The 72,089-nt window shown below is 35.6% G+C and overlaps 6 pseudogenes; 3 read left to right on the forward strand and 3 right to left on the reverse strand.

Moving 5' to 3' along the window:
* Positions 1-10,803: 10,803 nt before the first annotated feature.
* LOC131052363 (photosystem II CP47 reaction center protein-like) lies at positions 10,804-13,251 on the reverse strand (annotated as a pseudogene).
* Positions 13,252-22,280: 9,029 nt separating this feature from the next.
* On the reverse strand, positions 22,281-30,184 carry LOC131052364 (light-independent protochlorophyllide reductase iron-sulfur ATP-binding protein-like; annotated as a pseudogene).
* Positions 30,185-34,410: 4,226 nt separating this feature from the next.
* On the reverse strand, positions 34,411-35,176 carry LOC131052365 (NAD(P)H-quinone oxidoreductase subunit 2 A, chloroplastic-like; annotated as a pseudogene).
* Positions 35,177-38,062: 2,886 nt separating this feature from the next.
* LOC131052367 (photosystem I P700 chlorophyll a apoprotein A1-like) lies at positions 38,063-40,307 on the forward strand (annotated as a pseudogene).
* Positions 40,308-40,332: 25 nt separating this feature from the next.
* On the forward strand, positions 40,333-42,537 carry LOC131052381 (photosystem I P700 chlorophyll a apoprotein A2-like; annotated as a pseudogene).
* Positions 42,538-50,623: 8,086 nt separating this feature from the next.
* Positions 50,624-51,445, forward strand: LOC131052368 (light-independent protochlorophyllide reductase iron-sulfur ATP-binding protein-like; annotated as a pseudogene).
* Positions 51,446-72,089: the final 20,644 nt, after the last annotated feature.

A 72,089-nucleotide genomic window follows, 5' to 3' on the forward strand; every position in this document is an offset into this window, starting at 1 on the left:
AGAAAACCCGAGGGTTTTCTTTCTTCCACAACATCCTCCATAGCAGAGGAAGAGGATAAGCGGGAACGAGATTCCATGTAATTTTTTCCATTATCGAATACATCAATAATCGATTCAATTATCAGTTTCTCATTCAAACCTAATGGTGCTATCATTTGTTCATCGATCAAGGATTCAAGATTAGGAATTGATCTAGATTTTTTTCATTTTCAATCGGATTGATATTAATCTCATACGAGATAATCTTATAAATTTTATTATCAAAAATTTTATTGGGATTTCCAAATCAACCCCAATGTTGAGTAGTCCATAATTCAATTGGATCGAACACTCTATTTTTTAAATTGTTTTGTTTGGAAATGGACAAAACATATTCTAATCTTTTTTGAAAGATTTTGATCTGAATGGACAATACAAAAGCGTTCAAATTCCAATTTTTAATTTCAACAGTTCGAAAAATAGAGCGATTGAACCATTCTTTCTGACATTTTCTCCAACTTGATGAATGTTGGGTAATTGTATCTTGCATTACATTATTCAATTTTATCCAATTTGTTCGAATTGGATCTTTTAAATTGCGACTTAATGTTTTGATTAAATAGATTCTATTTAATATTTTTCGTAATTCAAAATTGAATTCCAAATAGTATTTATTCCATACTTTTTGTAATTTCAAATAGTATTTATTCCACACTTTTTGTAATTTCAAATAGGATTTATTCCATACTTTTATCAATTGAAAATACTATCTATTGAATGTTTTATAGTCGGTATCCCAAGGGAAAGTTTTGTATATGAACTAGTGCAAAAATAACTCCATAAGGAATATCAAGACGTTTACCAATATGATGTTCCATTTGAGTACCAAATATTGCAGATGGTTCCATGTGAGCGATCATATCTCCTACCTCAACATGATCATCTGTGATCAATATTTCATCGTAGAAACCTTGAATTTACTCTTTGAACCATTCTGCATCATGTTTGCCATAAGTACCTGCACAACTCACACAAATCCCCATTTCTCGAACAAGTATCTTAGTGATTGAAGCAGCGTGCGTTGTATCACTAAAAACAACTGTTTCTTTGCTCGTCAAATTTTGACAATCAATAGATCTTGAAAACCAAGCAGCTTGGGAAACAAATCAAGTTTGTCCATTGATATAAGGTTCATAATCTACTCTTTTACTCGATAGATCCTTCTCAAATTCTGTATGCATCACTTTGAAGTACAATTTCTTTCAGATTCATCAAAATTTCATGTATTGATTCTTCAATACCTATTATTATGGAATATTCGTTTGATATATTGTGAAATTTACCATGTGTGATACATGTTCCTTCTACTTCTCTGAGTAAAACTCTTCTTGTTGTGCTGCCTATTGTAAATTAGCTTGACCTTTGCAAAGTGGACATAGAGTGAAATGACTATAATGAAAATGATTATTCTCTATTTTGGATTCAACACACTTCAATTCTAGTATCTTCATTGAGACTGCTATTTCATTCTGATTCATAATATTATTTCAAATAAATAATTTAATCATTTATTTCACTTTCAATTTATTCAATTCTTACACACATTTCCTTTTGGGAGTTCTACATCCGTTATGTGGCATAGGAGTTACATCACGTACATAACTTAATTGTATACCAATTTGAGCAATGGCTCATAATGCTGTATCTCTCCCCGGACTAGGGCCACTTATCATAACTTTTGCTTCTTTCAGAAGACCTTGATTTACTAAGGTATCAACAACATTTGCTGCTGTAGTATGAGCAACAAATGGTGAACATCTTTTTGTACCTTTGAATCCACAAGCACCGGCAGAAGACCAAGAAACCGCTTGCCCCCGTGTATCTGTAACAGTAACAATGGTATTGCAAAAACTTGCTTGAACATAAATAACTCCTTTGAGTATTTAATGTTTATTTTTACATGGCAAAAATCTTCTTGTAGCTCTACGTGGCACATATTTTCTTCTAGTTTTTGACACAATTTTTTTTGTATTTTTTGACACAATGCAAATCTTCTTATAATTTTTGATAAATTTTGATATTTTGAAGTAAAAAAAGAAAAGTAATATAATATAAGAAATATATAAATATATAAATAAATAAATAAATATATATATATATATATATATATATATATATATTTCTTATATTATAATAATTCTAAATTGGATGCCAAAATTCCTTTTAGAATTTATATCGTGATATATAATAGGAATTAGCCCTATTTTTGTTTATGCCTCAAATTGTAACAAATTACAAGAAGGAGTTTCTGTCTACGAATTAGGCGACACTTTTCGCAAATTTTGCGAACAGAAGCACGGATTTTCACATTTGTGGTCCTTTATTTAATGCTAAAATCTTTTTCTTTTTTGTTTATAGAGTTAATGGGCCTCAATATTGATCAGTAGTAGATATAAAGTCATCATCATCATTTCGTTTGACAGGATGTCTATATATTATACGTCCTTTGCTTAAATCGTAAAGAGGTAATTCAACTATCACTCTATCTCTCGGTACTACTCATATTGTTCAACATCTAATTTTACTTGATACAACCGTTAAAACATCTATATTGTTATCTAGATGGACTAAGAACATACCATTAGGATATGCTATTGTAACTACACCCTCAATAGTGACAAAATTCTTTTTGGTACCCATTTTAACTAGACTCCAAGTTGTTTTTACAGTGATTAAAAAAGGAGGAATAGTTATTAACTATGAAATTCATAGTTATTAACTATGACATTGATTTCTAAAAGAGAGGAATCATTTAATTATTAAAAAAAGACATTTAAATATAATATAGAATTATTATTTTTTAATTGAAAAATAAACATGAATACTCAATAATATTCATTGAATTATAATGAATTCCTTTTTTGTCAGCCAAATTTTTGACATTGAACACTCAATAATGAGTCATTATTGACTCCTATCATCATGAATAAGAAAATATAGAGACCCTAGTGTGATCATATGGATAGGTACTTGTACTATAGAGATAATCAAAATGGATTTGGAAGGTATGGCACCCAAGCTAGAATGGGAAATTGGAATCCCAATTCTAGTGGCAAGAGTAAATGGACTCAATTATGCTTTTACTCAAGGAGAAGATACTGTGTTAGCTATGATGGCACATTGTTGTCCAGAACTAGAATTCTCTGTTCATGAACGAAAATAAACTATACAATTTTTTTTCACTTTTCATTCTAGAAAAAAAGAGGAATTGGTTGAATATGAAAATAACCCCTCCTTAGTTCTTTTTGAATCTTTGCCGTCCAATGTGGCTTCTCAACTAAATCTAAAATTAAAACATCAATCCATCAAGGTATCAGGTTGATTACCTTCTCAAAAATACACTGATCTTCCATCATTGGGTGATGAAGTTTATGTTTGTGGTGTTAACCCATTTTTGAGTCGGACAATGACAACTTTGATAAGACACGAAAAATGTCAATTAATTGAAGCTCCTTTTCCTATCGGTCCAGACAGAACGCGTGCTTGGATTGAAAATATTTGTCCTGTATTTGGTATTGAACCCCAAGGTTTGGAGGAAAGGGAGGAATAGATATGGGAAAGTTTAAAGGATTATCTTGATTTGGTACATGGTAAATCTGTCTTTTTCATGGGAGATAATCTGCTAGAAGTATCTCTAGCAAGATTCTTAATAAGATGTGGAATGATTGTTCATGAAATTGGCATTCCATTTATGGATAAACGATATCAAGCTGCTGAATTACCATTGAGTAAGGATTCCTCAGAAAGTTAAGGATTAGCGATTCTTTCTATCAATTGAATAGATTCAATCTTATACATACACGAGGAAGGTAATAAAAAAGAGAGAATCCACTACTTTTTTATCACTTAGGAGTAGTGCGCGAAGAAAGTCTCATGCACGGTTCTGAATGAGAGAAAGGAGGGGGAATTCCTCTTTTGGAATCTAACTCCCCCACTTTATTCATTGCTTTTATTTCTATTATTTCAAAAGTAGTTGCTTCAGCTTTAGCCACTAGAATTTTCGATATTATTTTTTATTTCCCATTGAACGAATGACATCTTCTTTTGGAAATATTAGCTATTCTTAGCATGATATTAGGAAATTTAATTTCTATTACTCAAACAAGCATAAAACATATGCTTGCATATTCATCGATAGGTCAAATTGGATATATCCTTATTGGAATAATTGATAGAGACTCAAATAATGGATATGCAAGTATGATAACTTATATACTGCTCTATATTTTTATGAATTTAGGAACTTTTGCTTGTATTGTATTATTCAGTCTATGTACAGGAACATAGAACATTCAGGATTACACAGGATTATATATGAAAGACCCTTTTTCAACTTTGTCTTTATCTTTATGTCTGCTATAGTTCTTCCATATTTTTTTTCCCTTTTAGAAGTAATTCGTTGAGATCATGCACTTTTCTATCTACAAAGTATAATTGGTTGGATCCAGCTAGATTATTCAAATATACAACTTGTACACACTCCCTTCCCAAAATAGACCAGTACACCAAGCACCACACTAAGATTTATTATATTTGTTTCTAAAATATTGGTATTTAACCCAAAACCCTCAGCGGAGGGTAGGGAAATGAAAGAATAAGTTAGATTTTTCATACGCTCTTCCCTCATAGATAAGGATACTTTTACAAAGTTTTTTCTCCGACTTGATTCTACAATTATTTGAATTTCGGATAAGCAAATTTTGAGTACTTAGTAAGTCCCAGGTCCTGCATAATGATAAATAAGGATATAATAATGAAAAAAAAACTGTGTTTGGTCTATCTACTTCTCCGAGTGTCGCAAATATTTTTGACCGAAACAAGTGAAGTATAAGTCCACTATTTTGGATCAGCCTCTCCCCTATTGGTTGAACAAGAAAATTGATAGAGGGGGGTCTTTAAAATCTTGAAGAATATAGATTTTGGTCTCTGAGATCAAACAAATGGACTAGCAATTAAAAGTGCCAAAGCTACAACTAATCCATAAATAGTTAAAGCTTCCATAAAAGATAAACTTAGTAGTAAGGTGCCTCGTATTTTACCCTTCGCCTCTGGTTGTCTCACAATACCTTCAATAGCTTGTCTCGCAACAGTGCGCTTAAAGAAAAGGGTGGATATCAAATAACTATTGATAATCCATCAGACGACCGACAAGTGGTTAAATTTGTACCTCCAGGACCATAAAATCTTGTTTCAAAAGGTGAGTTCATCAAGGTGGATCATTCATTAATGAATAACCCTAATGTGGGTGGATTTGGTCAGGAAAATACATAAATATTACTTCAAGGTCCTTTACATGTTCAAGGTCTTTTATTATCTTAGCATTTGTCATTTTAGCACAGATATTTTTGGTTCTTAAGAAGAAACAAATTGAGAAAGTTCAATTGGTCGAAATGAGTTTCTAGGCACATAAAAGTGAATCTCCATCTTATGGATGATTCATGTAATTATGTAAATAAAAATTGCAATAATAAAGTCATACTTTTCAGAGCCCTTCATTTGCCCCTTCCCTCTGTTCGAATATATTGATTGATTGTGAAGAATGTGGAGATATAAAGAATATGTGCATCTTTAATAATGAGTGATTCCGGAACAAACTTGGTAAATAGTGAGTTCCCTAGTTATGTGCGACATTCAATATTTTATACATGTTATCTTTTCTCACCTTGATTTATCATATTCGATATAGATGATTATAAACAAAAAACTTCAATGAAGAAAAAAAATTAAAGCTTTTGTTGATAAAATTGTTTCTCCTTCTTCCATTTCTCACAAAATGGTAAATGTGCTATCCTTAAAAGAACTGAACAAAGAAACTGATATAGATTTGGCTTTATCTAACATATTAATAAAACTGGGGCCATTACTATTTTTTGATTATAACCGATTCAACATACCCTTCTGATACGTGGGTATAGGAAATTTCATTTTTCGTGGTCCTGTGAAGAGCCAAGTTGCTGAATATTTCTTTGATGCTTGTCTCAGTGATGGGCATCAAAGACTATCTTTCACAGCTTCACCCAACATGTCTTTCTTTTCCAAAATGGTCAACCTTGGTGATCAAAGTCTTGATCGAAATTAGGATCACCTTTTTGAATGGATATCAACAAAATGAGAGAAAAAAAGCTTCCTAGCACTCAAACTTGAAGATCGAGTGAGAGCTCTAAGAAATGGATCCCCTCTTGTAGACGTGATAGAAAAAAAATGAGATTTTCTAGAACTAAAGATGGAAATTATCTTCTAGAAATACACGATCCTTTACTGAGCGGGCCATTCCACGGGTCAATGAATCAATTTAAATCACTGTGGATGCTACCTCCAGATGATTCTACCGAGAAATTATAGAAAAATGCCCATGATTGTACCAACCAACTTGATCGAATTTCCTTAATTTGACCAGAAAATAAGGAGAAAAACGTTCAACCACGAAACGAAAAAATAAAAAATTATTTCCTTGATTAGAAGAACATGAAAAAAGGAAATTTTTGGATGATGCTTCATTGGAAAATTTATTGTCAAGATAGGAAAAGGAGCTTCAATTAATTGATATTTTTCATGTCTTATCAAAGTTGTCGTTGTCTGACTCAAAAATGGGTTAACACCACAAACATAAACTCCATCACCCAATGATGGAAGATCGATGTATTTTTGAGCAAGTAACCAACCTAATACTTTGATGGATTGACATTTTATTTCTAGATTTAGTTGAGAAGCCACATTGAATGACAAAGATCCAAAAATAACTAAGGAGGGGTGATTTGCATATTCAACCAATTCCTCTTTTTTTCTAGAATGAAAAGTGAATTTTTTTTGTATAGTTTCTTTTCGTTCACGAATAGAGAATTTCGGTTCTAGACAATGATGTGCCATCACAGATAACACAATATCTTCTCCTTGAGTAAAAGCATAATCGAGTCCATTCGCTCTTGCCACTAGAATTGGGATTCCAATTTCCCATTCTAGCTTGGGTGCCATACCTTCGAAATCCATTTTGATTATCTTTGTAGTACAAGTACTTATCCATATGATCATGTTGGGGTCTCTATATTTAACTAGGAATCGATTTGATGAAAGATCTTTACTTTTGTGCTTTAGTTTGGGTGGCATGGTTTGACTGCTCAAGATTATTTCGATGGCCTATGATAAAATGGTATCAATAGAATATAGTTTCCGAACGACTATGCACGCCAATCGACAATGTAAACCAAGAAAGTCTTGGGAAAAACAATTTTTTTTAGTCTATTATGCGGATCTAAATAGAATAAGTCTATGCAAAATAGAAAAACAAATAAACTCTTTGCCTACTAGGTTACATAGTTTAGTTACAAATTTTCTATCAATAAAATGTCAATCTGTAAATAGTTACAGAAAGAGTATGAAAACAAGGTATAACTTTCAGAGAATAATAATATAGTTTAATTTTTGATTCTTTGGGAATGAAAAGTTTTTACAATTTCCCTTCTAGATGAGGATAGGAAAGGGATATAACTCAGTGTTAGAGTGTCATCTTGACATGGTGAAAGTCATAAGTCCAAAACTGATTATCCCTAAATCTAATGCGAGTTCTTCTATTTTTATTTTTGTTCGCTCTTTTTTATATCGTGAAAAAAGAGGCTAGGGGGTTTATATTTATAGTATATTAAATGTAAATGTAATTTATTTAATACCCAGAAGAAAATATAAAGTAAAATGTATCATTAATACATAGCAACGTTTTAATGAACATTCTATCCTATATATGGAGTACAAAAACTCATAGTTCCATAGTATTCAATATATATATATATATATATATATATATATATATATATATATATATATATATATATATATATATATATATATATATATATATATATATAACCCTAATAATGGGTATATGGGTTGAAACAAATAATACAAATGACAAAAAGTTTTTTCAATTAATGTCTTTGTTTGCTATTACTCTATCATCTTATAACATTAGTAGTTAGGATGATATTTACAAAATTGAGCAAACAAAGACATTGACTGATAAAAAACTTAAACATATTCATTATTTAGTAAACAAAATGAAAGAATATTGATAAACATCTTTCTTATAAGAAAGATATTATATAGATGATAGATAGTTGGTAAATCGACTTCGTCCACGAAGAAGGGAGCTATATAAGTAATAAGTAATGAAACTCTGAATTTCATTGAGAGTTTGATCCTGGCTCAAGATGAATGCTGGCAGCATGCTTAACACATGCAAGTCAAATGGGAAGTGGTGTTTCCAGTGGCAAATGAGTGAGTAATGTGTAAGAACCTGCCCTTGGGAGGGGAACAATAGCTAGAAACGGTTGCTAATACCCCATAGAATTAGTACCTCTATGAGGTAGGCTGAGGAGAAAAAGGGAGGAATTCGCCCAAGGAGGGGCTCATGTTTGATTAGCTAGTTGGTGAGGCAATGGCTTACCAAGGATCTGATTAGTAGTTGGTTTGAGAGGAGTTTGATAGCTTTATTGGAGGGACATCCTAGCTTTTGAGCAGATAGCTTTTGATAGGGTGCCCAGATTGCCGCAAGATCAATGCCAATAGATGCAGAGTGGCTATGGCATTTCCAAAAAGTGGTCATAATATTCACCCACCAAAGCTAGCAACCCAAACTGCCTTCAAAGATAACAGGGGGCAGGGAGATTTTAGAGTTCACCACATTATGCTACCCTCCCATTCCCAAACCTTCCTTCCCAAACCTTCCAATTGAAAATTTGTCCAATCTTTTCTAGATGTGAGGCAGATTTACTAGGATCAGAGGATCTTAGGTAGGGGCAGGCCTCCCACCCCCTTATAATAGTAGGGAAATGACCCATATCCCTACTATTCTAAGGGGTAGGGGCCTCTGACTATGAAGGGAAATATTCCACATAATTTCCACAGAAGATACAAATTCCAAAATCAGTACTATAATTTTCCAAACGTTTTTTCCCAATATCTATTCTGACTTTCCAATTCACAACAGGTAGATTGATCGGGCATACATGAACGCATACTTCACAAGAAATACATTTATCAAATTCAAAGTGGATCCTCCCATGAAATCATTCTGATGGAATCAATTTTTCATAGGGATATTGAATAGTAATAGGTAAACGATTCATGTGATATAAGGTAACCATAAAACCTTGACCGATGTATCTCGCAACCTGTATTGCTTGTTCACTATAATTCATAAACCTAGTTACCATGGAGAACATGTGTAAAATCTCCTTGAATAATCATTTCATAGTAATTTCTTTCTCTTCATTGATTTGATCTATCAAATTGGATATATTGCAACCCTCTTCATGAAGAAGAAAAGAGAGTTAGTCAAAATAAAATTAGTTGGAAAGAAGCTGTTAGTAATAGATTACCCACCCATAATGGCAACGACCCGATTGCAAGAGTGGAGCTCTACCAACTAAGATATATCCCCATAGATGTTAAATGAAGTAGAAAACAATCTTACTACATAGCGCATAATGGGTGGGCCATCCTGGGCTTGAACCAGAGACCTCACCCATGAAGTAAATCATCGCACCTATGATTACATGAGAATCAACTCTCTCTTCATTCAGAAGTGACTCATCCTTCCCGAACACAACATACAATTTTCCATTGTATTGTGCTCTCTAAGTGTACTTTTTCCCCTTCCTTCTTCTTCGCCAATGACAAGAAAAGAAGTCAAAAATTGGATGAGAAGAGAAAAGGAGGCATTAATAAGATCCTCCTAACCCAATCCTAGACACTCCAAGATCCTTTTTCGATCCTGCTTTTCTCATCGTTCATTAGGAGATGAATAATGATTTCCTAATGTACTGATTCAAGAATTGTTCATAGTGATTGAGCGAGTCAAATACCAAGGAAGTATTTACTTCCACTCTTTTTTCTCCTCTTCTTATAACTAGAAAAAATATCCCAACCGGACAAGAATCCTATACTATAGATTTCTTTCCTGCATCCTACAAAAAAAGCATGAAAAGACTCGAATGATATGATCCCTCCGTCACCTTAGAATAAAAGGTGATCTCATAGTTCTTGGTCTGTGAAGATGTGTTATTAGGTGTTTTTTTAACACATTTAGGCTTATAATAAGAACTTCAGCTTGTGCTTGAGAGATAGCCTTCCATACACTGATAAGATATGTATGGATTCTCGAGAAAAAAGTAGCCAAATTGGTTACCCAGGACCACCCAGATCCCATGAATGAATAGAAAATTTGATCTACATTCGATCTCACCTTAATCACCCCATCTATCCTTTTGATAAGAAAGTCAGTTTCAAACCCTGGTTCAAACAAAAGGAGTACGCCATGCTAATGTGCCTTGGATGATCCACATCTCTGGGTCAGGCGTTGATGAGCACATTGAACTATCCATGTGGCTGATAGCCTTCACAACCCAGGCACAATGACACAATTATCAGGGGTGTGATCGACCACTAAGCTAATAGCCTAGTAGGCCTCCCCAGTAGTAGGGGATGCCTGCCAAAAGCAAAAGAAATCCTCTTGCTCGCTTGCCTTTTTTGAGACCTTCTTTTTGTGTGTGTGTGTTTTTTTTTTCTTCCTTCTTTATTAATTGTGAAAACTTAAAATAATAAAAAAGTTTTCATTCATAAATAAAAACTATAAAAAAAGAAGAAAATAAATAGTGAAACTTAACTTAACAATGTTTTTATAAGTATGATTAAGTATGATTTTTACCTCTTAAAAAAAGAGAAATAGAGAAATTATTGAAATAATTTCTCTATTTCAAATTCAATATTAAACTAAACCAAACCCCTTGGGATACTCTGAAAAACACCATCCGATTTCAAAGTAGCATGATCTATCTCAAAAGTTTTACCTAATTGTGCACGTCTAGCATATTTTTTGACTATAGCAAGATCACCAAAACTAACTCCATCAAGTTCACCACCATAGAACTCAACATTTACACCTACTTGTTCAACACTATATTTTGATTCTTCTCTCCTAAAAGGAACATCGACTTTCACAATTCCTTCTTCATCTACTAGAACGAGTGGAAATGTTTCGAAAAAGGTAGGCATATGATGTACAAAAAGCTCATGTCCATTTTTATCTTTGAAAATAGGGTGCCCTAACCAACCAACAACAACTCCATCTCCATTGTCCATTGCACCCTCCCTGAATAACCCCCCTTTAGCTAGATTATTCCCAATGTAATCATAAAAGGCACAATTTTTGGGAAATTTTGACCAAGCTTCTGATAGACTTAGATTTTCAACTAGACCGACACGAACTCGTCAATCTATTTCTTGTTGGAAGTATCCTTGATCCCACTAGTAACGAGTAGGACCAAATAATTCTATCGGAGTGGTTGTAGAATCATACCACATTGTTCCGGCCACAATGAAAGCTACAAAAAACACAACAACAATACTACTAGAGAGGACAGTTGTTGGCTTGATGATGATTATCATGTATTCATCACTTGTTGTCATTGATGAAACACTCTCACACACATATGATTACATTGACTACCGGTGTAACTTCATTGATTTACACTGTTAACCGGTGTGTTCAAGGTCTATCTCTAACCAGTACTCTGTGTCAACCGGTATGTGCCTAAGAGATAACCTGTGGTTATATTAAGTTGGCATCAAAATGAAGATGAAGATCAAGCGGAAGATTGCAGGACAATGGTTCACATATTTTGCTCCAACCGGTATTCATTTTTGTGATGAGTTACCAGCACCATTTGTTTGGTGGTCATTTTTTCGACGAGTTATGTTTAATTGTCTAGATACACTGCACCTAGGAAATTGTGTTCCTATGGCCGACATAAGATTTGTATGTCTATTTAAATACGTCTTAGTGAATCATTTTAAAGAGAGAGAACTGATATAGAAGAGGAGATTTATGTGAATACAGATATGCATAAAGAGTGAAATCTTTTGTTGAAGAAATATAAGTGTTTAGATGAAGAGTAGTGTTGAATGTACTTAGAATGATCTGATCAAGCAAGTCTTGTGCTACTCAGAACAGATCAAACCTTTCTTGTTGTTTTCTAGTCATTACAACAGAATCAAATCCCCTAACCGGGTAAGCTCTAACAAGCTTCATTGTACAAATCCTCTAACAAGGTGATCCATTAGTTTGGATTCTAAAATCCTCCAGCAAGGTTACTCTTAACAGGGTAGTACTCTTAACAGGGTATAAGCTTCTAATCAAGTTTGGGATCTCTTATAAGATTTTCTCCTAGCAGAGCACTTTGTAAGACCTTAACTAGTTAGTTATCTATTACTGTAGATAGTTAACTTGTGAGTTCCATCTCACCATGGTTTTTACCTATTTGGGTTTTTCACGTATAAACACTTGTGTTATGGTGGATGTTCTACTTTGTGTGGATGCTGTTATTTCATTTTGGATTGCATGTATTTTGTTCAAATGCTTGGTTAAGTTCATCTACCGGTTAGTGTTTAAAGTTGTGCTTGTTTTGGTGTCATTGATTCACCCCCTCTCAATGCTTTTCAAGACCATCAACAGTTTCAATATTCCGCATACGTAATCCTTTGTATAAACATTGGGGAGGATGAACACTAAGATGGAATAGACCTCCTAATATACCCAATATACCTGTTGCAATATGATGAGAAGCTATTCCTCCCGGAACAAAAAGGATCAAAACCTTCAGCTCCCCATGCCGGATTTACAGGTTGTATTTTTCCAGTTAGTCCATAAGGATCAAACACCCATATTCTAGGGCCATACAAACCCATTACATGAAATGCTCTGAATCCGAAATAAGCTGCTCCTGAGAGGAATAAATGAATTCCAAAAATCTTAGGCAAATCTAAAGAAGGTTTTCCTGTATGGGAATGACATAATATGTCTAGATCCCAGTATACCCAATGCCAGATAGCTGCTAAAAAGCACAAGCCAGAAAACACAATATGTGCCCCGACCACACCTTCATAACTCCAAATATCTGGATTAGATCCGGTTTCTCTGGTTATACTCCATCCATCCCATGCATCCTTTATTCCTAAATGAGTCATAAAAGGTATAACGAACATACCTTGTCTCCATATTGGATCAAGAATTGGATCAGATGGATCAAAAACTGCTAATTCGTAAAGAGCCATCGAACCATCCCATCCAGAAACTAGAGCTGTATGCATTATATGCACAATGATTAATTGGCCAGGATCATTCAACACGACGGTATGGACATGATACCAAGGCAAACCCATGAAAATACCCCTTTATTAGAAAAAGTAGACACTATGTAACTTTCTCGCATTAGAGACAAATTATGTTATGGAATTGTAGTTTCTTTTTCATTATCATGCTACAATTCACACTATCTAACTTATAGCTCCCTTCTTTGTGGATGAAGTCAATTAATGAATTATCTATCATCTATATAATATGGTTATAATCCATGTGCCTAAAAATGATAAAAAAACAACAACATGTAATATGGGTTTAAAAAATGTTTCGAAAGTGCCATATCAAGGGCCCAAAGATGAGGAAGCAAACTGGGTCGAATTAAATTATATCATCGATTACTTTTTGGGAGATATATTTTCTTAGCTAGACCACTCGATAAAATAATTGAATTATCTAAGTGGGTCCGAATTCATTTTTGTATTGTCTCTAGTTTCCCGGAGAATTTCCTCGGGAGATTGGGTTTGACTATTTCATGACACAAGAATATTTTCTAACATCATAGAGAAGCAATTATTATTTAATACAACTATTTGCGCAAGTGTTCTACGATTTGTAAGCAACTGCCTTTTGTATAAAATTTGTATGAATTTATTATAAGAAACTCCATTCACATGGGATGCTGCATTAATCCGAGTAATCCACAAATAATGAAAATCTCTCTTCCACTTAAGTCTATCTCGATGAGCGGAAACTAAAGCTCTACTCTTTTGTTGGTTAGTAGCCCTAAAAAGTTTTGAATGGGCTCCCCGAGAGCCTGATACAAATGCAAGAATCTTTTTTCGACATTTTTTAGTTATATATTCACGTTTAACTCTGGTCATTGAAGTTAATTCTTCATAAATGACTAATCTATTTTTTGATCAATCATTTTCTTGTTTGGTTTATTAAGAATAAAACTGATTTTTCTAGTGTATAAAATATAGATTCCAATGGCTTTTGCTACTCTAACCTTCCCAATTCTTTTCAGCTAGGCACCTTCCAAGTACGTAAGGGATTGGACCTTGCATTTAAGTAAGATATATATATATATATATATATATAAAATTATGGATTTCTTTGTTTCTATGGTTCTTTCTCTAATGGCAAGGTCATCTCTATACGCCGGAGCCCTAAGAAATGAGTTATTTGGTAACTTGTATAGTTTACCATCTCTAGCTCTATTCTTCCCCCCCGAATTATCAAGTAAGAAAAAAATTCATGATAAGATTTATAGATAGAGTAACGACATGTAATTGTGAGAGTTGGCAAGGTAGCTGACCTTTTGTCTATTCTCGCAACAATAAAAACATAATCTCTTTATGTTTTTTTAATTTGCGTTATTTCCTTGCTCAATGGATTGATGACCATTTGCTACCAATAAGGAAGTTCTTTTCATCCCACATCAAGGTGTTTGGATTTGCACTAATGGAAACCATAAATTTCATGCCTGGCAAGAGTAGATGATAGATCTGTACTTTTAATAGAAGGAAAGTTCTTCTTGTTAGAACGATTTCCTAGTCTGTTTCAGCTTCTGATCTAAATGAGTCACACATACACCTTGGTACATACTCCTTTACGTTGAGGGCATCCTCTAAGAGTAGGAGATTTTGTTCTATTTTCTATTGGTTGTCTCGCGTTTCTAATAAGTTGTTGAATAGTCGGCACTTTGAATTATATTTGAATTTGAATGGTTTGGATTGATCCTAACCAAATATATAATGATGAGATAAATGCCATGCCATTCAATAATTATTCTGTATTTTAATAAAGTAGTTACTACTTTTTATGATTAAATAGTTAAATATTCATATCGATCTATGCTGCCTTATAGATAGAATATATATCAATATCAATACATTTTTATTATCTACTGCATGTACATTCCCATAATCATGATGTCTTTCTGAAGCAAACCCTCGTTGTTGTGCATCTTGGATACGCCATGCTTTAGATGGTGTTGTTAAAAGATCATCAATTCCTAATGAAATAGATAGCTTGCTGAAAACCTAAAATATTCAGTTGATCTAATATATGTGATGTATATGTCATTCCAAATTGATTTACAAATCTTCTAATAAGGTGCTTCATAACAAATTTATCCATCCCTTTATTAAAAAGGGGCACTTCAAAGGGAAGGGGATGGATAAATTTGACAAGATTTTGTGCCATAAGAATAAGATATCCCCATTTTATTTTGGGGAGCAAGATTAAGAAATGGGTTTAAGATGGAAGGCTCCCTTTATCTTTATCTTTGCATCAATGAGATAAGCGTAAGATTAATAACATTAAATTTTGAATAGTGACATTTCTTGTCAGACATCATAAGTCCACAAGCCTTTTATAGCTTCTTCTATTTCTCAATTAAAACGAATGTGACCATAAGTTGTTCTAATGTATTTATTAAGTATTTCCCCCACTCTACCTTTTCTTATTCGAAAATGATCATAGATTTCATAGAAGGTACCTAAACATTCATATTGAACTTTGATAAGAAGTTCTCGGTTTACTGAATTAATAATAGAGGTATCTATCTCTCTCCCCCATCGGAGCCATAAAGGATTGTCTAAATCAATTTTTTTTGTTCATAAGATTTAAGCGCACCATCATAGCTATAAAATGAAGGTGAGATGATCTTATCTTTTGAGTTATTTGGATGGTACCTATTTTCATAAATACCCTGGTTTTTTTGAAGAGTTGATTTATAAAGTCCTAGAAGAATATCTTGAGTCGGTACACAAATAGGATCTCCTATGGTTGGAGAGATAAAATTAAGATGAGAAAACTTAAGTAAACAAGATTCTACTTGAGCTTCCATAGATAAAGGTACATGGACAGCCATTTGATCTCTGTCAAAGTTCGCATTAAATCTTGCACAAACCAATGGGTGTAATTGAATGACACACGTGTTTATTAAAACATATATAAACACTTGTATTCTTAATCTGTGTAAGGTGGGTGCTCGATTTAACAATATGGGATGTTTTTGCATAATCTGTTTAAGTACGTTTCATATAATAGGTCCCCTATCTCGAATCAAAAAAATTTAGCAGCTCTTAGATTGGGAGCAATCTGTCGTTCAACTAGATCATGAATTAAAAATACTTGAAAAAGCTCTATTGCGATTTCTCGAGGTAATCCACATTGATACAATGAGAGAAGGGGACCTACCACAATAACAAAATTACCTGAACAATTGACCCATTTTCCAAGTAAATTTTCACAAAATCTTCCTTCTTTACCTTGGATGAAATTTGAGAACGATTTATAAGGTCTATCATGACTATCTCTCACCAGTTGTGTGCCTATATTGTTATCAAGAAGTACATCTATGACTTGTTGGACTAATTTTTTTTGGTCAGGCAATAAATATGGTATTAGAAATGCACTAGTGGTTTCTATGAATTGTAAAACATTATTATTTTGACAAATAACCGTTTGATAAAGTTCATTAAGATCTAAAGTAATCACTCCACCTTCATTTAATTGAAACATTGGCCTCAGGTCAGGAGGAAGAACTAGTAATAGGCATAGAACCATCCATTGTGGTTCGACATTTGTTCGAAGAAAATATTTAGCAAATCTCATCCGTCTAAGCAAAAGATCCTTTCTTCTTTGAAGTTTTTGAAGTTTGTGCTCCTTAAATTGAGCATATATTTTTCTATTACTAAATTGATTCTCTGGCTCCAAAAATAATATAGATATTATCTCTTCTATTTTCTTCCATTCTATATATTGAGGATCTATAATCATTTGCAGATCTAGACCAGCTAATTGTTCTCTGATAGCTTTTCCTCCAGTGGCAATTTCTCGCTCTTGAACTAGCCCAAAATCCCAAGAGAAATAATAAGCAATTTTTTTTGCCTAGGATTCATACTTAGATGGAGTTAAACCCTGAAATCACAATAAAGTTGGCTTTTTAGATGTGGGCCTAGTAATACAAACATTTGGATAGGTTTTTCTAATCTGTTCCCCCCCCTTAGAATTGGACATGAAAGTTTCCTCTCATCCGGCTCAAGTAACTATACTGAAATGGAAAGTGATTATGTATCATTATGCAAAAAAATGCTTTTTGCTCTCTATTCAAACTAAATAGCTACTCTTTGCTCAAGTTCCAAGTGAATTTGATTATTGGTTTACGATTCGTATTATGACATAAATATGGAATTAGTGAGCAATCTCCTCCCTTTTGAATGATACATTTCTTTGTGAAAGACCTTCAATTCATTTGAAATTCATAAGGGATTTACTTGTCTGTATCTGGTTATAATCGATCCTATAGGTTTCTGTTTTACTTCGATGGTTACAATCCTATTTGAAGCATATGTGCAATGAATAGACTCCTATAACCATATCTTCTTTTTGGTCTAGAATAAATAAAGGATAATAAAAATGAAACACATTTTTCATTCCATTTTTTTTTAATAATAAAAGAAGTATTTTTACGAAGTCCAATTAGCAATTTAATAATATACAAGATATTAACCCTAGATTGATTCCTCTTTATCAACATCTTTTTAAGATGGTTTTAATTCTGATCTTCATACTGTAAAGAGGAAAAATCGAACCCTAGTTGTTCTCCCCTCCCCAACTCCAAGGAGAGAGAAGGGAGATCACTAGGGTTGATGGTTTTCACTTAGGAGAGACTTTACATTCAAAAGAGGGGTTGAAACCCACAAGATCCAATCCCACGCAATGCAAGATTGGATTCTAGATGAGTTTCAAGGGTTAAGACATCAAGGATACCCTCTTTTGTACAGAATATAGATAGAATGATTGAACTAGGAATGTATGTAAAGCAAGAAAGATTCGCTTGTAAACAGAGATAGGGATATGGGCTGAAGCTAGGAACCTAGAATTAGCAGTAAAATGTCGAGATGGTGCTGTTCTGCAAGTTTGAGCGAAAGTTGACAGGACGATGGCGCTCGGCGTGCACACGGTCCTCCGAAAAATCCGCGAAACGAAGGTGGATCTGTTCGTCTCTGCACAAGGATTCCAGATCTTCAATTACAGCCACGTACCTGCAAACTACACACAGAAAAGAGAGGACGATTGGGGGGTTAGGGATTAGGGGTTTGCCTTTAGGTCAAACCCCGGTTTTGGAATTAACCAAGAAATGAGAATGCTGTAAATGTAAATGTTTGTAATGTAAACAAGTACTGATGCCTTGTTGTAAGAATGTTTGTATTCTTACATGCGAAGGTGTAATGTATGTAGTATGTTGTATGTTGTATGTGATCTCCTCTTCAATGGTTGAATCCTTGTCTTGAATGCAACACCTAGCCTTGAATGGAGACTTAGAATGCTCAATTGCTTGAAGGAATGCTTGAATGCTTGAATGTTTGAATGTTTGAATATTGCTTCCGCGTCTTGCTCTTGCTTATTTCCTTCCTTTCTAGGAGAGGAAAAGTAGTTTATATACTTGTCAATTAGGGTTGATAGACTGATTTTTCCGACCTTAGGCCAACCAGGAAACATTATTTCCCGAATTGCAAACTTAAAGACCCGATGCCAAAAAGGAGACCGGGCCCAAAATAGGTTCAGGGACCAGGGCGCTGGGCGCCATGGTCCTGGAGGACTAGGGTGCTGGGCGCCCTAGTCCTGAAGGACTAGGGTGCTGGGCGCCATGGTCCCACCTCCCGGGACAACAGGGTGCAAGGAGGGATCAGTCCAGGGTGCAGAAAAATGCAGTTTTTGGTGTTGTAAACAGGTTTCGGGGTCTCCATTCAGGTTCAACGTTGCGCCGCCATCGTGAAGACCCAAATGCAGTCAAAATTGCAAGTGTCACAATTTTAGGACGCTACACATACTAATATTCCCGAGGGGTGTGTTAGAGCTAAGGGCATCCCAATTAAATTGAATAGGGTGACAATTCCTAAACCCATTGCTTAATCCTACCCCCCAAAATAAAATGGGGATATCTTATTCTTATGGCACAAAATCTTGTGAAATTTATCCATCCCTTTCCCTTTGAAGTGCCCTTTTTTAATAAAGGGATGGATAAATTTGTTATGAAGCGCCTTATTATAAGATTCATAAATCAATTTGGAATGACATATACATCGCATATATTAGATCAACTGGATATTTTAGATTTCCAGCAAGCTACCGACGCAGCTATTTCATTAGGAATTGATGATCTTTTAACAAAACCATCTAAAGCATGGCTTATCCAAGATGCACAACAATGAGGGTTTGCTTCAGAAAGACATCATGATTATGGGAATGTACATGTAGTAGAAAAATTATGTCAATTGATTGAGGTATGGCATGCTACCAGTGAATATTTGAGATGAGAAATGAATCTAAATTTTAGGATGACTGATTCTCTTAATCCAGTACATATGATGTCCTTTTCAGGAGCTAGATGAAGTACATCTCAGGTTCACCAATTAGTAGGTATGAGAGGATTAATGTCATATCCTCAAGGAAAAATTGTTGATCTACCCATTCAAGGGAATTTTCATGAAGGACTTTCTTTAACAAAATATATTATTTCATGTTACGGTGCTTGTAAAGGAGTTGTGGATACTTCTATATGAACAACAGATGCTGGATACCTCACACATAGACTTGTTGAAGTAGTACAACACCTCATTGTATGTAAAGTATATTGTGGTACTATCCAAGGTCTTATTATAAATCTCATTCAAGATCGAGAAACAATAAAAAATAAATTTGTTCTACAAATACTAATTGTCGTGTATTAGTAGATGATGTATATATACATGGGAGATTAATTGCCATGCTATTGGAATTAAACTTGCTAATCAATTCTATTATTTCCAAGTACAACCAAAATATATACAAACCCCTTTTCGCTTGAGACCTTGGTATGAATCTACCCCCCAATCTATTGACGTTGACAACAAAACAACAAGTTTTTTTATCTATGTATGGAACATAAAATGAATTACCTTTTGGTAATCCAACAAAAGTTCCTTCTTTTTGGAGACCTGTTGGCGAATGGATTTTTAATTCTACATCTCATCGAGAAAAAGCTATTATCGAAAGGATCTATCCTATTATTGAATGGATGAAACCTATCGGTCAATGGATATAACTCCTTTGCTCAGAAAGTGTAAAGATAAAGATCAACATTCAAGCAGATACTAGGACATAAAATATTCAAACAAATGACGAGCCTCCTGTAATGATTAGGACCACCCCTACATTGAATATTCAATTTTCTTTGGAAATCATGGAAGATCCATTAGAACCATTTTCAATGCAGATCAAAACAGATTTGGATCTCACAGATCTAGACAATTGGACAATTACAATGAATGAGCAAATCAAGCAGATGAATGAAGAATATTTGTTGAATCGAGATATTCATAATAAATTGTGAGCTGACTTCAAAAACTGAATGAATCAACTGTCTCCTGACATAAAATCTAGATTGAAAAAAGGGTTAATTCGAATCAAAATTTTTGGTTCTATTTTCCAAAACAAGAGCATTCAATTCATTAGGAAGAAAATGCCTTATTTTATGAAATTTTTTTCATTTAAGGGAAAAATTAGCGCTTATCGATCTCTAAATAAGTATGTTGACTCTCATCGAGTCAAATTTACAATTTTACGTCCAATTGAGTAGAAATATTGAGGCAATTCAAAAAAGATTCACTCCAAATAGAAATGTAAACCCTTCTATCAAAAAGAAGGAAACCCCAAAAATATCTCAAGCATATGTATTTCACAAGATATGGCAACAGGTAATAAGCATGAGAGGATCCTATGCGAAGGATTTATTAAAATCCAGAGCATCATCTTCTTTCATTAAACAAAATGTCAAGGACTTTTTGGATTTGCAAGGACTATTGAATTGTAAAGATCCTCGAGAGTTGACTGCTAAGGACTGGAAGTAGTGGTTGAAATGGTGTGCTGACTACAAAATAATGTCGCAGAAAAACAAAAAAAATATTAGTAGCCGATTCGGGTGGAATGACTTTGCATCCTTTTTGGGAGAAAAATAATTCGCGTGTTTTTTGAGGCGGTTGAAAACTTCATCAAGCGTCATAGATATGAGCTTTTTGCTTATAGTTATCTGGATCATTTGAAAGAAGATAATCACAGATGCACGATTCAATACATACCAGAACCAGATTATCAAGCTATTACCAATTTTCAACAGATGAAGAATCATGGGTACTCTAAGAAGAAGAGGAAAAATGATTTTGATTCTTCGAAAAAGAAGAAATTCTAATTAATCAACAACTAAGAAGAATTCGTATTAAAAATTCCATTTTTGGTTGTTTTCAGATATAAGAAAAAAAGTTAAAAATGCCTCAAACCTTGATGACCTTTTTCCTCTGGATATAATCAGAAAACACATCAAACACGTGGGAATTCAGGGAAATTCAAATAGTGCAAGATTTCGATGTCGATGCTTATGTAATGGAAAGTCTTAGGAAGAGAGAGGATGAAAAAAGGAGTAAAATCGTAGAACTTCAAAAAATAAAAGAGGAAAGAAGACAACTAAAACAAGAAAGACAAAAGATGAAAGAGTAGAGATTGCAAAAATTAGAATTGGCAACTACTCCAGAAGAAGTGAGAACCTGAAAAGGGCGTTTAAGCTAGAAGATGAGCATAAACGCTTAGAGAGAATGTAAGAACTAAAGAAAAGGTTCCAATTTCCCATTCTAGCTTGGGTGCCATACCTTCCAAATCCATTTTGATTATCTCTATAGTACAAGTACCTATCCATATGATCACGCTGGGGTCTCTATCTTTTCTTATTCGAATACCAAGTTTTTTGTAATCCTTCATAATCATTCAATTGAGCTGAGATATCTCCTTCTTCCAATTCTGCCATTGCATAGCGAGGTTCTAATAAAATCATTACTCCAAGTGCATTTTGAAGAAAATAAGCGCATGTCTTTGTACCCACAACTAAAAAGAAACTATCTTCAATCTTTTGATATAACCAAGATACACAGCTAATTGGACAAAAAGTATGATAATTACCCGTCTCACATTCGACAATGAGAGTTTCATCAATTTTCACTGACATAAATGATTATAACTATGTTGATTAAATCATTGTAAATCCAAGTAAATTTTCCTTATTATTTTAAAGTTTCCCCTCATCAATAGGATTGAGATAAAGGTTAGAGAGCAAACTGAATAATTCCCGATCTAGAATCTCCTTTGGCACAATACCTTCTGGTTGGGATAATATTTTATCCGCTATGTCTAAATAATATTCACATACATAGTTAAGAGATAGTTCGGATCCAACCATTTCAAATAAGGTTTTGCCCTTGACTCTTGAAACTCGAATATCTTCAATAAGAGTTAACACTTCTATTATGGGCATTGGACATGCTTCTACATATTTATTGATAAGATCTCTTTTAGATGTATGATTTCCAACCAAACTTGCTAATTGCAGTGGATGTGTACGATCTTTTTCCCTGATAGAAGTTGATGGTATGATGAAAGAATAAGTACCCAGTCAACTACTGGGAGGGGGGGGGGGGGTGAATCAGTAGATAGAAAAATTGATACAAACTTCACCAATCTCAAAATCAATCTCTCAAAGTAAACTTAGAACTATCAATGTAATACCACTGTCAAGATAAACCGGTTGACTATTACAACAAATTAACAGTAAATAACTTCTTCATTTCTCAATACTTCCGATTATCATGACTTATTAAAGTAGTTAAGTAGTTAAGTAAATCAACCATAAAAATATAACCACAAAAACATTCACCACTTGACACAAATATTTTTGACGTGGAAACCCAAACAGGTAAAAACAACGGTGAGCTGAGATTCACAAGATAACTATTTGAACTCTTTAGAAGTTCACCCTGTTAGGAGCTTAGCCTGTTAAAGCTTTACAAAAGTCCTGTTAAGAACTGATCCTGTTAGGAATCACTCAGTTAAGGGATTGACTACAATGCCTTGTTAGAAGCAATACCCTTTAAGGAGTAACCTCGGTAGAGGATTTAAAAATCCAAGCTAATGGATCACCTTGTTAGAGGATTTGAATAACACCAAGCTTGTTAGAGCTTACCCGGTTAGGGGATTTCAATTCTGCTATAATTGTTGGAAAACAACAGGAGTTTGCTTATCTATCTGAATAACACTACACTTGCTTGATCAGATCCATTTCATGCTCCTATCTGCCTTTACTCAAACTGCAGATACATCATCCGGTTTGACAACCACACACTCAACTAATCTTTGCCAACTCATTAAACTAAACAACTTCATCGGCCTTATAAACAAATCAATTAGATCGGTAACACAAAAAAAACCTAATTCTCATAGAGATTACAAACAAATCGGTTCAGTAATGACCGTTGGATTACATAGCAATCTATGCACATCAATCAAGAAAACCTTGAATGCTCCTTGATCACCGCTTCATCAAACTTAGTAACTCATCACGTGCTTTGCATTAGATTCAATATATTTGCTCATTCCCTAGACAAAAACTATTACAATAACTTGCCAAAATCTCTTGAAGTTGTCTTCATACAATAATCATACGTGTCATAATCATTACCGCTCATCATCAAATCATAAACCAATATAGCCAATTCACCAAACTTAATCGGTTAGGGTTTATCAAAAACAACAGGTAGGGTTTACCAGTTACATCAATAGATAGGGTTTATATTGGTTATAGTTTCCTTCACGTGTTCATCCTATTGGTCACAAAACAATATTACAACAATATCAACAATACCATTACCAGTTAATTGACATCAATGAAAACATAACATATCATTAATGCAATATTCATGCAAATGCCTATAATCTCCCCCTTTAGCATTGATGGAAATACAAATATCAATACCATTGATTGCTACGTGATTGTGAATAACAATCCTGGTTTACATTACCAAGTCTTCACCATGCTCTCCATTTCTTCATTTTGTCGCTGGTTCTTCTTCCCATAATCACATAATTCTTCTCCCCCTTTGACATAAATGCCAAATTGAAAGTAAAACATGTAATGTCAAATTTCACCATGCATCATCAACAATCTACAACTTGATGCTCCCCCTGTGGAATAAATCCACTTCTACACCAATCCTTCTGTAAAATTCTTTAAGTAGCTCTGGGATTGATGTAATCTACATCATACTTAACTGACTTCATGAAGAGGGACAACCCCTAGCTGAATTATAAGATACTCAAATGTAGTCTTAGGCAGAGGTTTGGTAAAAATATTTACAAGTTGCTCCTTGGTAGAAACATGCTCTAAGATCACATCTTTACTCTGTACTTTTTCCCTCAAGAAATGATACTTTAATTCAATATGCTTGGTTTGTGCATGCAAAACAAGGTTCTTGGAAATATTTATGGCACTTGTATTATCACATAAAATATTTATAGGTTCTGAAATCTTCATCTTAAAACCTTCCAAAATGTGCCTCATCCATATAGCCTGAGGACAATTCATGTAAGATACACCATACTCAGCTTCAACAGTAGATTGTGAAGTACAACTTTGCTTTTTACTCCATCTGCATCTGTGTACACCTTCAAGTCAAAATTTCCTCCATATGGATACCATAATCCATAATCAATAGTACCTTTCAGATATCTAAAAATTATTTTGGTTGCTATCAGATGTGTTTCCTTAGGATTCTTCTAGAATCTAGAAACTATGCCAACTGCATGAGCTATGTCCGGTCTGCTATGAACAACAATAGTGCAATTTTCCAATCATTGACCTGTATTTGTTCACATCAACAAATTTGGACTCATATTCCTTAGACAACATGTAACCATTGGTGTCCAAACTAGTTTACAATCACTCATGCCAAATGTCTTTAAGACCTCTTTCACATACTTAGACTATGTGACAAAAATACCATTCTTCATTTGCTGTATTTGCAAGCCTATGAAAATTTTTGTTTCTCCCACTAAAGACATTTCAAACTCATTTTTCATTTCATCTGCAAAACTGTTGCTCATGTCATCATTACCTCCAAATATGATATCATCAACAAATACTTCGCTGACTAGTATTTTATCTCCTTCAAATTTGAGATATATGTTACTATCATCACTGGTTCTCAGAAATCCTATCTTCAACATATGTGTATGAAGCCTTTCATACCATGCTCTCGATGCCTGATTTAATCCATATAAATCTTTATGCAATCTGCATACCATGTCTTTCTTACCATTCAAAGCATAACGATCTAGTTGCTCAATGTATACTTCTTCTTCTAGTATCCCATTCAAAAATGCTGACTTAACATCCATCTACTATACCTTGAATTTCTTATGTGCTGCAAATGAAAGTAAAGTAAAGTTCTGACACCTTCCAGTCTTTGCACTGGTGCAAAAGTCTCACCATAGTCTTCTCCTTCCTCTTGTGCATAACCTTTGCAAACCAACCTAGCTTTTTTGCGAACTACAACACCATCTTCATTCAACTTGTTCCTGAATACCCACTTAGTACCTATCACATTTTTATTTATTGGTCGGGGTACTAGGGTCCATGTTTTGTTCTTCTTAATTTGATCTAATTCCTCCTCCATAGCTTTAACGCAATGATCATCACCAAATGCTTCCTTAGCAGTTCTTTGTTCAATAGTGGAGATCATGCAAGAATTCTATCTGATTCTTCTTCTAGTTAGTACTCTAGCATCCTTATCCCCAATAATCTGTTTAGGATTGTGATCCAGTCTCACATATCTTGGAATAACATGATCATTATCTTCAGGTTCAGCTTCTTCATTATCATCATCTTCTTAAGAATTTATCTGTTCCGGTTGAACTGGTACACCAATATTTTCTTTGGCAGTTTCAGATTTCATAGTCTCTAGTTCCAAAAACAAAATGCAAGGATCTTCATCCTTTTTCTCCAAACTGGTTTCCTCTAAGATTTCAAGATATTCATCCACTCAAACATCAACACTCTCAATAATTCTCTGTGTCTAGTTGTAAAACACTTGTAGTCCTTACTCTTGGTGGAATAGCCAAGAAATATACCTTCATCACTTTTAGCCTCAAATTTGCTAATATAATCATCTCTCTTAATAAAACATTTGCTTCCAAATATTTTGAAATAACTAGCATCAGGTGATCTACAATACCGATATTCATAAGGAGTCTTGTCCTTACCTTTCTTTATGAAAATCCACTTCATAGTGTAGACAGCCGCGCTGACAACTTCTCTCCAAAATTTTTTCGCTATACCTCCTTGTATCAACATCGTCCTAGAAGCTTCAACAACTGACCGACTCTTTCTCTCCGCAATACCATTCTACTGTGGTGTCCTCAGTGCAGAAAGCTTTCGTTTGATACCATTTTCTTCACAATACCTAGTGAATTCCTTAGAAGTAAATTCACCGCCTTGATCTGTCCTCAGATACTTTATCTTCTTACCGCTTTCCTTCTCAGCTAAGGCCCCCAATGCCTTGAACTTACCAAAAGATTCAGTCTTATCCTTCAAGAATGTGACCCACATCATCCTTGAGCAATCATCAGTGAAGATCATAAAATATCTATCATCTTGAATACTTTTTGTCCTTATTGGTCCACAAAAATCTGTATCAACCAATTCCACTAAAAAAGGTTTTCTCTTGAAAGTTGAGGATGTCATCTTTCCCAAATGTCATTCTTTGCATAGAGCATTAACTAGTTTTCCCAACTGAGGCAAACCTCTCACTATCTTGGACTTACTCACTTTAACAATGTTATCAAAGTTTATATGACAAAATCTCCTATGCCAAAGCCAACTATCATCTATCTTTGCAATTAAACAGTTGCTGACTTTAGGATTAAGGTGAAACAAGTTACCTTTAGTTTGCTTCCTAGTTGCAATCAGTTCACCTTTGTTGCCATAGATTTTACACATATCATTTTTAAGCTCCAATGGGTATCCTGTGTCATTGAGTTGTACCACACTCAAAAGATTGTGCTTTAGACCTTCAACCCAGTAGACATCATCTGTACTACTCTTTCCATTAAGAGAAATAGTTCCCTTACCTTTAACCATGCAGGGTGATTCATTACCAAATCTTACAACTCCGCCATCAAATTCCTTCAAAGAAATAAATTTTATCTGATCACCGGTCACGTGATGTGAACAACCACTATCAATGATCCAATCATCAGAGTTATCCATCCTAGATGCTAATGCCTCCTGGTCTGATATCTCTTCTTTAATAGCTACAAACACAATGTCTTCATTAGTATCACCATCAACAACAATAAGACAATCTCTTTTGCCTTTACCCTTATACTCCTTGAATTTCTCTCATTTGTTCTCATTATCACTATTAGGACAGTTCACAGCAATGTGTCCAATCTTGTTGCATGCAAAACATTTCAAAGGTAATTTACCTCTATATTTACCTATGCCTCTAGGCAACCACTTGGCCAACAATGCTTCAAGCTCAACTAAACTGTCTTCATCATCAACTTCTCTGCTGGATCTAGATTCATAACTATGACTAGCATCTCTACTTTTTCTTATAGATGGGTTAGAAACAAAAGCTCTAAATGTAGACTCATATTTTTGTTCACTACCACCATAACCATTTAATTCAAAAGCAGTAAGATTGCCAATGATGGAGTCAAGAGTTACCTTAATTTTGTCAATGGACTTCAGCTCCTGAATAGCTGCAACTTAGATAGTGTAGACCAGTAGTAGGGTTCTCAGTACCTTACTGATCACTATGGAATATTCCACTTTACCTCCTGCACTCTTAATTTCACTATCTCCTTTATCCTTTGACCATACTATTGGATATTATCACCTTCAACCATCCACATGTCATCAAACTTTCCTCTTAGACTCTCTTCTTTAGAAATCTTAACATGTTCATCACCGCTATAAATCTTTTCAAGTTTTTTCCATACCTTATATGTAGTTTCAAGACCATGAACATCTACATACTCTACATCAAACAAAGAACTGATAATAGCCTCTAATGCTTGATGATTTTCTTGTTGCTCTTTCTTCTGATCATCAGTCAAAATCCTAGTAGGTGCAACATATGTGGTATCAACATGTTCCCAATACTGACTTCCCAGACTCTTGATATAAATTTTCATTATGTCACTCCATATCCTGTAGTTCTCTCTATTAAAATTCAGACCTTCCTTCTTCATCATGATCTACAAGACCTTTACCTCAAGCTGTTAGGCTAAGACCTTAGAGGACCTGATAGGCTCTGATACCAATTGATGGTATAATGAAAGAATAAGTATCTGATCAACAACTGAGAGGGGGGCTGAATCAGTAGATAGAAAAACTGATACAAACTTCACCAATATCAAAATCAATCTCTCAAAGTAAACTTATAACTATCAATGTAATACCACTGTCAAGATAAAAACTCATAAGATAAACCAATTGACTATTACAACAAATTAACAGTAAACAACTTCTTCATTTCTCAATACTTCCGGTTATCATGACTTATCAAAGTAGTTAAGTAGTTAAGTAAATCAACCATAAAAACATAACCACAAAAACATTCACCACTTGACATTTTTGACGTGGAAACCCAAATAGGAAAAAACCATGGTGAGATAAGACTCACAAGATAACTAATTTGAACTCTTCTAAAGTTTACCCTATTAGGAGCATAGCTTGTTAAAGCTTTACAAAAGTCCTGTTAAGAACTGATCCTGTTAGGAATCACCCGGTTAAGGGATTGACTACAATGCCTTGTTAGAAGCAATACCCTATAAGGAGTAACCTCGATAGAGGATTTGAAAATCCAAGCTAATGGATCACCTTGTTAGAGGATTTGAATAACACCAAGCTTGTTAGAGCTTACCCAATTAGGGGATATCAATTTTGCTGTAATTGTTAGAAAACAACAGGAGTTTGTTGATCTGTCTGAATAGAACTACACTTGCTTGATTAGATCCATTTCATGCTCCTATCTTCCTTTATTCAAACTATAGATACATCATCTGGATCGGCAACCACACACTAAACTGATCTTTGCCAATTCTTTTCCAACTCATTAAACTAAATAACTTCATCAACCTTATAAACAAATCAACTAGATCGGTAACACAACAAAAACCTAATTCTCATAGAGATTACAAACAAATCGGTTCAAGTATGACTATTGGATTACATAGCAATCTTTGCACATCAATCAAGAAAACCTTGAATGCTCCTTGATCACCGCTTCATTGAACTTAGTAACTCATCATACGCTTTGCATTAGATGCAATACATTTGCTCATTCCCTAGACAAAAACTGTTACAATAAGTTGCCAAAATCTCTTGAAATTGTCTTCATACAATAATCATATGTGTCATAATCATTACCGCACATCATCAGATCATAAACCAATATAACCAATTCACCAAACTTAATCGGTTAGGGTTTATGAAAAACAATAGGTAGGGTTTACCGGTTACATCAATAGATATGGTTTATACCAGTTACAGTTTCCTTCACTTGTTCATCCTACCAGTTACAAAACAATATCACAACAATATCAACAATATCATTACCGGTTAATTGACATGAATGACAACATATATCATTAATGCAATCTTCATGCAAATGCCAACATAAGCAGTAATACGATTAGCTGCAAGTAATGCATCAAATCCATTATCTGTAATAATGACACAATAATCTGCATAGTTCAACGGAGCAGCAAAACTTCCATAAACCCCGTCGCCCAATACATCAAATAATATTATATCATATTCGTAAAATGCATTTAATTCTTTTAACAATTTCATAGTCTCTCATACCACATATCCCCCGTATCTAGCTCTTGCAGGTGGCCCCCTAGCTTCCACACAATCTACCCCTCCATAACCTTTATGAATGACATCTAAGACTACAAAGTATCTATAATTATAGGTATCAAAAATCCTGTCAGAGTAAAAGTACTATCATGTTTGGGATCGCATCCAATCTATAACACTTTTTCACCACGTCTAGCTAGGGCAATTGAAATATTACAACTAGTGATTGATTTACCAATTTTGCCTTTTCCATAAACTGCTATTTTCATCTTTTCATAACCTTTTATTTCTTTTTTATCTTTCGAACTTGTGATTCGTTTGATCTAATTTTGAGTTGAACTTTGCCTTATTTATATAATTGTAGCATGTTACATTGTTTGACATTGTTTTTTTTTATCTCCCTCACATCTTAAACCTCATTCTCTCTTGAGTAAATGGAGGAAGCCAAGCAAAATACCCTTCCTCCATTCCCAGATCATTGCAATTTTATTCACTAATTTGAAGCAGATGGAACTCCCTGCTAATTAAGACTGAGTCCTCTTTGTTCAAATAATAGAATGAAAAAACCAATTGACTGCATGGCAAATGATAAGAGGAGAAGATATGTTTGGGATTCGATTTGGTTATTGCCTACAAATGAATGCTTTTTATATGTTATATGTGATGCCGTGTATGGTTATTTCAATGAATCAATGGAAAACCAAGGAAATAGTTTTGAAAAGATCCCAATCCTCCCATCGATTGAGTTTGTTCTTTTTTCAAATATCTGTATTTTCTTCTTATATTTTGTTATATGTATATATCAACATACATACATAACATTTGTTATATGTGTATATATACATACATACATACATATAACATAATGTATCATCAATCACTCATCATTTGCTTCATGATAGAAAATTACAATGAATTGAATCTGGTAAAATTTTTTTACCAAGCGAACGACAGGGATCGAACCCATGCGTGGTGGATTCTTAATCCACTCCCTTGGAACCACTTGGCTAACAGTTGGTGGGTGGGATTAGAATTCCAAAAATAACCAGTTAATATATCAACTTCTTGGCCCCCTTTTGTCCTCCCACCTACCCCAACTATAGAAGGTTGGGGCCCAATGAACCGTCCCAATGAACACCCACCTGCTGGGATTCCAGGTGGATATAGTTGTTGTTTGACCGCCGCTTTCATGTCACATATATAATATAATTCCATCATTATACACAAAGTAGCAACTAATCCAACAAGCCAACCTATAATAGGAACCAACCAACCTACAACTTTCGGTTACTCTAGCAGGTTAATTAATTAAGGGTGGGAGGGCCCCTACAATTCTATGGCCCTACTATTCTAAAGGCACTGATTAATTCAAAATTTAGTTTGTTCAATCAATTCTGGAAACATATATTGGTCTGGTAGGTACCGATCCATAAAATCAGGGGCACAACTCAGGCACCCATCATTTCTTAGCCCAGACCCAAAGGGGTAATATGAAAATGTGTAAACTATAAAAATGGGTCAAGGTAGATTGACCCGCACTAGCACTCCCGTGTAATAACTCTACCAAAGGAGTTCCTATTAATAGAATGGAATTAGGCACACCAGTCACTATTTTCACTACCCAATAACCAATTTGATCCGAGGGCAAAGAATAACTAGTTACACCAAAAGATACAGTTAATATGACTAGAATTACACCTGTAACCCAAGTTAATTCATGAGGTTTTTTGAACCCACCTGTTAAATAAACGTGAAATACATGTAATATCATCATTAAAACCATCATAATTTCTGACCATCGATGGACCAATTGGATTAGCCAACTGAAGTTAACTTTAGTCATTATGTATTGAGTAGAGGCAAAAGCTTCTAGAATGATGGGATGATAGTAAAAAGTCATAGCAAAACCGGTAGCTACTTGTACCAAAAAAGAAGTCAGTGTGATTCCCCCAACCCAATAAAATATATTTACATGAGGAGGAGCATATTTACTAGTGATATCATCCACAATCGCCTGAATCTCAAGACACTCTTCAAACCCAGAGCTAGTTGGTTCTCCTCGAAATGCGTTGAGGCACAATGGTTGACTAGATCTTCTAGGGGTAAAGCATTGTTTTGGTGCGGGCTACGTGAGCGGTACCAAATGGAGATAAACTCTGAATACTAGAGATAAACAAGGGTCAACCAATGAGACGATGGGGGATAAGCTTCATCATCAAGAGGGAAACAACCTAGATCACCAGCTTAGGCCCCTAAATGATCGCTGAGTGATGAAGGAGGTAGGAGTGCAAAGATAGCCAAGAGGTTCGCCTAGAAGCAATGATCCTTGAAAGAGTGCATAATAACTTACTGCTTGAGTGCTCTTGCACCGAAGATGATCGAGACTAAGTGATTTGCCAAAGCTGTGGGATGTAATAAAAAATGCATCGTTAGGGGAGCGTTCCACCTCAGAGGAAAGTGTCTGTGTGAGAAGGTGTGGATGAGGTGGAAGTGAGAATGTCGGCTTGAGTAACGCAAACATTAGTGAGAATCCAATGCCCCAAAAACCTAAGGATTCCTTCACAAGGTTCATCCATAGAGGGTGATTCAAGGCCTAAGATCAGGCCAAAAAGTGTAGTTGATGGACAACAGGTTAAAATTATTGTACTACCTTTTGTTGGTCCCAAGGGATGAAGTAGGCTAAGTTAGCCGTCTTTCTAGTTTGCGGTATAAGATTAGAAGGTGACCTTGAAAAAGCAGGGTGAGAATGAGGTAGAGAAAATACCTTGAGCCGATGTCTGATGAATTCCAGTGTGTTTTGACATTGGGTAACCCACGTCATACTCCCAAGAAAATCTCTAACGACCTTCAATAAATGGGTACCTATACCTGAAACCGACATAGGTAGGTAGGTAGAGAATACCTAGGGGTGCGAGATAACTCTCTCTAAGGAACTCGATAAAATAGCTTTGTAACTTCAGGAGAAGGGGTGCCTCCTTGTACAAAAGAGGTTGTAGTGACCAGGCCGGGTGATCTTTTACCCAAAAAATAGGTCTCTGCAAAGTTGTAAGATGATGTATGGGGGTTGACGCCTGCCTAGTGCCGAAAGGTTAAGGAATTTTGTGACCTAATGATAGGGAAGCCAGTGACCGAAGCCTTGGTGAATGGTGGCCATAACTATAATGGTCCTAAGGTAGAGAAATTCCTTGTTGAGTAGGTTTCAACCTGCACGGAAGGCGTAATGATCTGGGCACTATCTTGGAGAGAGACTCAATGAAATATATATGTCTGTGAAGATGCAGACTACCTACACCTACACAGAAAGACCCTATGAATCCTTACTATTCCTTGAGATTGACTTTGGGCTCTTGTTGTGCAGCTTAGGTGGAAGGTGAAGAAGGCCCTCTTTCAGGGGGGCATGATCCATCAGTGAGATATCACTCTAGAAGAGCTAGAAGTCTAACCTTGTGATTGAACCTACTGTCCAAGGGACAATCTCAGGTAGACAATTTCTATGCGGCGTAGGCCTCCCAAAAGATAACAGGGGCATGCAAAGGTTTCCTTGGGCTGGCCAAAAATTAGTCCTCGAGTGCAAAGGCAGAAGGGAGCTTGATTGTAAGACTAACCTGTCGAGTAGGGACGAAAGTTGGCTTTAGTGATCCGACGGTGCCAAGTGGAAGGGTCATCGCTCAATGGATAAAAGTTACTCTAGGGATAACATGCCAATCTTCCCCAAGAGTTCACATCGACGAGAAGGTTTGGCACCTCGATGTCAACTCTTCACCACTTGGGGTGGTAGTATGTTCCAAGGGTTGGGCTATTCGCCCATTAAAGCGGTACGTGAGCTAGGTTCAGAACATCATGAGATAGTTCGGTCCATATCCGGTGCAGGTGTTAGAGCATTGAGAAGACTTTTCCTTTTGATGTAATTTAGCGCACAATAATTTTTATATTTTTATCATAAATTTTCACCCCCTGGGATCGATAAACCTTTTGAATTTAATTGACCAACTGATTCTGACTATCCTCCATAGTCATTCTAACACTGGTGAATGACCCCCAAAAGTTTCCGAAAAATATTGCTAGGCATCTGTTCAATTTTTGAAATCTGTTTTTTTGATTTTTTGATATTGAAGTATTTGAGTGGGCTTCTAACAATTGTTCAACTTTAGGAAGACCTTGAATTATATCATCAGATTTTAATCTTAAGTATAACAGAGTTATTAACGTATCTCCTTCATAAAGAATAAAAATATTGTACACATCATTAATCTGATCCTTTGTAAAAACTGCTCGTAATAACTAACTTGTAAAAGCTATTTGTTGATTCAATCAAACAATTTAGTTTGTTTCTTACTTTGCTTTACCTTAATTGAATTAAATTGATTTTTTGGTAAAAGTGACGTCTTAGCCCAAGTGGGAATAACAATCTTTTTTCCACATGTCTATAGAGTTTTTTATAAATAGAAACATCTCTAAAAAAGAGATTTAGAAATGTCATAATTTTTAAAACGAATCACACTCCATATACATCGAGGGTCCATTGATGAAAAGGAACTAGAGAAAGCTTGAATGAAATTCCTACCATTATAGATAGAAGTACAATCCAAATTCCTAGAGAGTTATACATTTGTATATTTATAAGACCATTGGCTATTTCTTGAAGTTCAATCTCTCCTCTAGATAGACCATATAGCCAAGAAAGACCATATGAAATAATAGAAGAACTTGTTCCACCCATAAGTAAATATTTCATAGCAGCCTCATTAGACCGTACATCTCTTTTGGTATATCCAGGTAATAGATAAGAACATAGACTTAAACATTCTAAAGATACAAAGATAGTTGTTAAATCATTAGCACCACATAAAAATATTCCTCCTAGAGTAGTTGTTAATATGAATAACAAAAACTCTGTTACAACCATTTCTATAGATTGAATGTATTCCACAGATAGAGGAATACATAAAGTGGAACATAATAAAATGAGAAACCAAAATATTTTATTAAAATTGTTTGTTTGGAAATTACCAAAAAAACTGATTGTAGGTTCTTCTCTCCATTGAAATAACAAAAAGGTTGTGCTTAGCACTATACTTGTTAAAGAGATGAAATAAAACCAAGTTGTCTTTTTCTGATCAGAAATGAAGTTGATCACTAGAAGAAAGAATAGGCTGAAAAATTAGGATACATTCTGGAAAAATGGAACTTCTATAGAAGAGGAGAAAATGTTTTAGCAAGCACATGTGAGATATGTGGGGTATGCAGGGTATACAGGCCATTTTGCGGTGCATGTGTCTACTGAGACAAGACTATTTTGGTCTCCCGTGTGTTGGCATTTGTGTAGAGTATGTTGACATGATGATATTATGTTGTCATTGATGTCAATATACAGGAGAGTGAACTGGCAATATGCTGAAAAGTGAACCGATATAATATGGTGAACTAATATATGTGCAAAGAAGTGAACAGGTATATTAAAGCTAAGCAACTGGCAAAGAGAACCGGTATAGCGGTATAAACCAGTATATGAGCAATAGGTGAAGTAGTATGTTTGTCCAAGTGAACCGGTATGATGGAATGTGAACCAGCATATGGAATGTTTTCTAGTAAGGCTTAATATGGTATGACTACTGGTTGGTAGTCTTAGCTTAAGGGTTTCCGGTTGAAGTGTTCCAAGCCTATGTGATTCAACCGATGGCATTGTGTGATGAGCTAGCATTATAATCAAGATCAGATCATGTTACCACGTCAGCCTTGGGCACGTGAAGGATCTTGCATGAAGGAGATTCATCCTATCTACCTCGGGAATGTGCAAAGTCTTTGCAAATGGTGGAGAACGCATGATGGGTTATCGCCTCCATAAAATGGTGAAGAACGAATGATGGAGAATATCTTGAGATCTGTTCAAGACCGTTTTATTCAAATGCAAAGTGTTCAATGGCCAAGACTGAACCGCCTAAATTGCTTAACCTAAATGTTTAGGGTTTAGGGTTTATGCTACCGACCTATCTGTTTCCTATAAGGTCAATGTTGTGTTTAATATTGAGGTTGTTGACAAATGGTGTGTGTGTATCTAAGTGTAGAGATACATGATTCTTGCTAGACCAAATGAGATAAGAGGATTGATTCCTGAATAGTGTGTGTGCAGAAGGAAGGAACTTAAACGGATCTGCATTAGGCATTGAGTGCTATTATCAGATCATTGTAATACCTGTTGATCTTTAACCACTTCAACAGTTGGAAAATCCCTTAACCGGGTAGCTTTAACCAGCTTGTTGTAAATCCTTTAATAGGGTGAATCAAACTCATTTAGTTCTTGAAATCCTCTAACAAGGTAACCTCTAATAGGGTTTAACCCTTAACTGGGTATTTAGCCATCCCTTAACCGGGTGATCTCTAACAGGATCGGTTCCTAGCAGAACCTGTTGTAACAGTCTTTAACCAGACTAGGCTCCTAACAGAGTAGACTTCTAAAGAGTTCAAAAGAAACTTGTGGGTATTCATCCCCATTGTGGTTTTTCCTAGTTGGGTTTCCACGTGAAAAATCTATGTCATGTGTAGTATTTTTCATGTGATGATTTAAGTGATTTGTGTGTGAAGGTAAATCATGCTAAGCTAGCTGTTAATATATTTCTGATGATAGATTACCTATTCATGCATAAGGGTGAAATGGAAGTGTAGTATTAAGTTGAGTGGAAAGCTAAGTGATTAACCAGTTAATGCTTGTCACAGTCATTCTTAGCTTTACCGGTTGCACTTTGTTTTAGACCGGTGTGACTGTCTGTCAGACATTTGCACTGTTTGCAATCAAACCGGTTCGGGAAAAGTTTTTGTGACTATACTGATTCACCCCCCCCTCTAACTACCGGTTTGGTACTTATTGTTCATCATTGAGTTATCAACATGTCTGTCATTTCACCATCAAGGCAAACAATAAAATAAATAAATAATTATTTCCCTAAATCCAATACTATATTATACTAGATAGTTTAGGTTTGTTGAATACATTATATATTAAGTATTCGAATAATATATTTAACTAGGTCATTTAGTTTTGTTAACTTTATTTTTCGGATCCTAAAGATGTGAAGTACTTTCCTGGTAGGAAAGTATTCTTCAAAATTTCTATATAGAACATAGATAGTTACCTCCTAAAAATATTTTTCTCTGGATAATCTGAAGTAGATCTCTTTATTTGGAATACTTCTTGTTTAGGGTGGGAGAAAGGAGAAAACCTGATCATTTATCGAAAGTGAAGTTTGAAACTCATGTCATTGGCCCATTCTGTTCTTTCGGTTAACCTGAACGTATTTCTTCTATTTTGGAAGTTTGGGTAAAGGACTAAAGAATAGTTAATTGAGCCGTATGAGGTAGGAAATTATCAAGTATGGTTCTAAGGGAAGAAATTTTTTAGAAGTTGATCTATCTCGACTGAGGAGAACAAGCCATTCAACAGGGAGATCCTAAAATTGTTGAAGCTTGGTTTGATCAAGCTACTGAGTATTGGAAACAAGCTATAGCGCTTGCTCCAAGCAATTATATCGAAGAACAAAATCAGTTAAAGATTATAGGACATTATGGAGAATGAAAATGTCTCGATTATTATCTACGAAATTCTCAAGAGTATGAAATTTATCCAGATAGGATAAATCCATTTTTCATACTATTCGAGAGAATTAGCTTCTCTTATTGCATTGTCATTATAAAAAATATGTCTAAAATAAAACAAAGAATACTTTCTATGGATCATTAAAGAAAAAATCTTTTTTCTATGGGTAAATCCCATCTAGAGATATAATTTATTAAAGATTCATTAATAATTTAGCAATTCAAAGTTCTTTTGAGTTATAAAAGTGATCTATAACATATGGGTCCAGAGATATGGATAAATAAATGTAGATATGAAGATAATGATTGTATTAATATTGATATCTATTTTTACCACTAGACGAGAAAGACGTTTTATATCTCACAAACATCCATTAAGCACCTATCAGATATGTCATAATAAATATGAACTCCTGTCTCAAATCGACTTTCCTATCATAATCTCTCTTGTTTTGAACTGGGAAATAAAGAGAGGAACAAGTTGATAATATATCTTTTTTTTTTTTTTTTTTAATTTGGTGGGTTTTTTCTGATGTCTCGTCTAGAAAGAGAAGTCAATGACCATTCATTCACCAAAACTAGAAGCAAAGATCATAGTAGATAGGGATCCTGTTAAAACCTCTTTTGAAAAATGGGCTAAACCTTGTCATTTCTCAAAGACACTAGCTAAGGGACCTAATACTACCACCTGGATCTGGAACCTATATGCTGATGCTCACGATTTTGATAGCCATACCAATAATTTGGAAGAGATCTCCCGCAAAGTATTTAGTGCTGATTTAGGTCAATTAGCGATAATATTTATTTGGCTAAGTGGGATGTACTTTCACGACACTCGCTTCTCCAATTATGAAGCATGGCTAGGCAATCCTACTCATATTAAACCTAGTGCTCAAGTAGTTTGGCCGATATTAGGCCAGGAAATTTTGAATGGAGATGTGGGTGGAGGTTTTTGAGGAATACAAATAACCTTTGGGTTCTTCCATATTTGGCGAGCATCTGGAATAACTAGTGAATTGCAACTTTACTACACCACAATTGGTGCATTGATCTTTGCAGTGTTAATGCTTTTTGCTGATTGGTTCCATTATCACAAAGCTACTCCAAAATTGACTTGGTTCGAAGATGTAGAATCAATGTTGAACCACCATTTAGCAGGGTTACTAGGACTTAGCTCTCTATCTTGGGCAGGACACCAAATACACATTTCTTTACCTATTAATCAACTCTTAGATGTTGGAGGGGACCCTAAAGAGATACCACTTTCTCATGAGTTTATTTTAAATCATGAGATTTAATCTCAACTTTATCCCAATTTTGCTAAGGGATTGACCCCATTTTCTCCTTGAATTGGTCGGAATATTCAAAATTTTTGACTTTTTGCGAAGGAGTCAACCTAGTAACAGGGGGTCTATGGTTGACTGATACTGCACACCACCATTTGGCTATTGCAGTTCTTTTTCTAATCGCTGGTCATATGTATAGAACCAGTTGGGTTATTGGTCATAACCTCAAGGATATTTTGGAAGCTCATAAAGGTCCATTTACAAGGGAAGGACATAAAGGTCTTTGCAAGATCTTAACTACTTTATGGCATGCTCAATTAGCTCTTAACCTAGCCATGTTAGGGTCTTTAACTATTGTCATATCTCACCATATGTATTTTATGCCTCCCTATCCATATCTAGCTACTGACTATGGTACCTAACTCTCTCCGTTCACACACCATATATGGATTGGTGGATTTCTCATAGTTGGTGTTGCTGCACATGCAGCTAATTTTATGGTAAGAGACTATGAATCGACTACTCAATACAACAATCTTTAGACCGTGTTCAGAGACATCGTGATGCAATTGTATCACACCTCAACTAGGCATGTATTTTCTTAGGTTTCCATAGTTTTGGTCTATATATTCATAATGATACTATGAGTGCTTTAGGACGTCCTAAAGATATGTTTTCAGATACTGCTATACAATTACAACCTATCTTTGCTCAATGGATACAAAACACTCATGCTTTAGCACCTAGTTTGACAGCTCCTAATGCAACAACAAGCACCAGATTAACCTGGGGAGGTGGCGATTTGATAGCAGTAGGTGCCAAAGTAGCTTTGTTACCTATTCCATTAGGAACTGCGGATTTATATCATATTCATGCATTTACTATCCATATGACTTTATTAATATTATTGAAAGGTGTTTTATTTGCTCATAGTTCTCGTTTAATACCCGATAAAGAGAATCTTGGTTTTCATTTTCCTTGCGATGGGCCTGGTAGAGGAGGAACATGTCAAGTATCTACCTAGGATAATGTCTTCCTAGGACTATTCTGGATGTACAATGCAATTTCGGTAGTAATATTTCATTTTAGTAGGAAAATGTAGTCTGATGTTTGGGGTAGTGTAAGTGATCAGGGAGTGGTAACTCATATTACAGGAGGAAACTTTGCACAGAGTTCCATTACAATTAATGGGTGGCTTCATGACTTTCTATGGGCACAAGCTTCTCAAGTAATCCAGTCTTATGGTTCTTCATTATCTACCTATGGCCTTTTATTCTTAGGTGCTCATTTCATTTGGGCCTTTAGTTTAATGTTCCTATTTAGTGGCTGTGGATATTGGCAAGAACTTATTGAATCTATTGTTTGGGCTCATAATAAATTAAAAGTTGCTCCTGCTATCCAGCCCAGAGCCTTAAGTATTGTCCAAGGACATGATGTAGGAGTAGCTCATTACCTTCTGGGTGGAATCGTCACAACATGGGCATTCTTCCTAGCAAGAATTATTGCAGTAGAATAATGACTAGGATGATTTGAAAAGCATTATGGCATCAAGATTTCCAAATTTCAGCCAAGGCTTGGCCCAGGACCCAACTACTCGTCGTATTTGGTTTGGTATTGCTACTGCACATGACTTTGAGAGTCAAGATGATATTACTGAAGAACATCTTTATCAAAAGATTTTTGCTTCTCACTTTGATCAGCTAGCTATAATCTTTCTGTGGACCTCTGGTAATTTGTTCCACGTAGCTTGGCAAGGCAATTTTGAAGCATAGATCCATGACCCCTTACATGTAAGACCTATTTCTCATGCAATTTGGGATCCTCATTTTGGTCAGCTGGCCATAGAATCCTTTACCCGAGGAGGTAGCCCCGGTCTGGTCAATATTGCTTATTCTGGTGTTTACCAGTGGTGGTATACAATTGGCTTACACACTAATGAAGATCTTTATATTGGAGCTATTTTCTTGCTATTTCTTTTTGCTCTATTTTTAACAGTGGGTTGGTTGCATCTACAAACTCAATGGAAACCAAGTATTTCATGGTTTATAAATGCCGAATCTCATCTCAATCATCATTTGTCAGGGCTTTTTGGAGTTAGTTCTTTGGCTTGGACAGGGCATTTAGTTTATGTCACTATTCCTGAATCAAGAGGAGAACACATAAGATGGGATAATTTTTTAGATGTATTACCACATCCAGAAGAGTTGGAACCATTTTTTACAGGTCAATGGAATCTTTATGCTTAAAATCCTGATTCCATTAGTCATTTATTTGGTACTACTAAAGGGGTGTGAATTGCTATTCTAACTCTTCTCGGGGGATTTCACCCAAAAAATCAAAGTTTGTGGCTAACTGATATTGTGCATCATCATTTAGCTATTGCATTTGTGTTTTTCATTGCTGGTCATATGTATAAAACCAACTTTGGGATTGGACACAATATAAAAGATATTTTAGAAGCACATGTTCCTCCAAAAGGCTTATTAGGATGTGGGCATAAGGGTCTTTACAACACAATCAATAATTCTCTTCACTTTCAATTAGGTCTTTCTCTAGCTTCTTTTGGAGTTGTTACTTCCTTGGTAGCTCAACACATGTATTCTTTACCTGCCTATGCATTCATAGCACAAGATTTTACTACCCAAGTTGCATTGTATACTCATCATCAATACATTGTTGGATTCATTATGATAGGGGCATTTTCTCATGGAGCTATATTTCTCATTAGAGATTATAATCTAGAACAGAATAAGGATAATGTACTGGCGAGAATGTTGGAGCATAAGGAAGCCATAATCTCTCATTTGAGTTGGGTTAGTTTATTCCTAGGTTTTCATACCTGGGGACTTTATGTTCATAAAGATGTTATGCTTGCTTTTGGTACTCTAGAAATGAAAATCTTGATTGAACCCATATTTGATCAATGGATGCAATCTTCTCATGGTAAGACCTTATATGGTTTTGATGTACTCTTATCTTCAATAAATGATCCAACATTCAATGCTGGCAAAATCTTATGGTTACCCGGTTGGTTGAGTGCTATTAACAATAATAAAAATTTACTATTCTTAACAATTGGTCCTGGAGACTTTTTGGTTCATCATGCTATTGCTCTAGGTTTGTATACAACTACATTGATTTTAGTAAAAGGTGCTTTAAATGCGCGTAGTTCTAAGCTAATGCTTGATAAGAAAGATTTTGGTTATAGTTTTCCTTGTGATGGTCCGGGGCAGGGCAATACTTGCGATATTTCGGCCTAGGATGCTTTTTATTTAGTAGTTTTCTGGATGTTGAACACCATTGGATGGGTTACTTTCTATTGGTATTGGAAGCATATCACCTTATGGCAGGGAAATATAACTGAATTTAATGAGTCTTCCACTTATTTAATGGGATGGTTAAGAGATTATCTTTGGTTAAATTCTTCACAACTAATTAATGGATACAATCCTTTTGGTATGAATATTTTATCTATATGGGCGTCGATGTTCTTATTTGGGCATCTTGTTTGGGCTACTGGATTTAAGTTTCTTATTTCTTGGCGTGGATATTGGCAAAAACTGATTGAAACTCTTGCATGGGCTCATGAACGCACACCTTTGGCTAACTTAGTTCTATGGAGGGATAAGCCGACAGCTCTTTCCATTGTTCCAGCATGATTAGTTGGATTAGCTTACTTTTCAGTAGGCTATATATTCACCTATGCAACTTTCTTAATCGTCTCTACATCAGGCAAATTTGGTTAATTATTTTTCATTTTATTCAAATATTTAATTTTTCTATCTAATCTCTATGCGTCAAAAGAAAGAGTAATCCTCGTAATACTTCTCCATCTCAAATTTGATCTATATTTTTATAAAAACTAGTTGAATCATTATGGAAAGAAAAAGTCTCATTCAAAGAGAGAAAAAGAAACAAAGATTGGAAAGGAAATATAATTTGCTTTGCCAATCTTTGAAAAAAGAGATGAGCGAAGTCTCATCACTGGATGATAAATTGGATATTTATAGAAAATTACAATCTCTACTGCGTAATAGTGCACCTACACATCTTCATCGACGTTGTTTGAAGACTGGAAGACCTAGAGCCAATTATAGAGACTTTGAATTATCCAGATATATAATACCTGAAATGGATCACGTATGTTTGTTGGCTGGGTAACCAAATTGAGTTGGTAGGTTAAAAAATAAAGTTATTATTATGCTATTCTCCCTCTCTATATAGGGGGAGGGAGAATAACATACCCAAGGGATTGCCCGATGTACCCATTTTGGGGTATTATAACAAAGGTAATATGAGGGGATAGCGTGGAGTAGAGTAGTTTGGTAGCTCGTAAGGCTCATAGCCTTGAAGTCATGGGTTCAAATCCCATCTCTGCAAAGACACAATAAGTTTTTATATCTAAAAAGGATGGTTCATCCCATTTATCTTGGCCTTATGTATAAAGAAGATAAAAATATGACTAAAAAAATAACTATTTTATAATTCTATTCTATACTACAGATGGGCGGGTAGCGGGAATCAAACCCGCATCTTCTCCTTGGCAAGGAGAAATTGTACCATTCAACTATACCTTCATTTGACTCATTATATGGGTAGAATATATACCCATATATTACCATTCTATTTATGTAAATTTTTCAATTTGAATAGACTGATTGATCAATTATCAATCATACTAATAAAAAAACCTCTCCCTTGAGTACTCTCATTACTTGGTTTTTTTAAATTGTGGTAAATTCCCTTGTGAATAATTTATGATGCCCCCTAGAGAGGGGGGAGAGGGAAATTTGAAACCCAAAAGATCTTAAAACATTTCTTAAGATATGAAAGAATTTAGAATACCTACTAAAAATACTAATCCAATCTATAATGATACGCCTAAAAATAGTACATTTTTGTTACTTGACCAACCATTAGGAGAGGCAAGTGCGACAGGTACACCAATCACTAGTATAGTTGAAATTGGAATTAATGCAAACATAGATGATTGGAATGCAATAGTCATGGTTGTGATCTTAAAAAGTTTCCAACAGATTCAAAAGGCTATACCATTCGGTCCCTATCTGATCAATTTTGAGTAAAATGCACTACACATTTTTATTTGATCATAAATAAATCGAAATTATAATTTTTTTCTTTTAGTATAAAAGAATATATTTTATTTTTATCATCATGATATATATAACTAATAGCCCTATATATAGATATTATCTATCAGCATAAAATGAGTTATGCTAATTCGAGAGAGATGACCGAGTGGTTGATGGCTCTGGTCTTGAAAACCAATATAGTTCAAAAACTATTGAGGGTTCGAATCCCTCTCTCTCCTTTTGTTCGTTGAACAGCTAAACCTAACTTACAAAAAAGAAAAATCCTAGATAGAACTTAGTTCAGTGCCAAAAAAATGCTCGGCTATAGAATATAGCCAAGCAACAAGGATTCAGCTGGAAGAATAAGGGCAAAGGATATCACTATCCCACCTTTCAATAAAAACAATATCTAGTTTTATCTCTGGTTTAATTAAGAGGGGTCATGGAAAGAACAAGTTCAAAATCATGATCAATTCCTTTCTCAAATCCTGTTGCAGTTGCATGAGCTCTTCCTGCATGCCACAAATGACCTATGAAAAACAAAAATCCTAGAACAAAATGAGAGGTGGCTAACCAACTTCAAGGTGAGACATAATTGACCATATTAATCTCGATAGCTACAACATCTACAAAATTTAAAGAACCTAAAGGAGCATGAGTCATATATTCTGTTGAACATCGTTCTTGCTAAGGTTGTATGTCTTTTTTTAGCTTACTCAAGTCCAAACCATTAGGACCTCTTAGAGGTTCCAACCAGGGAGCACAAAGGTCCCAAAAATGCAACGTTTCCCCTCCAAAAATAATTTCTCCAGTAGGAGAACACATAAGATATTTACCTAAACTAGTAGGCCCTTGGGAAAACCCCACACTAGCTCCAAGACATTGGTCTCTAACTAGAAAAGTAAATGCTTGTGCTTGAGAGGCTTTTGGGCTAGTATGTCCATAAAATTCACTAACCTAAGAGGATATTACCATGAATCCTTTGATTTATGCTTCTTCCTTCATTGTTGCTAGATTATCCGTAGGCCTTGCTTCTATTGGACCTGGTATTGGTCAAGGCACTGCTGCGGGACAAGCTGTTGAAGATATTGTGAGACAACTAGAGGCGGAGGGTAAAATACAAGGCTACTTACTAATAAGTTTAGCTTTTATGGAAGCTTTAACTATTTATGGATTAGTTGTAGCTTTGGCACTTATATTTGCTAATCCATTTGTTTGATCTCGGAGACCAAAATCTGTATTCTTTGGGATTTTAAAGACCCCCCTCTATCAATTTTCTTGTTGAGCCAATAGGGGAGGGGCTGATCCAAAATAGTGGACTTATACTTCACTTGTTTCGGTTAGAAAGATTTGCGACACTCGGAGAAGTAGATAGATTGAACCAATTTTTTTTTTCATAATTGTATCCTTATTTATCATTATGCGGGACCTGGGACTTACTAAGTACTCGAAATCTGCTTATCCAAAATTTGAATAATAGTAGAATCAAGTCAGAGAATTTTTTTTGTAAAAGTATCCTTATCTATGAGGGGAGAGCTATGAAAAATGTAATTGATTCTTTCATTTCCCTATCCTTTGTTGAGGGTTTCGGGTTAAATACCAATAGTTTAAAAAAAAATATAATAAATCTCAGTGTGGTGCTTGGTGTACTGATCTATTTTGGAAAGGGAATGTGTGTGAGTTGTATATTTGAATAATCTAGCTGGATCCAACCAACTACATTTTGTAGATAGAAAAGTGCATGATCTCGATGAATTACTTCTAAAAGGAAAAAAATATGGAAGAACTATAGCATTTCATAATTGATTGGGAAATTTTCTTATCAATCCCAACCAACAAGAGAAAATCTTTAGAATGGTTAAAGCTAAACTACTTGAAGTCCAAGCACAATAGGGTACTCTTTCCACCGCTATGCTAATATGAGAAGGGTTCAAAGGCATAGTTGGAGGTTGATCCGATATATAACATTCATATCAATGGAATTATTCAATCTATCTACTGAAAAATAGTCCTAATCTCCCATCCAATTTTTTGGGTTTAAATGCGGAAATGACGACCTACACAAAAGCGAATTTATTCAAGAAAAAGTAAATAGGAAATATGAATGAAAAGAAAAAAGAAGAAAAAGAAAAAAGAAGAAAAAGAAAAAATAACTTTGTTGATAATAAAAAATCCCTTCGTAGATTTTGTTCTTTGATAGATTGATCTTATTTTTACATAATATGAAGGAAAAGGGCAGGCTCGGCTTGATGGAGTTTATGTTTGTGGTGTTAACCCATTTTTGAGTTAGACATCGACAACTTTGATAAGACGTGAAAAATGTGAATTAATTGAAGCTCCTTTTCCCATCAGTCCAGATGGAACGCGTGCTTGGATTGAAAAGATTTGTCTTGTATTTGGTATTGAACCCCAAGGTTTGGAGGAAAGGGAGGAATGGATATGGGAAAGTTTAAAGGAAATTCTTGATTTGGTACGTGGTAAATCTGTCTTTTTCATGGGAGATAATTTGCTAGAAGTATCTCTAGCAAGATTCTTAATATTGTATTATGAAATATTTGATCCATGAAATAGAATTAGCTTCTTGGATGCCTTGATGGTGAAATGGTAGATACGTGACATTCAAAATGTCACGCTAAACAACATGGAGGTTCGAGTCCTCTTCAAGGTAGACATATTAGAATGTCTATTGAATGAGCAATTCAATTGCAATTATAATATCAACAAATCGTAATGTCAACAAATCGAACTGAAATAATATAAATTTGATTTTATTTTTTGATACGGGCTAAAATACTCAAAATTATTATTTTCAAAGTATTGCAAAATCCAGACCGATTGAATTTGAACAAATAATAGGAATCTATAGAATCAAATGAAAGATTATTTCTTTTGAATAAAAAAGAAAGAGTAAACATAGTAGAGAATATTTCATCAAGTTCAAGCGAACTGACTTGGTTCATATTTATTATTATGCTTACTCTTACATTATCGTAATATCAATTTATATTGAAATGAAAGATCTAGGCTTTTTTATTCTTATTCAATCCTTCTGCTAATAAGCAATCAATGGCATTCAGAGAAAGCCATTTTGTTTTAAACAATGTATCGATCATTTGTTTAAATAACATTCTATTAGAGAAGAATAAATTTGATAAATATTCATAACTTTCGGATAGAGTTTTATAAATAAGAGATTCATTAGATAATAAATCTCTATTTTCCCTTTCTCCCTTGAGAAAACGTTGTTTAAACTTATCATGCCATGTTTTTTCATGGAAACAACATTCACTTATCACTGATTGGGAATGTGGTAATACACGTCTCAATCGGATACCAATTTCTTGAAAGCGTTTGAAATTTTCAAAATTTTCTTTTTCTTCCATTTTAATGTTAAGAGTTAAATCGTCATCATTAGTCTGAATTTTCATTCCGAGGGCTATTTTTCTCACCTTTTTATGCTTTAGAATAGCTTTTAACATTTTTTTAATACTGAATTTTAGGTCCCTTGTTTAATAATAAGTAAGATAAATACTCTTCACGAGTTCTTTAGGAACAAAAAGTTCTCTTTGTTCAAAAGCAAAGTGGTTATTTAGAAAGCGAATACTCACGGGATCCCAAAGAAATCGAGGAGCTAGATAGATTACTGGTGTATTTAAAGGTTTATACTCCATTGCATACTATTATGTGTCAAATTGATATATTCTCATCCTTTGAAACTTATTGTATAAGAATTTTGCTTCCCAGAAAGCAACTATCTTTCTTTCTAGAATATCATCCTTCGCAGTATAAAGAGGCTAGAAGTCGGGACTAGACATCAAAAATTTCTTCCAATACAAACTAGAAAGATGGCTCGGTATTTCTTGAAACCTTCCGAATAGATGAAGATAATCCAATAAAGGATTGTCTATTGTTATATCTTTCATATGCTTGAATCGATTGCTGTGAATAAAACTAAAACGCCAAGTCCTAGAATCACAAACTATAGGTGTTTCCTTTTCTTCTCCATAGGAATTTCATAATTCTTTAGATAAAATGATTATATCTAGTATATAAAATAATCCTTTTTGCATCGTATCTATTTTGAATTGAGGAGCAATTGTGATGTAATCAAAATTACCCCAATATATTGCCAACGATGGAAACTCTTCCAGAAGACCTTGTAAGAGACTCGAAGCTAGAATGAAATCATTCTCAATGAAAGGATCAAAAGGACTCCAATTCTCATTATTTGATTTAGAAGAAACCAACAATCTTGAGCTACTAATTTAGCCAAGTAACCCAAAATATGATAGAATATGGTAAACTCTTTCATAGTTGTTCCGACAATTGAAGGTTTTAAATACCATTGATACAAATAGTTTGCCCTTCGACCCTAGAAATCTAGAGTAAGCCTTAGGGAATTTTTTAAATACGTTAATTTATTTTGTATAATAGCTTTCCCTACGTTATAGGAAAGTCCTTTAAAAAATTCACTGAATTTCAGATTATAATTGTAAGGACCCCAATTTGATCTATACAAAGCTACCCCAATTATATCATTGTTTATAGCTGAAGTATTTTGGCTCCTACTAATTAGAAATATTTCATCAACAAGTTTTGCTAGATCTCGTGTAGTAATGCCTTTGGTAGTTAATCCAAATTCATCATAGCATTTCCACTCTTTTTTCAAGTAGAGCCCCTTGTTATGTAAAAGCAAAGAAAATTCTTTTTCTCGATGTGGGGCAAGCAACTTTTTAGTGTTAATAAATGTATCAAATATTCATTTACTACGAGGAGGAGTTATTAGAACTAGATCAATTTTTTTTGGAATATGAGTTGAAGCAATAACAACAATATTTTGTTTGATGGTGGTTTCTTTTTCACCATCAATCACATTATATGGATCCCTGAGGAGTTCTATCAATAATGCAATAAGGAAGAAGTAATCATTGAGTTCATGAATGCTTGGAATCCATATGACGCAAGGAGACATCAATTTTGCCAATTTGAGTGCAAACATGAATTGGATTACTCTACTCACAAAATACTATGGAGGGTTAGGATCCTCTACTTGGTCATACAAAAACTTATGAGGTTTTCTATCATAATGTGCTTTCTCATATACGTCTTTTGTCTTGCTTGACTAGCCAAGAGACCTAAGCATATTTTCATGCTCAAGGTATGATTTTTTAGCTCAATATGTATACTCGGATTCATAGTGAGATAGAGACTATGATCTGACTACTCAATACAACAATCTTTTAGACTGTGTTCTGAGACATCATGATGCAATCGTATTACACCTCAACTGGGCATGCATTTTCTTAGGTTTCCATATTTTTGGTCTATATATTCATAATGATACTATGAGTGATTTAGGACATCCTAAAGATATGTTTTCAGATACTATTATACAATTACAACCTATCTTTTCTCAATGGATACAAAACACTCATGCTTTAGCACCCAGTTTGACAGCTCCTGATGCAACAACAAGCACCAGCTTAACCTGGGGAGGTGGCAATTTGATAACAATAGGTGCCAAAGTGGATTTGTTACCTATTCCATTAGGAACTACAGATTTTTTAGTACACCATATTCATGCATTTACTATCCATGTGACTGTATTAATATTACTGAAAGGTGTTTTATTTGCTCGCTGTTCTCGTTTAATACCCAATAAAGAGAATCTTGGTTTTTGTTTTCCTTGCAATGGGCTTGGTAGAGGATGAACATGTCAAGTATCTGCTTGGGATCATGTCTTCCTAGGATTATTCTGGATGTACAATGCAATTTTGGTAGTAATATTTCATTTTAGTTGGAAAATATAGTTTGATTTTTGGGGTAGTATAAGTGATTAGGGAGTGGTAACTCATATTAGAGGAGGAAAATTTACACAAAGTTCCATTACAATTAATGGGTGGCTTCGTGAATTTCTATGGGCACAAGCTTCTCAAGTAATCCAATCTTCTGGTTCTTCATTATCTGCCTATGGCCTATTATTCTTAGGTGCTCATTTCATGCAGGGTCAAATTTTCTTCAGTACGAGTTAAGGGGATGTCTTGGTGGCCCTTTATTTCCATATAAAGAACACGACGAGGGAAAATACCTTCTTGAACTTCCATTTTGATCACTTGAATATCCTTCATACGAAATTCAAGGAAAATACAATGATTTCTTCTGGGAAATCCCTAGCGAAAAAGGCATACAACTCCTTTTTCATCAAACTTATTATAGCCACTACCTACATTGCACAAAAGAGTGCACCACAAATAAGAGCTAATGAACAGGCCTGCAATCTCATAAAAACACATCACAATTCCTTGTGGCACAAAAAGTATTTGCTGAGATGACAATAAGGGTATTAGGTTCCTACCAAGGTAGCTTGAAATTTCGACCACAAAAAATCCTAGTGAACCCAAAAAGAGGAGACAAGCAAAAAAAAATTGCTTATTTTTTGAGACCCTGTTATGGGTTCTATCCAGAGAAATCACTGTTAATTAGCGGGGAGTTCCATCCACTTCAAATTAATGAATAAAATTGTAATGATTTGTGAATGGAGGAAGGGTCTTTTGCTTGGATTCCTCCATTTACTCAGGAGAGAATGAGGTTTAAGATGTGGGGGAGCTAAAACAAAAAAAAACAATGTCAAACAATGTAACATGCTACAATTATATAAATAAGGCAAAGTTCAACTCAAAATTAGATCAAATGAATCACAAGTTCAAAAGATAAAAAAGAAATAAAAGGACAAGAAAAGATGAAAATAGCAATTTATGGAAAAGGCGGAATTGGTAAATCAACCACTAGTTGTAATATTTCAATTGCCCTAGCTAGACGTGGTGAAAAAGTGTTAAAGATTGGATGTGATCCCAAACATGATAGTACTTTTACTTTGACAGGATTTTTGATACCTACAACTATAGATAATTTGTAGTCCAAAGATTATCTTTATGAAGATATTTGGTCTGAATATGTCATTCATAAAGGTTATGGAGGGGTAGATTGTGTGGAAGTTGGGGGGCCACCTGCAGGAGCTGGATGCGGGGGATATGTGATAGGAGAGATTGTGAAATTCTTAAAAGAATTAAATGCATTTTGCAAATATAATATAATATTATTTGATGTATTGGGTGATGTGGTTTGTGGAGGTTTTGCTGCTCTGTTGAACTATGCAGATTATTGTGTCATTATTACAGATAATGGATTTGATGCATTATTTGCAGCTAATCGTATTACTGCTTCTATTAGGGAAAAAACTCGTACACGTCCACTGTGATTAGCAGGTTTGGTTGGAAATCGTACATCTAAAAGAGATCTTATCAATAAATATGTAGAAGCTTGTCTAATGCCCATAATAGAAGTGTTACCTCTTATTGAAGATATTCGAGTTTTGAGAGTCAAGGGAAAAACCTTATTTGAAATGGTTGGATCTGAACGATCTCTTAACTATGTATGTGAATATTTTTTAGACATAGCAGATAAAATATTGTCCCAACTAGAAGGTATTGTGCCAAAGGAGATTTGAGATCAGGAATTATTCAGTTTGCACTTTGACCTTTATCTCAATCCTATTGAGTAGGAGAAACAACAAAATAATAAGGAAAATTTACTTGGATTTATGACGATTTAATCAACATAGTTATAATCATTTATGTCAGGGAAAATTGATGAAACTCTCACCGTCAAATGTGAGATAGCTAATTATCATACTTTTTGTCCAATTAGCTGTGTATCTTTCTTATATCAAAAGATTGAAGATAGTTTCTTTTTAGTTGTGGGTACAAAGACATGCAGTTATTTTTTGCAAAATGCACTTGGAGTAATAATTTTTGGAGAACCTAACTATGCAATGGTAGAATTGGAAGAAGGAGACATCTCAGCTTAATTGAATGATTATGAAGGATTAAAAAAACTTTGTATTTTAATAAGAAAAGATAGAGAGCCCAACATGATCATATGGATAGGTACTTGTACTATAGAGATAATCAAAATGGATTTGGAAGGTATGGCACCCAAGCTAGATTGGGAAATTGGAATCCCAATTCTAGCGGCAAGAGCAAATGGACTTGATTATGCTTTTACTCAAGGAGAAGGTACTGTGTTAGCTGTGATGGCATATCATTGTCCAAAACCGGAATTCTCTGTTCATGATCGAAAAGAAACTATACAATTTTTTTTCACTTTTCATTCTAGAAAAAAAGAGAAATTGGTTGAATATGCAAATCACCCCTCCTTAGTTCTTTTTGGATATTTATCATCTAATGTGGTTTCTCAGCTAAATCTAGAATTAAAACATCAATCTATCAAGGTATCAAGTTGTTTACCTGCTAAAAAATACACTGATCTTCCATCATTGGGTGATGGTTTACCAAAAACACAGGTCTCCACAAAGTTGTAAGACGATGTATGGGGGCTGATGCCTGCCCACTGCCTGAAGGTTAAGGAAGTTGGTGACTTGATGATAGGGAATCTAGTGATCGAAGCCCCAATGAATGGTGGTCATAACTATAATGGTCCTAAGGTAGAAAAATTCCTTGTTGGGTAAGTTCTGACTTGCATGAAAGGCGTAATGATCTAGGCACTGTCTCGGAGAGAGACTCGGTGAAATAGACGTCTGTGAAGATGCAGACTACCTGCACCTAGAAAAAAAGACCCTATGAAGCTTTACTGCTCCATGGGATTGACTTTGGGGTCTTGTTGTACAACTTAGGTGGAAGGCGAAGAAGGCCCTCTTTCGAGGGGGCATGAGCCATCAGTGAGATACCACTCTAGAAGAGCCAAAAGTCTAACCTTGTGACTGAGCCTACTATCCAATGGACAGTCTCAGGTAGATAGTTTCTATGGGGCGTAGGCCTCCCAAAAGGTGACAGAGGTGTGCAAAGGTTTCCTCAGGTCGACTAGAAATCGATCCTCGAGTGCAAAGGAAGAAGGGAGCTTGACTGCAAGACCAACCTGCCGAGTAGGGATGAAAGTTGGCCTTAGTGATCCGACGGTGCTGAGTGGAAGGACCATCACTCAATGGATAAAAGTGACTCTAGGGATAACAGGCTGATCTTCCTCAAGAGTTCACATCGATGTGAAGGTTTGGCACCTCGATGTCAGCTCTTTGCCACCTGGGGAAGTAGCATGTTCCAAGGGTTGGGTTGTTCACCCATTAAAGCGGTACGTGAGTTGGGTCCAGAACGTCGCAAGATAGTTTGGTCCACATCTGGTGTAGGCGTTAGATAATTAAGAGATCTGTTCCTTAGTACGAGAGGACTGGAAAGGACACACCTCTGGTGTACCGGTTATTATGTCCTTGGTAGATGTTGGGTAGCCAAGTCTGGAGCGGATAATTGTTGAACACCTATAAGTAAGAAGCCCACCTCAAGATAAGTGCTCTCATAAGGTCATGGTGAGATGAGCCATTTATTAGATGATAGGTGTCAAGTGGAAGTGCAGTGATGCTTGCAGCCGAGGCAACCTAAGATCCAGATATTTGTCAAAACATCTTACGAGTCTTGAAATCAAAACATGTTTTTTGATTTCCCTTTTAGGATTTGGCTTGCGATGTGGCTTTTGCATCATTTCTTTTAGTCTCTCAAAAATATTCGACTGTGGTCGAGGTATCTAATTGTTGACCACTGATACTTTTTGTCTTTGAGAATGGATAACTTCTTTGATTAAAAATCTATGAAAATCTCCTTCATATGGATAACTAAATACATGTATGTCTTTAGTTACGAGGTCCTCCTCTGCTTCGTCCTCGCCTTCGTTCACTATTCCTTGTTCTGGTATTTTCTCTTGTTCTTCTGATTGTTGTTTCTCATCTTTGAACCATCGAAAGAAGCCTTTCAGAATTCCTTCTTCGTTCTTTTTTTGTTCATCTTCAAGCTCTAGTTCTTTTATTTTCAAAGCCTATTTTTATTACGATATATGCTGCTGGGCGAGGTGCTTGATATTGTTTATCCATATATGGAATGCCAATTTCATGAACAATCATTCCACATCTTATTAAGAATCTTGCTATAGATACTTCTAGCTGATTATCTCCCATGAAAAAGACATATTTACCATGTACCAAATCAAGATAATCCTTTAAAATTTCCCATAGTACAATTGTCTACCCGTGCGAATTGCTAAAATTAATTTATTTAGGATCAGGCAAATTGGTCCTCTACCATCATCATTGGCTGGGATTGGGATATCCATGAGATCTGGGTCACAATCTGCATCAACTAAGCAAATTGCTGGAATTCCCAAAGTTCTACATTCCCGAATAACAGTATATTGTCCTTTTTGATTGAGAATTATTACAATATCAGACAATTTTGTCATGTATCTAATACCTCCTAGATCTTCCTGCAATTTGTTCAATTCTCTCTTGAGTATTGCTGCTTCTTTTTTCATAAATCCATCAAATCCTCTCGTATTTTTTTTTTTTCGTTAAATTTTTGAATTTTTCAAGTCTTGCTTCTGTAGTAAACCAATTAGTTAACATATCTGTGAGCCGTTTTTTATTTAAATAATGACATGGAGTTGCTACAACAACTAATTTAGCAGCATCAACAAGGAACCCCCTGATGCTACATCATAAGCACACTGAGAATGAAGATAATTAAAACCATAAACATTTAGAGCAACGACTATAGAGACCCAATCCTTGGCTTTGATTTGTAATGTTTCCGTGCCTTGGTAATCAAAACCCAAAGGTCTATGAGCTAAATTATGCTTGGCTATCCAAGAAGATAATCGACCTTGAATTAGATTACTATTTATTGTCAAAGTATCTGTATAAGGATTTGACATTTCTAATGGAATTTTCAAATTTTTTATTTATTTCTTGCTCGTTAGTTTTTACTAACTATTGGTGTAAATAAATATTCATCATGGATATTATTACACTTTACTTAAGTTAACGTAGGATAATGCATCTCTTCGTAGTTTGGATATGAGATACTTAGGGAAGTGTGCACATAGGGATATAGCTTGTAGGAGAAATTCCACCTTTTGTGGTCTTATTTTGCTGTTACACTCCACATTCCGTGGGTCATCCACCTCTTGTGGAATATTATATTATTTCTCCTACCTACCCCTAGTATTTTTTACCTACCCTTGTTTCTCATTGAGCCACATGTCATGATTGTGTGCTCGTATATCCATATGGCCTTGCCTATATAAGTCGGCTCATATTCATTGTATTGGTTAATCTAGTTGGTCGTTTATATATTGATGAGAATACAGTTTGTTCTTGTCATTCTATTGTCTCTATTTATGCTTTTCATTGTGCCCTTGATCTTGGCAAAATATCACATGGTATCAGAGCTATTGGGGCTTCATTGATTGGTTTTGGGAGACATTTTGGAAGACTTCTATTTTTGGATCTGAGGTTCTGCGCATTTTGGAGGCATATTAGAGCATTTTCAACCTCACCATTGCATCTAGGAGGCTGTTGCCATAACAACTAAGTATAAACTCAACCTATTTTGGTGAAAGTCGAATTTTGGGTGTTGGAAAAACTTTTTGCCCAATTCGGGCGATAACGGTATGGAATTTTTGGATTTTTTCAAAAAAAACAAAAAACTTTTAATTTGTTTTTTTGGGGGTTCGTACCTTTTGCCCAGTCAGTAGTGCACCATCAGTGCCTAGTCAGCATTTTTTGAAAAAATTTAGACCCCTCTCCGTTGAGCAGTTTGGATTTTTGGGTCAACTTTGGAGGCTCATAACTTGCTCAATTTTGCTCCTTTTTGGGTGCAATTTTTTCTTATTTGGAATTATTTTTTGTGCTCTTCATAGTGGTGTGGTTCTCTTCTAATTTTGGTGCATAGGTTTTTTGGAGTTTTCAGATTCTCTCAGCTGTACCTGTCCAATCCTCAATTTTGCAACTTCAAAGGCTTCGTTTGAGCTCATATGACCTCCTTTTCAGTTGCCATTTTTTTTAAAGTGCATATTTTTTTGTCTAATTTCATAATCTATGATCATTTTTTAGAGATTTTCAGTGGATATTGTACTTTCAGATATTGGCCTTTTTTGACCTACTTGGTACTTGTAATTTGCTTGGATCTTAGTTTAGATCTCTTGCATTATCAGTTTGATTCTCCTTTGGCCTAATTGAGGCAATTGTAAAGTTGAAATCATAAGTCCACTTTGCCATTTTTTGTAAGTGGCCCATTGTACATGCACTAAGTATAAAGTGTCAAATCATCATTTTGGGGGGGAGGGGGGTTGAGTGAATTTGGGGGGGGGTGTCTTGTGTGATTGTGCCTCTCTTTCCTTGTTCTCTGTCATTTTTTTTGCAATGAGTCCTCATAAATTTCCACCTTTAACTCCACATAATTATGCATCATGGAAAATTAAAGTATGGAGTAAATTAATGGAAAAAGGTCTCACACATTACATAGATGGAACAATAGCATCATCACCTGATCCTAAGGCTGATCCTAATGCTCAGTTAGAATGGCTCACTAAGAATTTCATGGCTCTTGGAACTTTGCGTAAGTATGTATCAGATGACCTCATTTTTCACATTGAGAAGTGTACTACAATCAAAGAGGCTTGGGATATGTTTTAGAAATTGTATGGTCAAGTTGATGAAAACAGAGGTTACAAGATTGACAATGAGCTCACCAACTTGGATCCCAAGAGTTTTGATACAATCCAAGATTGTGTCACCAAAGAAAATGAGCTAACAGCAAAGCTTAAGGATTGTGGAATTGACAAAAAGGATGCTCAGTTAATATTGAACTTGTTGGACAAGCTTGCACCAGAATATGCAACATTTGTTTCAATCTTTCAAACTCATCATTTGACAGCGGGAAGTTCCTATATTATGCCTTCATTTTCATAGAAATGTTGATATTGGAACAATCTAAGTTGTTGAACATGGGGCTTCTCATGTCTTGAAAGTCCAAGGCTTTGGTGGCTAATCAAGGGAGTCAAGGCAAATATTCCAACAAGAAGAAGAAGCAATCTAAGTCAAAGCCATAGCATGAAAAAGGACAATCATCCTCTCCATCAAAAGGCAATTTTTCATCCTCTTCCAAGAAGGGGACTCCACCTAAGAAGGATTCATCTCCTTCCTCTTCCTCATAGTCTAAGGGAAAAGGGCAAGCATTTGTGGCCACAACAGGTTCTTCACAGCAGCGAATACTTGACTCAAGTGCCTCTTATCACATGGGTTCTACAAAGGAGAAATTTTCTTCATTAGAGCCATCAAAGGTACCTCACATTTACATAGGTGATAATACACAAGTTGAGGTTGAAGGGAAAGGTTCAGTTGACATGGATGATGGAACATTTGAGAATGTTCTCTATTTTCCTAACTTGTCTACCAACCTTCTCTCTATCTACCAAATCACTCACTATGGGAATGGGAAAAAGGTTGAGTTTACACTTGATTGAGTTGTGGTAAGGGAACTTGATGATGATGCCTTGGTAGAAGTGGGACAAGTCAATGACAACTCAAGGCTTTATTAATTCTCCCACTTTGTGCCAAGTTCTCCTTCTAGGGCCTTGCTTACTCATTCAAATTGAGAAAGTAAGCTATGGTATGAGTGGTTTGGTCACCTCAACTACCGCTATCTTCAATAGCTCAACACTAATGACATGGTCATAGGTCTATCTCGAATCAATTTTTTAGAGGGTGTATGTTTAGGATGTTCTATGGGCAAGCATCCTGAAGAGAATTTTGATAAGGGGAAAGCTTGGAGAGCTTGAAAGTTCTTCAACTTGTTCACAACAATGTAGTAGGTCCATTTCCAACACCTTCATTTACTAAGGCCCGCTATGTCCTCACCTTCATTGATGACTACTCCTGCTTCACTTGGGTCTACTTTCTTATTCATAAGAGTGAAGTATTTGACAGATTTTAGGACTTCAAGACTCATGTGGAGAAGCAATCTGGGAAAGTGGTCAAGATTCTTCATATAGATAATGGAAGGGAATATGTGAACAAAATACTTGAGGCTTTTTGTACATTTGAGGGGATTGATCTTCAACATTTTGTTGGATACACTCCACAATAGAACAAAGTTGCAGAGCGCAATAATAGAACTCTCAAAGAAATGGATAGCTGTATGATACATGCACGTTCTCTTGATCCTGCCTTTTGGGAAGAGGCTATCAATTGTGTCACACACATCCAGAATCGGGTTCCTCACAAAGATTTGCAAGGTATTACTCCTTTTGAGGCTTGGGCTGGTAGGAAAGTGATTGTGAGACATTTCAGAGTCTTTGGGTGTCCAACATGGGCTCGCATACCTCCGCAAAAATGCAAGGCGTTGGAACCATAGAGTAGGCCTTGTATTTTTATTAGATATCCTGAGGGTGTTAAGGCATATAGATTGATGAATCCTGAGACACATGGGGTGTTTATTGAGAGGAGTGTTCATTTTGAGGAAATCTCTCCTAGCTTAGCCTCTCTACTTCCTCCACCTTCCTCCTTTGTAGATAGTGATGCCATTGATTCAGATAATGAGACTCCTTCAACTCTGACTCATAGGGTTACACCTCCGCAGGGTCCACTTGTAGTTGAGGAGCCTCATTCTCCACCTCCACCTAGACCTCGTTGGGCTCAACAAACACTTGAGTCAGTAGGTTCTCTTGTTGTGGATCCTTTAGATACATGGAGGACTCGAACACAACATCAAAACCTTCCACATGCATTCATTGCTACCGCTTCCGATCCACAAACATTTTGGGAAGCATCAGGGGTTCCTGAGTGGGACCAAGCTATGGAGGAAGATTATAGTTCCTTGATGAGGAACAACACATGGGAGTTAGTCCCTCTCCCTAAGGGGAGAAAAATGGTTCGATATAAGTGGATTTATCAGACCAAGTTTGTAACAGATGGTAGTGTGGATAAGTATAAGGCTCGGCTTGTTGTGAAAGGTTTCTCTCAGGTTCCAGGTGCTGACTATACTGAGACATTTGCGCCCATAGGCAAGATGAACTATTCGCTTGACACTTGCTATTGTTGTAGCTCATGGTTGGGTTATACATGAAATGGATGTGAAGAGTGATTTTCTTCATGGGGATCTTGATGAGGAGATTTATATGGATCAGCCACAGGGTTTCATCTAGGATTCTTTTTGGTTTGCAGACTAAGGAAATATCTCTATGGCCTTAAGTAGGCCCCCAGGGCTTGGTATGCCAAGATGGATTCCTTTCTTCTCTCAGTAGGGTTCACTAGGTGTCATTCCGATCCGAATGTCTATATTTTATGATATGATGGCTCTCATGTGATACTTGTGCTCTATGTTGATGATTTCATCATTACAGGGAGCACCACATCCATCATTAGCAGGGTCAAATCTGCTTTGCATGACAAACTTTCTATGACTGACTTGGGTCTTTTGCACTACTTTCTTGGGATAGAGATTTCACAGTCACCTTTTGGGATTACACTATCACAGCCCAAGTATACTCTTGATCTACTTGCACGCTTTCATATGGCTGATTGTAAGCCTACACCGACTCCCTTTCTTTCAGGAGTCAAGCTTGAGGCTCAATGCTCTTCTCCACCAGTTGATGCCACATTGTATCGTCAGTTTGTGGGTAGTCTCATCTACTTGACTCACACACGCCCTAATATTTCTTATGCAGTTGGCATGGTTTCCCGCTTCATGCAAGAACCACATGAGCTTCATTGGAAAGCTTCCAAACACATCCATCATTACATCCAAGGTACACATCACTATGGGATTCACTATGCAACAAACAAATGACTTCGCTTGGCTGGTTACACAGACTCAGATTGGGCTGACGATCTTGATGATCATAAGTCTACTTTAGGTTACAATTTTCACCTTGGTTCAGGCCCCATTTGTTGGTAGAGCAAGAAGTAGTAGCTATTGCTCTCTCTTTGACTGAGGCTCAGTATTGAGGAGTTGTTAACGTAGTGACTGAGACCATTTGGCTTTAGAAGATTCTCGCAGAGTTTGGGTTCACCACTCCATGGACGATAGTTCTACATTGTGACAATCAGAGTGCTATTGCAATCTCGAAGAATCAGATCCAGCATCAGTAGACCAAATAGATCGAGATCCATATGCACTATATCCAAGAGCTGATTCAAGAGTAGGTCATTGATTTGCAGTATTGTCCTACAGTAGAGTAGGTTGCAGACATCTTTACTAAACCTTTCACTGAGAGTAAGTTCCAGCAGTTGTGAGCTCTCTTGGGGGTGCGGGATGTCTCATTAGGGGGGTTGAACTGACCTCTCCTTCCTCTCTTATAGGGGGGGAGTTTTTCCTCTTTGAGGTTTTGTCCTTCTTCTTTTTGAGTCTTTTATACATTCATCTCTCTTTTGGGGGGGATTTTTTTCCCATTGGGTTTTCTCCCTTTCTTCATTTGTGAGAGATTGCATTGCATAGTTTTTCTTGCATTTGCATATTATACATGGGTACCTATCATGGCCTAGTAGCTGGGACCCATCTTGCATTGTTGACTTGAGTCTTCATTCTCCTAAGTTGCACTTAAGGGGGGTGTTGGTGTAAATAAATATTCATCATGGATATTATTACACTTTACTTAAGTTAACTTAGGATAATGCATCTCTTCGTAGTTTGGATATGAGACACTTAGGGAAGTGTGCACATAGGGATATAGCTTGTATGAGAAATTCCACCTTCTGTGGTCTTAGTTTGCTGTTATACTCTACATTCGGTGGGTCATCCACCTCTTGTGGAATATTATATTATTTCTCCTACCTGCCCCTAGTATTTCTTACCTACCCTTGTTTCTCATTGAGCCACATGTCATGATTGTGTGCTCGTATATCCATATGGCCTTGCCTATATAAGCAGAATCATAGTCATTGTATTGGTTAATCCAGTTGATCATTTGTATATTGATGAGAATACAGTTTATTCTTGTCATTCTATTGTCTCTCTTTATGCTTTTCATTGTGCCCTTGATCTTGGCAAAATCTCACACTAACGATTATTCATTCGCCAACAACCTCTCATATTTTCTTCAAATTTTTTAAAGGGTATGATATCTCTAAAATGGGTTTAGATGTTTTGGGAGTTATCTCTAAAGTTGATTCAAAATGAGATTCATAAGATTGATGAAAACACTTCTCCTCCTTATTTTCAATAAGAATACTAGATGCAAAATGAAACCTATGTTTTCTAGTGAAATACCTCTTTCCTTGTTGAAACTCGTTTCTATCTTCAGATATTTCTTGAGCTATTTTTTCATGAAGTTTTATTATAGCATCTATAATAGCTTATGGTTTAGGAGGGAAACCCGACAAATAGATATCCACAGGAATTAACTTATCTACTCCGCGAATGGTACTATAAGAATATGTACTAAACATTCCTCCCGTAATAGTACAGGCTCCCATAGCAATTACATAGAGGGATGGAAAAAATTGATGAGAACTGAAAAATTATTCAATATCTCCCCTATGTAACACGATGGGATTATTTAGCTACTATGTTCACAGAGGCGATAATGGTTAATTCACCAAAAGAATTGGAAAATATTCAAATATCTAAAAGGGATAGCTATATTAGAATGATTATGCTAGAGTTAAGTCGTATAGCTTCTCATTTGTTATGGCTTGCATGTTTTATCCCTCTTTGTTTTCTTGTGTAGTGAATTCCCTGGAGTTGAAGGATGGATGTCCCAACTAGAGTTATCCGGAAGGAAGGTGTTCACGATTTGTTCTAATCTCTCATTTTCTCTTGCCCCCCTCGATTGATTGTTTGGCTGGACCATGGGAGGCAAGAGTCCTTCATCGGGGGTGAGGACATGAATTGATTGTTTTGCAGTGAACTAATCTAGTTCAACTGTTGGTGCCTACCGGAGCTAAAGGATGGGGCACCCCCAGTGGGTAATAAGTAGCTTTCTTAATCTGGATGGCCCTAAATTTCTTGTTGGAAGGAAGGAAGATAGGATCTTTCTGGTTTAATCAGTAGGCCTAACTAACAATCACCCATCGCATGGACCCTCCTTCCCTCTATATCATTAATTAACGTAGGCTTCTCTTTCAAGGTAGTTATATTTGAGATTGGCTGGTTAAGGTAGTATAGTGAAACTAGAAGGAATTCAACTAGTAAGGATCCTTCATTCACCCTTGGTTACCCAACCAGAAAGAAGCCACCAAGGGTGAGGGAAGGAAAGCAACCCCTATTCATGAGTTAGAGATGGTTGTCTAGCATGTGACATATATAGTCAACATCGGCTACAATCTCTACTTAACATCCCAGGGAGGATCAAGAAGGAGGATAGTAGTTATTGTTAGCTCGTTACTGGATGGATGGCTAATAAACTAGGATGGATACTTTTGTCAAATTCCCAGTAGAATAAGAACATCTTGGATTTCATGTTGGAGTTTCATGCAGTTGTTTATGTTATGTCCCTTGTTCTGATGGTAGTCACAATATAAATTTTCTCTCCACCATTTGGGTCTAATTTCTGGGTCATATGGTCTAGAATTGTCTAGCAATGTTATCAGATTATTTTCCAATAAAGTTTTAAAAGCGGATTCATATGATTCATATAGAGGAGTAAAATCATGCCTAGGTTTTGAGAGCCAAGGCTTTTCTTTAAACCATTCTCTTGCTTTCTTTGGAGGATTTTCTACCACAGTTTCAGCTACCTTAAGCACTTGCGTGCCATTGGCCAAGTTAAATATTGTGGATTTTGTTTTGCCTAGACAATATCTACCACTCCATCACTAACAATGTTTTTGTTGTTATCTTTTCCATATTTCCAGTATTTGCTCTTTTATTTAGAACTAGAACCTTGCGATGTTTCTTTCCAAAGTGATATATCTCCCTTTTTTATAAGCACATCTTCCATTTAATGGGTGTTATCTACCATTTTGTTGAATGAAGGGTGTACTTGAATCTAGACATTGTACTTCAATTCAGGGATTAAGTTGTTGACAAAGATATCCATTTTCTCAAGGTCTGGGATAGTCCATGAATACCTAGAGAACATCTTTCTCCATCATTGGAGAAAAGTGACAAAGAGTTCTCCTATTTTTTGTTTGGTATTGCAAAGTTCTGTCATAGTGACTGGGTGACTAATGTTGTAGGAGTATTGCTATAGGAATAGTTGGATTAATTTTTTGAAAGTTTTTATTCCCATGGGTAGACTTGAGAACCATTCCATAGCTTTCCTCCTAAACTTCTCAGGAAAAAGCGCATGAGATGCATTTGGTTGTGCATGAAATCCATACATAAAGCAAAAAATTATTTGATATGATCTTGGGGGTTCATATTCCCTTTATATTTTTCAAACTTAGGCATTTCTACTCTTGAGGGAAATGGAGGCATGTAAAGGTTTTTGTCAAATGGGAATGGGCATATTGTGTCCAGAGAATATTGTTTTGGTGTTTTATCTTTGTTTTTTAGTTTTGTGACCTCAGTTTCTAATGTTTGCATTTGTTTATTTATCTTTCCCCATGGTGTCTCTTCCTCTTTAGTGACGAGGGCCTCCACATTATAACCAGTAGGGAGTTTGGCGCCTTGCTTTGCTAATTCTAGGAAATAGTCTTCTTTTTCCCTAGCCATGATGACCTTCATCATTTTTTGGAATTTTTTATCATTCTGACATTTATGTATTTCAGCCTCGGGAGGCTCAGGAAGCTCATATTCAGTTGATGAGGAATCACTGCTAGTGGCATGATTGCTGAAGTTGTCATGAGTGTCTCATTTACTAGCTTCTCTTTCTTATCTTTCCCTAGACATGGTGGTAGATAGGGGCTAACCAAAGATTGTTCGATGATAAACTGGTATTTGTGACGAGGACGATTTATTTTGAAAGGGGTTTTCTACAAAGAATGGATTGTCATTTGATGAAAAGGGTGTTTCTTTTTCTTTGTCTATTTTTCTGCAAGAGTTTTTGGTTCGAATAGGCATTTGTAACTGATAGGATCGAGAGCTAAATGCGTTGAAAAATTCAAGATCAAATTGTAGCTAGTAGTTCATTTAACGTAGTGATTGAGAGAAGTTACTAAGATCCGGTCTGTTTTCAAGAATGATATGTCCTGTGTAAGACATTATCTAAGTTAACTTAGGTTTGATAAGATGTTGTTTGAACTAGCTGAGAGATGATCAACAAAATCATGTAATGCAACGACAGAGGTACACTATCAAGGTTGTTTATGCTCAAGAGGATGATAACCAATTTTTAGGCTCACTGTAGATTGTTTTAGATAGGTTTGACTATTCTGGACTAGCAAAATCAGAGACTCATATGATAGGATTTCTAAGACCGTACAACAGTATAACAACTTCAGGATAATAATAGTTCTATTTCGTATGAGTTGCTCCCTAGTACCGTACAATAATTGGGCATGTCCCGAACGACAAAGGATTTAGTGCAGTTTTGACTCGCATGACACAGGATTTAGCTTTACACAAAAGGTTGCTGAGTCTCGTACGACAGAGGATTGAGCTTGAACAAAAAATTGGAAGACTCGTACGAAATAGGATATGGTGCAGGACAACAAATGATCAGGCTTGTACGACTGTTAACAAGACAGAGACAAAAATTCAGAGTTTTTCAATAGCTGAGTATGATAACTGAGTATGACCAATTCTGAGGTGGACTTATTTTTTATCAGGATAGACTAGTTTTGACATAGATAGAGTTTTATCACTAAGTTGTTGATTTGTTTGATTTGTTTTCTCCAGTTTCAGTATTTCAGTTTTAGTTTGAGGGATGAAAACATATAAAACACACAGTATGAATAGTAACTCCAATCACAACATGCAAACCCTATGGAAGTTGGCTTAGAGAAGAAAGCCTTTACTTGTTGACATAGGTACACACCCAATAGCTAATCAAAATATGCCCACTGAGTCTAACACAATGGATTCTTAACGCTGTATTAGCCGACTCCAAATGCTAATGGGGGAACGATATGGCAAGTGTCTTTGGAGAGTTACTATCTCTCTTGCACAAATATTATCAACCTTTCGGAGGTGAATTAGGTAGCTTCTAATTTTAATTGGATCTAGTAAGGGTTCTATTTAGCGCGTCGAGGTATAAACTCAATTAAGAGGTCTCCCAACCTTGAAAATGAAGGTTCAATATACTCGAAGGTACTGAGGAGAGCTATTCCCGAGCACTGCCATTGACTTGATTTTCATCAAATCATGTTTATTTTATAGTGGGTTGGAGTACTTGGTGTTTAGCCATTCCCACTTAGGTCGTTCCCCTCACACCGGTCATAACGGATTTAATATTTTTTCAACCCCTCGGGAGGGCATGCCTGCTAAAGATGTACAAATCTCAAACAAAGAAAATACCTCGAGGGTCTAGATTTCTGATTGTCTAAAATAAGACAAGAGAATACTCTCCTACCTCTTGGAATTTTCTAAAAACATGAAAGACAGATTTGTTAATTAACCAGATAGCAAGTTAGGTGCCTAAAAAAATTAAAGAATATACAATGTTTGATTGATTCTCTTTAGGCAACTTCCAAAAACAACGTATCAGTAGTCATGTTGTTTTTATTCTTTGACAGGCGTATGTTTGATTGATAAATTCTTTGACAAGTGTCCTGCAAGAAACTGGTTAGGCTGTGACAATACCAGGCAAACAAAAGACAATTTAGGGTTAGCGTTAGCATAATCAAAATTTGATTCAAGAAAAAAACCTGAAAAGTGAAACTTTCTTTAATCCAATAGAAAATAGAATTGTATGACAATTATCATAGAATGAAATGACAAAATGATTTTCTCATACGAGTTAGAACTAAGCATTGGATGACAGAAGACAAAATCAGATAATCAGAATAGTATGTCGTACGACACCATTTTTTTGATTCATACAACAAATAACAAGCTTCATTATAATGTCGTACGACAAATAATATGCTTCAATATAATGTCCTATGATGCAGTGAAACTACTCGTACGATATTTTGTAGAGATTACATGGATGAAACCCGTAGGATTAAAAATGATTTTGAAGCCAAAAAAGTAGTCATTTGCCCCATGGTGGGCGCCAAAAATGTGTGTGTGAAAAGTGGACCTGTATCTATATCTGGAATACACAACATTTCAATTAAGTCATTACATGCATGGCTAGATAGATATAAACATGAATAATAAAACCATAACAAATTGATGAACTGCCTGCTAGTAGATGCGAGTTTAGGTTGCTCTCAGATTGCTAAGCTATCTAGTGACTAGACAACACCTAAACGAAGGATTGTTAAATCTATATGAGCATGAATTAAGTTGGATGAATGCAAGATTTAATCTGACATGATTTAAGCAATAAATGAGATAAATGATCTAAATATGTATGCAATAACTAATATATGAATATCTGAATGCACAAATATCAATGAACCTAGAGCAAAAACAACATAATAACAATATATTCTCTAGGATTTTTTAATGAGAGATGAGAGCCTGAATTTATAGAAAATTCAGAAAGAAACCAAAGGCTGAGATCAAATGATGATGAGTGGTCAAGATTTCCCAAGAGGAAGCACAATCCAGGTGAATTGATGTGATTGGATGCTTTTCTCAGTTTTAAAGGAAATTGAACTAAAATTAAGATAAAATCAGGAAAAAATTGATTTATTCTCTATTTCATTCAATTTTAATATTTAATTATTTTAATTGCTTTCTTTGAGATTATTTATCAATTTTTAATTTGTTTTTTTTTCAAGATTATCTCCAATTGATTTCTTTTCTCAAATTTTAATTCTTTTTTTGTCAATTAATTCCTTTTTTAATTTATTTAATTAAATATGCTAGGATATTTAATTAATTAAATAAGATAATTGTTTGAAATGATTTAATTAATTAAATAAATATTTAATTAATATTAAGTGATTAATTTGCCATGTGACATTTGATGATTAAAGAATTAATTGTGTGCTCAAGATTTATTTAATTGCCTTTGGTTAGGACCTTGGTGACGTTGTCGAGATTAGGGGCCCATGGTTTAGATGACCATTTTTAGGGTATTACATTTGTCCCTCTTTGAATTAATGTGCGAGCAGCGTGTTGGTTCAAAGAATATGTGATGTCTAGGAGATGCCAGTTTTGAACTTGATTGATCATGAACCAGATGAAAGCGAGGTGTTTAGCTTGATTCAAAGTGATGAAGCTGAATGAAGTCTGATTAAAGCGATACCGATCCCGAACTTGATTGAACTTAAGAACGATAGAAAAAAAAGATACCGATCTTGAACTTGATTGATCAAGAAGTGGATCTTACTGATCTAGAACTTGATTGATCTAGACACAGTGAGTGAAGTTAAAAATTGATCTTGAACTTGATTGATCAAGATACAATGAGTGAAGATAAACTATTCAGCTTGATTCGATGCGATGAAACTGAACACCTGCTTAGATTGAGTGTGATCAAAGAAACTCTTTAAACCCTTGATTGAGTTTAAACGAATAATCAGCTTGATGAAAAATGATGAAACTAATTAACGTTAAGAGATTGATTCAGACGAAGACAAATATCAGCTTGATATGAAGCGATGAAATTGACATGCCCCTAGAGATTGATTTGATTCAGATGTTTGAGAAATCTCAACTTGATATAAAGCGATGAAGTTGAGATGCCCCTAGCGATAAGAATTTAATTGATTTTCTTTAGTTGAAAAAGATTTTTGATCGACTTTCGATGAAGATTTGAAAATTTTCTTGACATAGAAGATGTGAGGTCATAAGGTCATGAGTATGCCCCCTCGGGAGTGAAATCAAAAGATAGCGAGGGTACATAATGATTATAGGCAATTTTTAGAGATGATAAGTTGTTTGAGCATAAATTGATTCAGAGGAATTTTTAAAAATTTAGTGTTGATTAACGAGAAATTGAGCGCAAAGTTGATTTGTAGAAATTAAATTGAGATTCAGCGTTGATTCATGAGAAATTGAGTGCAATTAAAGAACAGAATGAGCTTTTCATGAAAAGCGCTAAGTGGTCCAAACTTTGTGAAATTGACTAGAAAAATGATCTCAAATTTCAATTTCGATTCCGAAAATGGAGTCAGAATGGGCAAATTAGGTAAGGGTACAATTTTCATGACCATCGGAGCAAGTTGAAAAATTAGGTTTTTGGCTATATATGGGACAAAAGGGTCATTTTCAATTCATTTTAACCCTCCAAAGTTTGAAAATTCAAAAAGCGTTTTGTGAGAAAAATGGTGGTCCCTACTCATGAGCATTGATTCGAGTGCTAGAGATGACATAGTCAACCACAAAACTATGAGCCACCAGTAAATGATCTATCTTAAGCCTGTTATTCATTCCAAATTTGAATTTTTTTGTTGATTTTTCAAGATTTTTGGCATGTTGAGTCGGGATTTCTCATTTTGTCACGCGAGATAGGATCTTGTCTCGTACGACAAACTACTAAATTTTATTTTGTCATTCCAGGGCCACCCTTATGTCATACGACAACCTTCTTGAAAGACCATTTTGTCGTCTGGGGTCTAATCTTTTTTTCATTTGGGAGTCTTTTGTTATACGGGGCTCAATCCTGACTCGTACAAGTTTTTGATTGTCTGTGTTTTGTCATTTGGAAAACAATGAGCATTTTTGAGGGTCTAAACTTGAAATTTTGTATTTGCTATTGACGTAGTTGGATTTGCATGATGTTTTACTCCTCTTGTAGGCTTATTTGGAATGTATTCTGATACTCCATTATTTGATTTTGCAGGTTCGATTTCCTCATGTGCTCTTCAGGTGTGTTTATCCATCTACCATGACTTTAGTTTGACAACTATCAGAGGTTGAGTAGGCTCATATTGATTCATGCGGCTTGACACATTTGTTGAGATTACCTGATATCTGTGTGAATCACAGTATGTTCACAACATTGGTAGAGAGATTCCATTCTGAGCATAATACCTTTCACTTACCAGTTGGGTAGATGACTATCACTCCCGAGGATGTATATAGGATCCTTCATATCTCTTTTTCCGAGGATAAGGTGGATTACGATTCAGGACACCTTCCCAGATTACAGGTAGTGAGGCATGTCTTTAGGGATCCTGATATCCTGACACATTCCATGAGCAGGTACAGTGATGATTTTCCTCTGGCTTGTGTCTTAGCAAGTTTTATCGGTTGTTTTTTGATGCCAAATAGAGGTCAGCAGGGATTTCAGTGTGGATGGGGCCAGATGTTGGAGAGATTGATGGAGACCCCCCAGAGGCTTGGCTGGGGTTCTTGTATTTTGGCCCACATGTATCATGAGATGCATGAGATAGTGTACAGGGAGGGAAAGAGCATGGTCGCTGGTGTTTTGATCTTACAGGTTTGGGCTTGGGAGCACCTCCCAGTTTGTTGGCCTATTGTTGATGATAACAGAGAGCTTGGGCAGCTAGTTGTATATAGGTATGCCGGTTACGTTACACAACCCCATCTGGGCAAGACAAATTTTTGGCGACGGTAGTTGGATGACTTGATAGCTATGGTATGGAGGCCTTACAGGGGCTTAGAGCCATGGGATGACTAGAGGCTGGTACACAGGGACCTTTTTGTTACTCATCCTCTTATTGGTAGATCGAAGACGATAGTGGAGCGGTTTGTAGTATCATTGGTGATGTGGCAGTATGGATGGCCTCAGGGGGTATCACAAGAGTTTACAACATATGCCCAATATGCTGATGAGGAGAGGAAGGGATGGTCACCGAGGTTGTCCTATGCCTTGGCCATGCAAGAGCTAACTAGTCTACAAAGACTGAGATGGGATTACCTAGGTGATATTGCAGATGCAAGGGTATTCCCCCAGTATAGAGATTTTTTTGAGCAACATCCATTCCCTCGTTTGACAGGTCCAGCTGAGTAGGCTCCTCACATTGAGGAGGTTGAGCATTATTCCCCTGCACAGGAACAGGGACAGGGTCAGAGGAAGGGTCAGAGATAGGGACAGAGAGCTGAGGCTCTGAGGCAGATAGGTGGTGATCCTAGTGCTAGTAGTAGTAGGGTTCCAGCTGATGTAGGACAACAAAGGGGTGAGGGTGGATCTCTTGGGGGTATAGGCGTGAGATTGGGCAGAGCTAAGGATGAGCGAGCAACTCCGAGACAGGTCTGTTAGTGAAGAGGAGTAGGGTGGAGCTGGAGGTGGAGAGCCTGCGAGAGAGTAGGGGAGGGATGTTGGACGGTCGATGAGGGCACATTTTACAGAGCTACAGTCATAGTTGATAGTGGCTCAGACTCAGCTGGTGAAGCAAGATTGACAACTTGTAGAGGTGAGGGCTGAGAGAGATCATTAGCTGGCTGAGTTGAGAGAAGAGCATGATCGTCAGGTCATAGCGATGAGAGAAGAGTGAGACACCCTTTAGCAGGAGGTTTTGCATTAGAATAGTAGGGTAGCCTACTATGTTGCAGCATATAGCATGGTAGTTCCAGTTGCACAATAGGTTGTCCCTTATTCGCAGTATATGGCATGGTCTGAGGGAGCATAAACACCTCGTCAAGATCCTGGTCATTAGGCTCCTCCTCCTCCACCTGGCGATGAGGGAGAGGGTGCCAGCTAGATATTTCTTTTTGTAGCACTGATATTTTTTTGTAGACACAACCATTTTTTTGTAGCCATAGGATTCTTGCTCCAATAGGAGTTTGCATATGTCATTTGACATCATTTTGTACTCTAAGACTTGATACAATATATATATATATATATATATATATATATATATATATATATATATATATATATATACGAGATCTGACTTGACTTCATTATACTGATTTGATTTTTGAGATTCTTTCTATATGCTTTAGTCTACATGTATGCATTTCTGATTTAGTATGAATGTATGTAATGCAAATGATTATGGATGTCTATTTTTCTTTCTTTTCATATGCAAATAAATGAATGTGAATGAGTAATGAGTAATGCAAATTTTTCATTTTTCTATGCAATAAGATGAATGCAAATGAGTATAAAATGAAATGTATGGGTCTATAGAAGATGCTTATGTATGCAGCTAACATCTCAAAACACAAGTACTCGATCAAAGAAATGATGAAAATAGACCACTTAGCTAAGAAATGATTAAGCTTCCAACTCTCATTCAGAAGATAAGGGGATCATTGTTACCATTCCAAAATCACTCTAAATTCACAAGATGCAGAATGAAATGCAAAATGATATGCAAAATGCGACCTAAACCTAGTCACTAGATTTTGAAAAGCTTAATTTTTTATCATTGAGCATTTTACAACCACAATAGGAATATTAGAGTTCCTTTCTTTTCATGTGCAATATTAATTATCTTGTCCACAATGACCCCTTTTTTCATTCATATCCTTGGAAAAATTTCGTAGGGACTTGGATTGCACAATAAATAAATTCCCTCAAAACAGACAAAGAAATGATGGGAAACTCCCTGTAACATTCAAATAAGCGGAGTCGAGGTATGTGTGGCGATTTCACCTTGATGTGAAGGCTCTTATCATAGACACCCAACTAATTTAGATGTTTCTAGATCATTGGGATCATTTCTACAAGCAGAAAACAAAGAAGATATTATGCCCCCAATCCTTGCTCCTCTTAGTCAAGATAGACTTCCTCGAGTTACTCAGAGGGATAATAATAAAAAACCAATATAAAAGACAACACACAAATAAATTTTTTATGCATAGCTCAAACTGTTTAGTGATTGTTTTCCATTATGTTTTTTTGCTTGTTAACTCAATGATAAAACTCTTCAGTAGTCAGGAGATAGGTAACTGACTCGAAGTGGATGACTAGATTTCACTGACGTAAGGTTGACTTGGTTGATACTTCTTAGGACATGTAATTTGCTCTTGTCGATTAACTAAGAGTAGGAAATTGATCGGTTTCAAGCCATGAGGGTTCCAATGAACTAGGATGTCATAAAAGTGATTGAAATATGTACAAGCAAAAGCAAATATGTAGGCAAGCAGAAATGCCAACGTTGTGTTGATAGATGGAGCGCTTGAGTACAAGAGGCGCCTGTTTACCATTTTTTCACCTGCTTGGCAGAGATTCATTTTTTTTTACCAAGGTGCCTGTTTACCAGGTTTTCACCAAGGCATTTTCTCTCTTTTTTCCTTTTTTTTTCTTTTTTAGGACTTTTTCTGATTTTTAGGATTTTTTCAGGAGTTTTCAGTTGTATAGGCTGCTGGAGAAGAGAATATTTAAGTGAATAATTTATTCAAATGGATGGTGTTGATCGGTTTGTGAAGTTGTTCTCCTTCTGATGTTGAGAGTTGATAGGCACCAGAGCCAAAAGTTGTAGTAATGATATAGGGACCCACCTAGTTGGGTTC

This window comes from Cryptomeria japonica, chromosome 9, assembly GCF_030272615.1.
Source record: "Cryptomeria japonica chromosome 9, Sugi_1.0, whole genome shotgun sequence".
NCBI classification, from domain to species: domain Eukaryota; kingdom Viridiplantae; phylum Streptophyta; class Pinopsida; order Cupressales; family Cupressaceae; genus Cryptomeria; species Cryptomeria japonica.